Source organism: Salmo trutta, chromosome 20, assembly GCF_901001165.1.
Source record: "Salmo trutta chromosome 20, fSalTru1.1, whole genome shotgun sequence".
Taxonomy (NCBI): domain Eukaryota; kingdom Metazoa; phylum Chordata; class Actinopteri; order Salmoniformes; family Salmonidae; genus Salmo; species Salmo trutta.
The window spans coordinates 35,756,035-35,816,982 of record NC_042976.1 but is presented as its reverse complement, the minus strand read 5'-3'; the positions used below and the strand labels follow the sequence as shown (position 1 = coordinate 35,816,982).

At 42.0% G+C, this 60,948-nt stretch overlaps 2 protein-coding genes across 3 annotated transcripts in view; one reads left to right on the top strand and one right to left on the bottom strand.

Moving 5' to 3' along the window:
* Positions 1-451: 451 nt before the first annotated feature.
* LOC115155952 (NGFI-A-binding protein 1) lies at positions 452-16,808 on the bottom strand. Its single transcript, XM_029703072.1, has 8 exons — positions 16,520-16,808; positions 11,566-12,404; positions 11,137-11,270; positions 9,754-9,805; positions 7,490-7,609; positions 6,457-6,640; positions 1,417-1,581; positions 452-1,211 (listed from the first exon to the last, which is right to left on the bottom strand). The coding sequence occupies exons 1-8, from the start codon at positions 16,542-16,544 to the stop codon at positions 1,123-1,125; spliced, it is 1,608 nt and encodes a 535-aa protein (XP_029558932.1). The 5' UTR covers positions 16,545-16,808; the 3' UTR covers positions 452-1,122.
* A 42,144-nt stretch (positions 16,809-58,952) lies between these two features.
* nemp2 (nuclear envelope integral membrane protein 2) overlaps positions 58,953-60,948 on the top strand; it is a 9,614-nt gene continuing 7,618 nt past the window's right edge. Inside the window, exons 1-4 of one of the 2 annotated variants that reach the window (XM_029703070.1) lie at positions 58,953-59,015; positions 59,950-60,059; positions 60,403-60,643; positions 60,740-60,812. In XM_029703070.1, coding sequence (XP_029558930.1) covers positions 60,445-60,643; positions 60,740-60,812 — 272 coding nt within the window. In that variant the 5' untranslated portion in view covers positions 58,953-59,015; positions 59,950-60,059; positions 60,403-60,444. Of the gene's footprint in view, positions 59,016-59,259; positions 59,532-59,949; positions 60,060-60,402; positions 60,644-60,739; positions 60,813-60,948 lie in introns of those variants that run through there. The other variant, XM_029703069.1, reaches the window with a different exon arrangement.

Sequence of the window (60,948 nt, the reverse complement as noted above, 5' to 3'; positions counted from 1 at the left end):
TTCAGAGACTTGTCCCGAAGCCAACCCTGCGTTGTCTTGGCTGTATGCATAGGGTCGTTGTCCTGTTGGAAGGTGAACCTTCGCCCCAGTCTGAGGTCCTGAGCGCTCTTGAGCAGGTTCCTTCGACCTCATGGCTCTGACATGCACTGTCAACTGTGGGACCGTATATAGACATGTGTGTTCCTTTCCAAATCATGTCCAATCAATTGAATTTACCACAGGTGGACTCCAATCAAGTTGTAGAAACATCTCAAGGAGGATCGATGGAAAAAGGATGCATCTGAGTTCAATTTTGAGTCTCACAGCAAAGGGTCTGAATACCTATGTAATTAAGCTTTTTCTGTTTTGCTTTTTCATATACAATGGCAAACATTTCTAAAAACCTGTTTTCACTTTGTCATTATGGGGTATAGTGTGTAGATTGATGAGGGACATTTTCTTACTTAATCCATTTTAGAATAAGGCTGCAATGTAACAAAATGTGGAAAAAGTCAAGGGGTCTGAATACTTTCCGAATGACCTGCACACCCTATTGTTAGTGCTTTGATCAAATCGGACCACATTGTCAAATTAAATAAGACTTTTCTGAGCCAAATCCTGGTTGACTCGAAGTGAAAGGGAATACTACCAGGATATTCTGGTGTTGTCCTCGTACAGTCTTAACAAACCAGAGCCAAACCTGTCCTCGTAACAACTGGGACATCCATCTTCCCAATCTGGACATAACTGACATCCTATAGTCCACCAGAAATATGTTTCCTTATTATACACAGCACATATTTAAATAACATTAATGACAAACACTTTTCAGAGTCAGAATTATGTATGTACAAAAACGACATCTACAGACCACTCGCCATCAGTCTTGATAGTAAGAAAGGAGAGAGGGGTGGGGGAATCAGCACAGTCAGTGAAAACACAAAAAACTGGGCTTCTACAAGGAAAGAAATAAAGGCTCTCTAGGTGCTTTGGCAAAAAATAAACAAAAAGTAAAATCCCTTTACTTGAGGCAACATTGGTTGTTAAGGCTCTACTGCAGCTGTGCTTTTTTAGTATTGACCGACGACGACTATGTTATGAGAGAGGGATGAGGAAGGAGGAGGAGGAGGAGGAGAAGAGGTGCTATCTGGAATCCTCTGGCTCTGATTTGATGGTCTTCTTGTCAGAAAGGTTGAGAGCCCCTTGAGAGAAGTCGGCCCCGTTCCCATTTTCTGGAATGAGAAAGAGAAAACAAATAGGAGGAGTTGGATTATTATCAGATGATTCAGCATGAGTGAACTATGACAGAGAATTAACCAGCTGATTCAGTATCAAATAATTCAGAATGAAGGTTAAATGTGATGGGATCTTTGAGCTGATTCCATATCAAATGATTCATTGTGAATGAACTACAATAGAGAATCTCTAGGTGCAGACCTGTGGCCAAAGTTTTGCCCTCGACATTGCCATGGTGACTCGTCGCCGGGGTCTTTCCCTCCCCGTTGCTGTGATGCCTCTTCAGCTCATTGGCTAGCTGTTTCCCCAGGGGTATGTCTCCATCTGACCTTTGACCCGCCACACGCAGGTTCAGTGGCCTCTCTCCTGCAGGAACACACAGCTAGGTAAGGCCAAACATTTTATAAAAACAGAATGACAATACAGTACTTATCTATTCCATTCTATTCTAACACTCAATTCAACTCATAAAAATACATTAAAACAGCGTTATTCAAAATAATGATTTGTGTCTGTTCTGTAGAAAATACCATTATCTATGTCTCGCTCTGTAATGAATAGAGGCTGTTAAATGAAAGAGCGGTGTGTGTACTGTGTATAAAATAAAAAGGTGTTAGTCACGCCACATTGCTGTCAATGCTGTCAATGAAGACCCATTAGATCAGCCAGAGGTAGAGCACAAAGGAAGATAACTCATGCTGTGCACGTGTGTGTGTGTGTATGAGCCATCCTCGCTTCATCAGCCTCCACTGGTGTGAGTGTGTGCCTGTGTGTGCCTATGCCTGTGTTTCAGTGTGTGTTTCAGTGTGTATGTCTGTGTGTGTGAGTGTGCATGAAGGGAAAGAGAATAAGCAGTATTAATACGGCAGTGTCATGCTGTTGACTGTGTGAGGTTGTGGGTGTGAAAGGTGTCACCCTCTATCCTCTGTGTTCACCACGCACTCTTAAGAGGGCTTCAGATCAATACAATAGCAGCCTATGGTACTCAAAGCAAGCTTAAAGCAACTCATAGCATTTATGGTTATGTAAGTACATTTTTCCCTATCTGAGGACCATACACACACGTGGATTCTTCCTGAAACTCCCCAAAATCTCCACAAACAGCTGACAAATGAATGGAAGAAATGAACATTTGCCTGAGAAACGAAACATAAAGGAAAAATATTTAACCAGCACAAAAATAATTGTGTCGGATGGTGGTACGCTTAACCAATGTTAACTTTTATGCATTTTCCTTTCCTAAACGTCATTGAAACTACACCTAAACTGAACCTTAACCTAACCCTCGTTCCTAAACTTAACTTCAACACTTGATTACACTGAACAAAAATATAAACGCAACATGCAACAATTTCAAAGACTTTACTGAGTTACAGTTCATATTTGGTATTGGTATTGTGGCAGCCGCCAGGGAGAGGTGAGGGGAGTGGTAATTGAGGAGAGAGATCTTGCAGGTAGCTGGATCCACCCACCAAGCCTAATATGGACTTCCTGCCCCAACGAGGAAAGGCTGTGGGTCATTAAGCCAAGGAGCGCTTGGGGATAAAGGAAGAAGCAGCCTGCACAAAGGGGCAGAGGTGAGAGACAAGAGAGCGATGAAGAGTGAGAGAAATGAGAGCGATGAAGAGTGAGAGAAATGAGAGCGATGAAGAGTGAGAGAAATGAGAGCGATGAAGAGTGAGAGAAATGAGAGCGATGAAGAGTGAGAGAAATGAGAGCGATGAAGAGTGAGAGAAATGAGAGCGATGAAGAGTGAGAGAAATGAGAGGAGAGCGATGAAGAGTGAGAGAAATGAGAGCGATGAAGAGTGAGAGAAATGAGAGCGATGAAGAGTGAGAGAAATGAGCGATGAAGAGTGAGAGAAATGAGAGCGGTGAAGAGTGAGAGAAATGAGAGCGATGAAGAGTGAGAGAAATGAGAGCGATGAAGAGTGAGAGAAATGAGAGCGATGAAGAGTGAAAGAAATGAGAGCGATGAAGAGAGAGAGAAATGAGAGCGATGGAGAGTGAAAGAAATGAGAGCGATGAAGAGTGAGAGAAATGAGAGCGATGAAGAGTGAAAGAAATGAGAGCGATGAAGAGAGAGAGAAATGAGAGCAAAATCTGTGTGATTGCCCATTGTGACCTGGACTGTTGGACTAACCCCACCCCTCCTCCTCCTCCTCCTGCTGTGTACCGGACCAGTTTGGATGAGGACCAGAGTGTGAGGATTACCCCTGGAGCACGGAATGGACAAAGAGAACGGCTTGTGGACTGTGAGGTGACTGGTGAATTCCTGCTTCTTTCCCGTGTACCAAAATCCCTAATAAACTTCCGTTTTGTATTCGATTTGTGCTACTGGTGCCTGTTTTGTTATTGAACTTGGTGACGTGGAAACCCCACACCCTTGATCTTGCTACAGTACTTGCTGCGAAAGCAGCAGCTACTCTTCCTGGGGTCCACACAACATGAAACATGACAATACAGAACATTAATAGACAAGAACAGCTCAAGGCTAGAACTACAGACATTTGAAAATGGCACCTGTAGCCTACATATCAATAGATACACCCAAACTATCTAGGTCAAATCTACATGGCTGGTGAGTATGCAGGCCATGGAAGAACTGGGACATTTTGAGCTTCCAGGAATTGTGTACAGATCCTTGCGACATGAACCCGTGCATTATCATGCTGTAACATGAGGTGATGGCGGCAGATGAATGGCACGACAACGGGCCTCAGGATCTCGTCACGGTATCGCTCTGCATTCAAATTGCCATCAATAAAATACAATTGTGCTCGTTGAATGTAGCTTACGCCTGCTCATTCCATAACCCCACTACCAACATGGGGCACTGTTCACAATGTTGACATCAGCAAACCGCTCTCTCACACAACGCCATACACGCTGTCTGACAACTGTTCAAACTGGGATTCATCCATGAAGAGCACACTTCGCCAGCGGCTATCGAAGGTGAGCATTTGCCCACTGAAGTCTGTTACAATGCCGAACTGCAGTCAGGTCAAGACCCTGGTGAGGATGACGAGCACGCAGATGAGCTTCCCTGAAACGGTTTCTGACAGTTTGTGCAGAAATTCTTTGGTTGTGCAAACCCACAGTTTTATCAGCTGTCCGGGTGGCTGGTCTCAGACAATCCCACAGGTGTGGAGGCCGGATGTGGAGGTCCTGGGCTGGCGTCGTTACACGTGGTCTGCGGTTGTGAGGCCGGATGGACGTACTGCCAAATTCTCCAAAACAACGGCTTATGGTAGAGAAATGAACCATCAATTTTTTGCCAACAGTTATGGTGGACATTCCTGCATTCCAATTGCATGCTCCCTCAAAACTTGAGACATCTGTTGCATTGTGTTGTGTGACAAAACTGCACATTTTAGAGTGGCCTGTCAGTGTCCCCAGCACAAGGGGCACCTGTGGAATGATCATGCTGTTTAATCAACTTCTTGATATGCCACACCTGTCAGGTGGATGGATTGTCTTGGCAAAGGAGAAATGCTCACTAACAGGGATGTAAACAAATTTGTGCAAAACATTTGAGAGAAATAAGCTTTTTGTGTATATGGAACATTTCTGGGATCTTTTATTTCAGCGCATGAAACATGGGACCAACACTTTACATGTTGCATTTATATTTTTGTTCAGTATAATTTCAACCCCTATGGCTAAACTTATGTTTTCGTTCTGCCGGTGTAATATACACTTCCAAACATACAGTTGAAGTCGGAAGTTTACATACACTTAGGTTGGAGTCATTAAAACTTGTTTTTCAACCACTCCACAAATTTCTTGTAAACAAACTATAGTTGTGGCAAGTCGGTTAGGACATCTACTTTGTGCATGACACAAGTAATTTTTCCAACAATTGTTTACAGACAGATTATTTCACTTATAATTCACTGTATCACAATTCCAGTGGGTCAGAAGTTTACATACACTAAGTTGACTGTGCCTTTAAACAGCTTGGAAAATTCCAGAAAATGATGTGATGGCTTTAGAAGCTTCTGATAGGCTAATTGACATCATTTGAGTCAATTGGAGGTGTACCTGTGGATATATTTCAAGGCCTTCCTTCAAACTCAGTGGGAAAATGGGAAAATCAAAAGAAATCAGCCAAGAACTCAGAAAAAAAATTGTAGACCTCCACAAGTCTGGTTCATCCTTGGGAGCAATTTTCAAACGCCTGAAGGTACCACATTCATCTGTACAAACAATAGTATAAATACCATGGGACCACGCAGCCATCATACTGCTCAGGAAGGAGACGTGTTCTGTCTATATCCACAGTAAAACGAGTCCTATATAGACGTAACCTGAAAGGCCGCTCTGCAAGGAAGAAGCCACTGCTCCAAAACCGCCCCAAAAAAAGCCAGACTACGGTTTGCAGCTGCACATGGGGACAAAGATCAAACTTTTTGGAGAAATGTCCTCTGGTCTGTGAAACAAATATAGAACTGTTTGGCCATAATGACCATCATTATGTTTGGAGGAAAAAGGGGGAGGCTTGCAAGCCGAAGAACACCATCCCAACCGTGAAGCACGGGGGTGGCAGCATCATGTTGTGGGGGTGCTTTGCTGCAGGACGATAGGGTGCACTTCACAAAAAGATGGCATCATGACATGAGGAAGGAAAATTATGTGGATATATTGAAGCAACATCTCAAGACATCAGTAAGGAAGTTAAAGCTTGGTCGCAAATGAGTCTTCCAAATGGCCAATGACCCCAAGCATACTTCCAAAGTTGTGGCAAAATGGCTTAACGACAACAAAGGCAAGGGATTGGAGTGGCCATCACAAAGCCCTGACCTCAATCCCATAGAAAATAAGTGGGCAGAACTGAAAAAGCATGTGCGAGCAAGGAGGCCTACAAACCTGACACAGCTCTGTCAGGAGGAATGGGCCAAAATTCACCCAACTTATTGTGGGAAGTTTGTGGAAGGCTACCCAAAACATTTGACCTAAGTTAAACAATTTAAAGGCAATGCTACCAAATACTAATTGAGTGTATGTAAACTTCTGACCCACTGGGAATGTGATGAAATAAATAAAAGCTGAAATAAATCATTCTCTCTACTATTATTCTGACATTTCACATTCTTAAAATAAAGTGGTGATCCTAACTGACCTAAGACAGGGAATTTTTACTAGGTTTAAATGTCAGGAATTGTGTAAAACTGAGTTAAAATGTATTTGGCTAATGTGCATGTAAACTTCCGACTTCAACTGTAAATGTCTAATGTCTGACCTGGTTGTAGACTGGTGTTATCAGTGGAGCCTCCGTTGGTATGGTGGCGGTGCTCTGGGTCTGTGCTGTGTCTGAATTTGAAGCCCCCCATAGGAACCCTCCACTCCAGGGTCTGAAGTCTGTCCTGGGCCTTGGCCTCGTGGAGGATCTCCATCTGCCTGGCCAGCAGATGTTCCAGCTGCAGCTACAACACACACACAAAGATGCATATAATCAGTTAAAGATAAATGTCTAATGTTACACACACATCCGCACACATTAGAAAACACATAACACACAAACAACTGAGCCTGAAGTTCTACCAAAGACCATCTAAACGGGCAGCACAATCTTAAATTACTTCTCTAGTCTAGATACTCGTTGTTTACATGTATCTTTTGGGGTGGTAGGTAGCCTAGTGGTTAGAGCGTTGGGACAGTAACCAAAAGGTTGCTGGATTGAATCCCTGAGCTGATAAGGTACAAATATGTCATTCTGCCCCTGAACAAGGCAGTTAACCCACTGTTCCCCGGTAGGCCATCATTGTAAATAAGAATTTGTTCTTAACTGACTTGCCTAGTTAAATAAAAAATCTGTCAGCCATTTCCTGCATCTATACTGTCTTGTCTGTTTCTCCAAAACAACAGAAAATAAGCCTGCAATTTGAAGAGGGATAATTAGGTGGGTATTGGTGATGATGTCATAACAGACAAAGAGGGCATGGACGTGCTACCGCTTTACTTATTCCGTTTTTTCCTCAATTAGAAATGAGAAACGAGGATCCAAACTGTATTATAAAATAAAATAGCTTGTCAATAACTCTGCTGATTATATGCAGCGGTGGATCTTCGCTTTCTCACATTTCTTCTAATTGGTATTACCCAGCCTATGCACCACCCGCAGATTGAACGTCAACTAGCCAGTCAGTCAGTCAGACAGCGAGCCATACAGTCGGTCAGGCAGCCAAGCAGATTACTAGCCAGCCAGTCTTTATGTCTGTTTGTCCGTCAGTCTGTCCAGCCGTCCCTCAGACAGTGAGTGGTAGTGTAGTCACCTGGATGTTGCGTCCTGTGGTCTCCTCTCCTTTAGACTTGGCTGTGGCCAGCTGCTCCCTCAGGGTCTCTTGTCTCATGTGGATGGCCTGCAGGGCCTCCTGGAGGTCAAAGAAGCCCTCCTGATACGAGAGAGAGAGAGAGAGAGAGAGAGAGAGAGTGAGAATGAGAGAGAGTGAGAATGAGAGAGAGAGAGAGAGAGAGAGAGAGAGAGAGAGAGAGAGAGAGAGAGAGAAATGCCACTATCAGACCATGGTCCCATTCAGATTTTCTCTCCTTTTATACTCTACTCCACTCATGATGCCGTCTAGCTGAAATAATGTCACCCAGTCTCACCAGAGGATGCTTGTCACACTTATCTCCTGTGAAAAATAACTGTTATATTTTCAGCATGTCTACCCTTAGATCTGTTCATGGGATTCTGAAGCTGAAATTGTAGTCTGAATAAGGAGACATTGGGTTGCCAGATTGGGTTGGGTTGAGAGGGCTGTCCGTCCTCTCTGTACAGGGTTTGTGGAGGATGTAGGGGGAAGGTTAAGGCACGTCTACAAGTGACGTAAATCTGAGCTCATCCTACCGCCACACCTTATGATTTATCACGCCTTCAAAGCACCCACAGAAGGTGTGGAGTCAGAGTGTGTGTATGTGAAAGAGAGGGAGAGACAGAGAGACAAAGAGCATATGAGTATCGTGTGTGCGGACAACCCAACTGCGCAAGTGCATGGGGGTGGGTGGTTCCGAGCGCGCCCATGCGGTGATGTCATGTAAACCTCAGGACTATGGGTAGGCGTGACTGAGCTCATTTGGGCTTTTGTGTTGTCAATGTGGGCGTGTGGCTGGCTCTTAATGGGAGGGTGGCAGTAGTGTGTGTGTGTGTGTGTGTGTGCGTGCGTGCGTGCGTGCGTGCGTGCGTGCGTGCGTGTTTGAGATGGGGGTAGGGCAGAAGAGTGGGTGGGGATTCATTTTCTAACTCTCCATGGTTAACTCCAGTTAAGTCCTTTGTGGAGATAAATATGTAAAACTTCCTCTCAAGGACAAACAGTAACATGTAGTTAAAAGAAAACAACCAGGCTGTGAGAATAATTCGCCTTTAGTAAGAGAAAAGTGCCACAAAAAACTGAAAAGGTGTGTCATACAGCAGGAAAATAATCCTGCAACAACAGGAAATGTTTTATAATATAATATAATGTGGATTATAATTAATTTATTAGGGCATTTTAATATGGAAATTTCAAACGTTAGAAGCCTTTTTAACCTTGAATACACTATACATTTACATTGCCTGCTGTGTAGGAATATTTGCAGCAACAAAAGAGTGATCAAATTAAGATCCTACATCTGTAGCAAATATCTTCAGTAGTCTCCAAAATATTCCAGAAAATATATTTTCGATGAAAACAATCCACTTCAACCCATTCATTCATTCAAACAAATAACTGTATATGCTCTACCAAGGTCTGGTATGTGACTGCCCCGGAGGACTGAGAAACGGGGGAAGGTGATGGGGGGCGTGGGCCTGCTAGCTAGTCTCACCCTGGCCCACCCCTGGTCTGTGGAGGCGTAGGGGAAGCTCACTCACATCAGAGATTTGGACCGTCATCAAACATACCACTGGAGAGAGATGAATGGACAGCTGCCATAAGCTCAGCTCACAACAGTTCCCTACACAAAGACACTCTTTACTTAACAACTCAAAACAACTCAGAGGAGTTTCTGGGGGAACTCTTTACTCAACACCTGCACTACACTATGAGGAACGGAACTAAAGAAGCATTGACACACTGACAGACAAAGCCCTCTACTACGCGGTATCCAACGCACTTCAAAAGACAAGGAGTGGACGCAGCGAGGTGTGTCAGTCAATCTCTCACTGTGGGTCCTCCGGGCGTTACGTAAGGCGCGGAGGAGGAGGTGACCTGATTCGACAGAGGAAGTTTTTATTCCGGTGAACTTTGATCTTTCCCCTACATTATGACACCCAGTAGTCTGGAGGGACACGCCCCCTGTCCGCCGAGCCTCATATACACGGCCGAGCTGGCTGACAGGCAGCTATGCAAACAAAAGGCACTGGACACACCCATCCAGAACCATGCACTATCGGTCTGTGGGAATCCGGGATTGTTAAGGGATTTACCCTTTCTAATCTAACAGCACACAGGTGTTAGGAAACTGGGGATATAGGAGTGAGCTTTAACTTATATAAAGTCAAACTCTGTGGAAAGCTCCGTGGTCATTGGATCATGCGGTGAGAAAGAGATGGGCTCACCTCTGTTTTAATCCTCTTGGGAGAAATCTCATCTCTATCACCACATCGGGACCTACAGGAGAGAAAGAGATAGCGAGAGAGAGAGACAAACGGGGAGAGAAAGAGAGAGAGAGAGAGGGCGAGAGACAGAGAGAGAGAGAGAGAACAAGACAGAGGGAGAGAGAGAGAGAGAGAGAGCGAGAGGAAGAACAAGACAGAGGTAGAGACAAAGGGAGAGAGAGAGAGAGAGAGAGAGAGAGAGAACAAGACAGAGGGAGAGAGAGAGAGAGGGCGAGAGACAGAGAGAGAGAGAGAACAAGAGAGAGAGAGAGAGAGAGAGAGAGAGAGAGAGAGCGAGAGGAAGAACAAGACAGAGGTAGAGACAAAGGGAGAGAGGGAGAGAGAGAGAGAGAGAGAGAGAGAGAGAGAGAGAGAGAGAGAGAGAGAACAAGACAGAGGGAGAGAGAGCGAGAGCGAGAGGAAGAACAAGACAGAGGTAGAGACAAAGGGAGAGAGAGAGAGAGAGAGAGAGAGAGAGAGAGAATTCACAAGATTAACATTTCAAAGGGCATAACCCTTCTAATAGTGTACAGGATAACCGTTTCTTGATCTGTAATGCCTCAAGAAAATCATTTTAAATATGGAAACTCCTGTAAAACATTGTCAAATATTTATTCATTTCCCTTTAACCTCTGGTGCAACACCAATGATGCAACTGATCATGTATCAACATTTGCTGTCTCTTGAAAAACATACTAAGCTTTAATGGAACCCATTTCAAACAAAGTTCTTTAGGACAACAACTTATATTTCAAAGCAGTACACAGATTGCAATATACAAACATGCCCATTTCTTAGGCTTGGCCTACTTCACAAAAGCAACCACATTAAGGTTACGTCAAGTACGCCAAAGGGAGGTTGGAAGTGGGGACAACGTCTGTCGTGTGAAAAGAATGATTTATGAATCAACATGCAACATCATCATTACAAGAACAAGTGAGAGAGACACGTGGCGCTGGGTGGAATTTTCCATCTTTGTGGTTGCCAGCCAGGAAGCACCTGCATGTCAGATTAAACCTGTCATCTAGAAGCAGTGAGAGGTTAGTAGCAAGCACATACACACACACAGAAATACATACGCAAACACACAAGCAAACACACTTCCCCTCTGGCAACTAGGAGGATGGAGCACCATATCTGATACTCAATAAATCGGGTGACATTTTTTACTTCAACTTTGTTCATCAACCATTCATGAGAAGGCATTCACCCAGTCCCATTAAAGTATTACCATTCATCCTCAAGATGTGCGTGCGTGTGTGTGTGTGTGTGTGTGTGTGTGTGTGTGTGTGTGTGTGTGTGTGTGTGTGTGTGTGTGTGTGTGTGTGTGGTAGCTGTTCTCACTTGCTGGTCCTGTAGGTGTATTTGTAGGTGACCTCCCGGGAGACCTGTCTAGCCAGACCAAACAGCTCATCTCTCCTGGTCAGCAGGGACACCTCCTTCATACACAACTGAGCTGCTGCCTCGTTCACTGTCAGCTAGACACACACAGAGAGAGAGAGAGAGAGAGAGAGAGAGAGAGAGAGAGAGAGAGAGAGAGAGAGAAGAAAGAGAAGAGGGGAAGAGAGGGAGAAGGAAGAGGAGAGGAGGGAGAGAAGAAGAGAGTGGAGGTACAGGGATACGGTTATATGCAGTTATAAAGCAGGTTTTCTCAATAGCTTGAAAGCATGTGGTCAAAAGTATCTAAAGCAGAATAGCAACGAACAAACATCTGAAAATGTTCTACTCCTTGCACAGCGATAGCCATAAACACACACCCTCTTTCCCCTCTACCTCGTGCAGCGTAAGGTGCTTGCCGTCCTTCCTCTTGGAGTCAAAGCGTCCGTAGATGGCGCTGTACTTGCGTATCTCCTCCGCCCTCCTCGGGTCGTCCTCGTCCATGTCCAGGATGTGGCAGATCATCTTGGCCAGCTTCTTGTTGCCCCTCAGCCCCTCCTTCACGTCGGCCGGGTCGCTCCGGGGCAGCGCCTGGGCCAGCCGCTCCACACACTCCACCACCGACCTCAACGCTGCGGCATCTAGTACCTCCTCGCCGCGGGGGGACGAGGGGGAAGCCAGACCCAGGGTCAACTCCGCTGGGGACAGGCTGCGCTCACTCTCCGGTCCCCCTCCCCCACCGTGGGAAGACAAGGAGGCCCAGAAGCGGGGCTCGCTGCCCCTCTGCAGTGGAGATCCTGAGGCCGAACCCCCTCCTCCCTCGCCCCCCACCACTGACGCCGACGCCTCGCTTCTCCTGGGCTCCCCCACACACGCCGACGCCTGAAGTTTGGGCACTTTGACATGTGTGCTAGCGTTAGCATTACCGTTAGCTTCTAGCTTGTAGACAGGGATGCTGCAGACAGGGAGAGAGGCCAGGGGCTGGTTGAACAGGGCCGGGTTGGTGACCCAGTCTCGCAGGGCCTTCTGTAGCCTCCTTACATGCAGGGGCTTGCTGGCCATGCCCACCAGGGCCATGATCTCCAGGAACTCCTCCTCGGCCGCCTCACACAGCTGCTGCACGTCGTCGCCGCCCTGCTGGATGAAGGCCTCGTAGTAGGACAGCAGGTTGGCCCTCTGGAGGATCCTGTAGAGCTGGAGCTCCCCCAGGGTCCTGGGCAACGCCGCCGCCATCCCTGACCGAAACACACAGGCAAATCAACCTCCAGAGAAACAAAGCACAGCTCAGATCGGAAACCTTGAACAATAAATAAATCATAAATAATCTATGAATATTCCACCACAGCAAAAATATAAAAAACACATACTACTACAGCCTAACCAATAAGTACTGTAGATTAGCCTTCCTGGGTGTGAGGTATAAAGTAGTGGAGCTAGATTAGCAGAATAAAGAGTGTGAAGCTGTGATAATGGTGCATTATTAGTCAGACAGGCAGATCTGAACACAGCTTAAGGAGAGCCCAGCCTGCCACACTCCTGGAGACGAGGGAGAGTCACATACCAGACGCCACCTCTGCAGCACACGTAGGTGGTCTCTCTCTCTCTCTCTCTCTCTCTCTCTCTCTCAGCATGGAGTCAACCACTGTGCGTGTGTGTGTGCATTCTTCCCCCACTCCCAGTATAGTTTATAGCTACCTAACACAGCCAGTGAGGGGAGTGAAATGGAGCAAAGGTGACAGCGGGATACAGGGCAGGTTGCTGGCTAGCACAGAGGCCCATTTAGATTTGACTCACCCTCCACTTAAGCTATGCCCTCCACGCACGCACATACGCACGCACGCACGCACACACACACACACACACACACACACACACACACACACTTCTGCCTATCCCGATGTGCAGTTCTAATTAGCTCTATCCCTTGGACCAGCCATATAATGTTTGTTTGGCTGCTATATTATTGCTAGTTACATCCAGTAGCCAGTGTTTTTCCCCTCATCAACTGATCATGACTGTGACACTGAGTCCCAGTACTTAATGGAGTCTGTTGATAACTCGATTACAAAAGTGGACACCCACTGGGCACAGACATCAGTTCACCATCTAGTATTGATTTACATTTGGTTGAGTTGTCAACTAACGTGAAATCAACAACAAAAATTCCCCATGCCATTGGATTTAGTTAAAAATTTGGGTGACAAAAATATCAAATTCCCTTCAGTTGATTTACTTTTTGCAAATCCAATCAGTTTTCCACGTTGATTCAACATCATCACGTTGATTTTTTTCGGGTGAAATGATGTGGAAACAACACTGATTCAACCAGTTTTGCCCAGTGGGCAGGATGTGAACGCTAGAGGATGAGTGCAGCACAAACATAACGTCAGCATCTCACCTGGCTGCAGACCTCCCCCCCTTCGTCAGTCTGTTTTCCAAACACATCTACTCTCTTCCCCACTCTGTATCTCTTCTTCTCCCTGTCGGCCTGTCAGCCTTATGCAGACAAACACGTGCCGAAAGGGGCTTCCTTTTACCCCTTTTCCCCCTGATGGAGCATGCCTCACACCTACACACACCTTAACCGAGCACACTACGGAACAAAGACACACAAGATAGACGCTGTTGTTTACAATAACAGACATTTTTTTCTGTCTTTCCTTAGAAGCTGAATTTGAAACAGAACACTGAGACGGGCACAGGTGAACAGTCACTTGTTTCATGTGGACTAGATGTTTGTGGACAGTGATAAATGGCTTCTTGTTCACCCTCTCTGGCCCTGCAATAAAGACGAAAGATCAGACCTAACCAATATGCGATGCAATTTACATTTCCAGTTGCGTGGTGGAAGGACAGCTTGCTGTACTGCTATGTGTTCTACTCGACACTTACAGTATAACTGGTGCCTTCGCCATGCTACATAGACGATATGAAATCAATAAATTTGTCTGTTTAGTTATCAACTTTCAAGCTCCATTGTGATATTGTTGATTGAGTCACATGTCCGCCTTAATATCAGAGGTCGAAAACAGTTGCTCCTCTCCCAAAACCCCTCTAAGCATCCAGTGTTTTGGCTATTCTCAGAAACAGCACATGGCATCGACTACCTCTAACTTTCTCAAAAGAACCACCGTGTTCTGTAAAGAATCATCCGCAGGAGAGAAAAGGTCAATCTGTCAGTGCTGCAGAGACAGTTAGGTCGTGCTGTACTCGAGCTGAATATTTAACACAGAAGCTGGACTTTATAGGGGTGGCTGTTGAAACCCATTTAGGATACACAACCTCATCAGAGCCCTCACCAAACATGTGATAACATTGGAGGGCTTCTGGCCATTGCCTCTGCACAGCAGTTTCTGGGAAAGTGCTCTCAAATGACATATTAACCTGTTAAACTCTGAGTGGTTGTTTGAGGCCCTGTAGTATGCATGGAAAGGGTACCGGCTGATGGTCAGTGTAAAGCAATGCATTTCCTTCTCCATCCACATGAACTTCTATGCGTCCTCCACATGCTCCATGATCTATCTCACTCGTTTACAATAGGAAAAGTGAATGGGAAGATAAGCGTTAAGTTTCCTCACCTGTCTTGTCTTATTTATTTTTAATTGCTAGGGTCATTTTAAGATGTCAGGCTTCAAAATCAGTTCAGCCATTTTGGCACAGTGACTCACTACCCAAACCAGACACAACTGGTTTCAAGAGGCCAAGAGACGTCATGTGAGCTCCTACTGCTTTCTAGTGGACGAACTGGAAATCAGACAGAGGATATATTTACATCAATGGATACAGTAGGTAGCGACTTCAGCTTTCTCCTCATATGTATATGACCATCATTCCTATAAGAGGAAAAATGAAGCCATGGCACGTTGCACAAGCCCTGCGCTTTTAAAATGGCTGTGTTCCTATGGGAATTTGCGCGCGTTTAGAGCACCATCATTTAGTAAAAGATCTGACAAATGCGTTTTCTTAATAAAAAATATATATTTTTGGAAAAGTAATTGGTGACATATTTTATTTCAAACATAGACTTTCAAATCTCTTAGATCCACCTCTTCTGCACCTCCCGAGTCCTGCAATATTAGTCATGGAATTAAAATACACTAAATAAAGCCTATCTAGAAATATACAATCACTTTAAAAACATACCCTATATCATCTACTTAATCTGGTTCAGAGACAAGGAAAAAAGTGATTTTCCAAGAAACTGGGTGCCATGCTCATTATCTGTGGACAAATTCTGTCAATGTCTTATGTTCTATTATGAAGCATTTATTAGATGTTCTATCTGGTGTTTGGGTACCCTTACTTCTGACTAGAAAACCTTTAAAATGTCCAAATAACTAACAGTAGTATGAATCACGGTCTAAAAAAAAAGGGTAGTTGTAGACTATGCAAAAAGTAAAAGTGAAAATCAGAGGAAAACCCTTTGCCAGAACACTACAATGGTGACCGTGGTGGGATAATCCCTCAGTTTCTCCCAGGAAATGTGTTCCTCCTATTTGGGGCCCCTGTTAGGTGAGGTTTATGTCTCTGCCAAGATGTCCTAACCTTTATGGCACAGGGGAGGTAAGCTTCTGCACTGGCCCTGTAACTGCAGAGTCATTGGTTCAAGCCCTGCTTAAACCAATGATCATGTCATCTCAAATTAATTGAAATCTGATGACTATCATCCCTGATATCATGAGAAAGCATGCTTTACAATTGCCTTCCCAGGTTAGCATAACTCACTTCCTTATTGGAAAGCACTGAATCAAGCAGGCCTATGCACCAAAGAAGTTCTCAGTCACGTACTCAATGCCAACTAGGCTTAAAATCCACCAGGAAAGCATACGTTATTTAAGTCATTGTGGGAAAACGACAGAAGCAAGGGAGGGAGCAAGCAGATGCTTTCTTTACACAGCTGCGGATAGACTCCCACCGCCGCCGTCCCCGCGCCCGGGAATAAACGGGTTTGCGTCTCCCACTCCGAGAGTAAAAAAATAAATAAACATCCTGTTTCTACTGTCTGCCAGTGTAGCTCAGCGCACAGTGCAAAACTCCACGTTCCGCATATAAAAGTCATACAAAACGTCGTAATGTTGTGCCAACAGAATGAATGAGGCTTAGTTACAGTAGGATGTGCACTCTCTTCATCAATAACATTCATAAATAGGCTATTATAAACAAGTGTCCTAGCCTATCTCTCTTCTTTATATTATCCGTAATGCTGTCCCATGTCCACACAATTATTTAGGCCATTAAAGTCCAATCTAAAGTTGTCTGTCTTTAGCATAATGTCTAGTCAATCTATGGACGCGTCTTAAATTTGCTCCCTGCTAGAAATTGAAAGAAAGCGGCCACCGCGGGCGCGTACCTGCAGAACTCTTCGCACCGCTCATCCAACCTTTCGTTCCTTTCTTGCTCTTCAATTCTCCCCTCACGGTGAGAAGCCAAACGAGTGTGGGTAATAGAAGTTTAGTATAAAGGACCTGCTAAGTGTTGGTTTATCCCTACTCCCCTACTGTTCCGAGTTGGTTGCTCCTCTCTTGCTACATTTCTCTCTCACTCCCACGCGGCTGCGTGACGCAGATCCTGGCGTGGGTGGCTGCGGGGCGTGGGAGGCTGCTGCATGGAATACCAAGCATCATGTCACACCAGGCAGCGACCGCGGTAAGCAGGGAAGGGAGGGAGATGCTGGCGCGTCACCACACACAGGCTTCAGTTGCTTTTTAAAAAGCCAGTTGTACTGAAAATAGGCCCAGAGGCGTCATGCTCATAGTGGGCACAGGGGCACACGCCGTAAAAATAAAGAAATAAATAAAGTACATTGTTACATTTCTCTCTACACTGTAAAATATTTCCAGGAATGTTTTACAGTAAATTACTGGCACCACAGTAGCCAGTAAGTTGCTATACATTTACAGTAAAATACTGGCTGCACAGTAGCCAGTAAATGTATGTAGATTTACAGGACCTTTACTGAAACACAAATTGAGAGCATTACACTGTAACACCTGACTAGAGAAACATGCATTATTTCTAGAATGTACAGTGCATTATTGGAAGGACAGTCTTGCAGATGTCTTATGGACAACCTTCACTCTATTATTAAATATTTTTGCAGGCTATTGAACTGTTTTCCATTGCCACCTTTCACTTATCTTTCTCAGTCCAACAGTATTTTTTTTATTTAACTAGACAAGTCAGTTAAGTACAAATTCTTATTTACAATGACAGCCTAGGAACAGTAGGTTAACTGCCTTGTTCAGGGGCAGAACTATAGATTTTTACCTTGTCAGCTCGGGGATTCAATCTAGCAACCTTTCGGTTACTGGCCCAACGCTCTAACCACTAGGCTACCTAGAATAGTAACAACAACACAACAACAACATTCAGAGAACAAATTGTGTTTGGCTACGTATACAGTAGTGCCATCAAGATGCTGACAAAAAATACAGGGGACACTTACACTAAAACTCCAAACCATTCTGCTAAATCAACAATGTCCAGTGACAGAGCTCTTTTCACAGAACGAGAGAGAGAGATCTAAGAGAGTTGGAAGGAGAGAGAAATGAGAGAGGGAGAGAGGAGAGGAAGGGAGAAAGAGAGCAATGGGGAGAGGGACTGGTGCTGAGAGGATAGGTAAACGGAGGGAGACTGAGGGGGATGGATAAAGAGACAGAGAGCCAGGAGAGAGAGATAAAGCTAGAGATGTGGTTTTCTAATACAAAAATAAACTTGCAAGTAGCCCACTTAACTTCAACAACATTCTCAGTAACATAGTCTTTTTCCTTGTGATGTGCTCTTGTTAATCTGCCTTAGTTGAACACAGTGACTGTAAGTCACTTTGAATAAGAGCATCTGCAAAATGACCAAAATGTAAAAATGAACACCTGCAAAGCACATTGCTGGATATTACTCTAATGAGCTCAGTACAGTAAGTGCATTAAACTAAGGTTGATTTCAAACAAAACAGATCACAGTAATATCAAGTAAAAAATTTCTGTAATCATTATTGGGAATGTTGTAGTTAATGATACATTGTTCAAGGCATTTGGTATTTTGATGTATCTTTAACCATCTCTGGCTAGTGACAATTACGTTACTGTAAATAAATCCATCTCAGACTTTTTTTGTAGAGCGCTCCAACTCTTTCTTACCTGGAATTAGTCCCTTTGGAAGTTTTTCTTCGTAAGTCCTTCTCATGATTTTTGTCATTGTTGTTGAGCACCTCTCCTTTCCTTTGTTTGTTGAAGCACCAAGAACCACCTGAACTCTTATGTTACTATAATATTCACAGTAACTTGCCACCAGCTTCCTGCAAGTTAGTGTAACATCAGAGCAACAATACAGTAACATTTGCCTACTATACTGTAATAAAGTAAATGCTACTGTAATCATAATGTTGGTATTTTATTGTAATTACATATCATTTGTACAGGCAGGTTGGCTGCTTGGTATATGTAGAGTGCAGCATTTTTATGAATATTCTGTGTTTTATATCACTTACACTTCTAGAGGCCTAAACCATAGCTTCCAAACTGGCCATAATTACAGGGCATGACACTCAACCAGTAAAGATTTAAGAATTACTTCCAATCTCATCTGTCCCTACACACATTCAATTGTTAAGGCACTACTACCAAATATCAGTTCCATTGGTACAGCATTCTCACTAACAGGTACAATAAACTATAGCCTCTTTCAAGGCACACCTCTAAATATGTTAATGAGCCAGAAATTATTTCCCCACCAACAACATTTTCCCACAACGCACCATAACTGACAGTACACTGCTCTAAATGTACTGCAAAACAGGTAATTCAGTGCTTTACTGTAAAATCATAGTAGCTAAATGTAAATTATTTGCTGTATATTTCCAGCAATGTATTACAGTGTAGGCCTACTAGTCTACTACTAGCCACCTAGCAATTTTATGAAGTTGGCTTTAGCTAGTGCAGATAGGTTCCCAATATCCTAGCTACCAAGAAGCAATTTCAGGCTGTCAATCATGTTGGAGTAGCTGGCAAGGTTGGTAGACTTAAGAAAAGCAAGCAATAACTAAATGGGCTGAATAAGACTCACATTCCTTTATATCTTTTGCCCAGATTTTAGCAGAGATGCAGAGAAGCATATTTAGTTGCTAAAAAAAAGAAACCAGTCAGGACACAGACACCTCAAGAGGTATGCTTAGACATGCAGACATTTTTTTTTACATAGAATCAAGCATAATAATTATGTCTCTAAATTGCAGGAAAAAGCTGTTTCACATGCAAAATTCCCCAACTTCCAGATGGGGTGCCTAGCCCCCAGTGGTGTAAAGTACTTAAGGAAAAATACTCTAAAGTGCTATTTAAGCATTTTTTGGGGGGTATCTGTACTTTACTATTTATATTTTGACTACTTTTACTTCTACTTCACTACGTTCCTTGTGAAAATATTGTACTTTTTACTGCATACATTTTCCTTGACACCCAAAAGTACTTGTTACATTTTGAATGCTAAGCAGGACAGGAAAATGGTCCAATTCACACACTGAACAACAGAACATCCCTGGTCATCCCTACTGCCTCTAATCTGGCAGACTCACTAAACACACATGCTTCATTGTAAATTATGTCTGAATGGCTATCCGTAAATGAAAAAAACAAGAAAATGTTGCCTTCTGGTTTGCTTATTATAAGCAATATGAAATTATTTCTACTTTTACTTTTACTTTTGATACTTAAGTATATTTTAGTAATTACATTTACTTTTGATACTTAAGTATATTTTAAAGCAAATACTTTTAGACTTTTACTTAAGTAGAATTTTACTGGGTGACTTTTACTTTTACTTGAGTCATTTTCTATTAAGGGATATTTACTTTTACTCAAGTATGACAATTGTTACTTTTCCCACCACTGCTAGCCCCCCTTCAAACCACCGCGCAGCCATCCTCACATATTTTGTGCCCCCTCAGATTTTTGGGGTGCATGACGTCCCTGAATAACCCTAAACCCCACTGGCAATTAGCATTGCCAGCCAAATATAAGCACGGCTTCCCCAAGCATTATGTAGGCTATTCTGTACTGTATATTGTCTTGTGGACAACCTTCACTCTATTATTAAATATTTTTGCAGGCTAATTCAAGTGTTTTCCATTGCCACCTTTCACTTATTTTTCTCAATCCCACTGTAATAGAATAGTAACAACAACAAAACAACAACATTCAGAGAACAAATTGTGTTTGGCTACGTATACAGTAGTGCCATCAAGATGCTGACAAAAAATACAGGGGACACTTACACTAAAACTCCAAACCATTCTGCTAAATCAACAATGTCCAGTGACAGAGCTCTTTTCACAGAACGAGAGAGAGAGATCTAAGAGAGTTGGAAGGAGAGAGAAATGAGAGCGAGAGAGAGGAGAGGGAGGGAGGGAGGGAGGGAGGGAGAAAGAGAGCAAGGGGGAGAGGGACTGGTGCTGATAGGTGAACGGGAGGGAGACTGAGGGGGAGATGGATAAAAAGAGAGAGAGACAGAGAGATAGGAGAAAGAGATAAAGGTAGAGAGGTGGAGGGAGAGAAAGTGCAGGGGAGAGGGACTAGTGCTGGGGGACTGAGAGGAGGAAGAGAGATGAACTACAGGAGGGAGATGGAGAAAGAGTGACAGAGCGAGAGGTCCCACATGCAGCAGGGACTACAGACTACTCTTTGAGGATATTTACACTCCCACGCTGAGTGATTCAGTTGGCAGGCAGGCAGGCAGCCTCTCCAACCACACACACACAGGCCCTGGATCAGCCTCCATCACACATACACACACACTTTACTAGCAGACACCAGGGATGGGCTCCACCTCGCCCTCTCTCTTTTCCCTTCATATCTTTTCTCCTCCTTCTCTTCCTCTCATTCCCTCTCTCTCCCTTCAGTTCTCTTCTTCTCTGTCCCTCTCTTTCTTTCTCTCTCTCTCTCTCTCTCTCTCTCTCTCTCTCCCTACCTCCCTCCCTCCCTCCCCTCCTATTTACCTCATGAAACGTTTCCCATGGACAGGAGGCGTTATTTCCGACAAGCACTGATAGTCAGACAGACTCAATGTTGATTGATGATCAAATGGATCCTGTCAGAGGAAACAACATCCATAACCTGTTGCATCACAGTCCATTGATATCAGAATCATCTGTCGGCCATTGGGACGTGTGACATTAGAAAATGAGTCTTATTATACAAATACCTTCACAAAAAATCTGAATGAAGTAGCCTTGATTCTATCCGACTTTAGCAGCCAGAGATGAAACATAAACAGGGTTCTCAATGTTCAATTTTAGTTAGGAGGGGAAAGAGAGAGAGTGGTGACTAGATGGGGGAAATAGAGACACAGAGAGAGTGATAGCGGGAAGTACATTTAAAACTCTTAATCTTCCTCGGTATCAGAAGCTATTTTTAGGAAGTAGGCCAGCTCCGGCTAACAGCCTAGGGAAGACATGACGGAACTCTTTGTTTCTCTCATCCCTGAAAAAAAACATGCAGAGCAGAGCTTTGAAACAAAAAAACGCACACACACTGCCAAACGTGTGGCTCTTCTTTCAACAATAGGAAAAACTGGCCAACGGTGAAACAAAATATTGTAATGTTTTTTTCTGGAAGACTTGCACACCATCAGATCTGAGACATAAGTAGCCATTGGGTATGCGGCACTGGCAAGGAGTCCCAATTTTATCGAGACATATTCAGAGAGAGAGAGAGAGAGAGAGAGAGAGAGAGAGACAGGGAGAGAGAGAGAGAGAGAGAGACAGGGAGAGAGAGAGAGAGAGAAAGAGAGAGAGAGAGAAAGAGAGCGATAGAGACAGAGCGAGACAGAGGGAGAGAGAGAGACAGAGACAGAGAGAAAGATTACAGTCAAGTATTCCAGATCACAGAGAGTAGGGACTCACTTTAGAAACCTCATCCTTCCTCATCCAGGTTCTTTCTTATTAAATGGTTTATTCATATTTCTGATTCATTTTTAATCCTCCAGTCTTCTCTCTTCATGTAACTCTAAAAATCCTGTTCCTTATTAGATATGAGTTAAAGCAACAGTGGAGCTCATTATGCCACAGTAACAGAATAAAATTAAATGTCATATAATCCACTGGTTGTGGGTGACTCTCTCTCTCTATATGTATATATATATATATATATATATATATAAAGTGTAACCAATGCATTTACCTACAGCGTGACATTTAGTACATTTCCATTCTCTGACACTAGTATGGCAGCCATGATTTGAACCAGCGACCCTCTAATCTAGACCAGGGGTGGCCAACATTCCTCCTGAGGAGCTATGGGTCTGCAGGCTGGAGTCCTGCTTTAAAAAACCTGATTCATCTAACCTAGGCCATGATTATCTGAATGGTGTGTTCGAGCAGGGCTGACGCAAAAACCTGCAAATTCAGTGTGAATGCTGTCTGCGACGCCACATCGGTTCTGATTCTGATTCTCCTCCACCACAGAGTGTAGACCATAATCCACTTTCACATGCGTGCACTGCCTTTTGTATCGTTACAACCGGCGAACAGGAATTCGCATATTTATGCTTTTAATCTAATTTTCATCCCATTTTCTGCCAATTGGATGAGGGTGTCATCATTTAAGGTTCTCTGTTTTTATTTCCCTTTTCCTCTTTTATCTACACACTGAGCTGTCTTTATTTTTTTTCTATTATTTATTTTCTAGTTTAGGCAGTGATCGTCATTAGTCAAACTCAGTTTTGTTTAAAGACTAATGCCTAGACTTTAGCTCAATGGGCTAACACGGCCTTACGTCTGGCCTGTAATACAGCTTTAGAGGGATGAATTAATAAGGTTGCGTACTTACTGGAGGTATTCCATTAGAAAGTCTTGCTGTAAGGTTTAGGTGAAGTTTGGTCTTGATAAGGGCCTTTCAGTGTTTTGTTGCGGTGAATCACATGAGAATGAAAGCCATTTCGGTAAATGCATCCACAGCTCATTCAGATGAAACGTAATCAGATGAACAGCAGAGGAGGCACAGATGAAAGCAGCTAAAAGACGCTAAACACAGAGGCCTATTTCCTCCTTCACTGGAACAATAGACTACCAGGTATAAGAGGAGAGTGGATGAAGCTTGGTGGTGCGTTAGTTGAGGGGGAGACCGTTTGAAATGCAAATTCCCTGTAGTGTAGTGATGTGGGAGTCTTTTAACCTATAGTAGAATGCAGTGTTGTAAAGCAACAAGAAGAAGGGTCATTAAGGTAACGTGATAGAAGAACCAAGCCATGGTCTTAATTGGTCTGTATCTATTTCTTCCTGTGTCACTATGATATAAATGACAAGTCTCCTTTTAATCAACTCTAGGTGGAAATTAGGTACCAATTGGGGGAAATTAAGCCTACACAAGAAAACATTGTTGTCGTAGAATACAATATAAGACTTCAATAAGAACTCAAGGAGTTATTTTAACTATCTTGTAGGCAGTTGCAGCATGCTCTCATTTTCTCACCTGTGTGAATGTGATAATTGGTGTCTGGAAGGAAAAATGTCTTCTCTTTACTTCCTGGTTTAGTTGTTAATAAGGATAGCGATCAGTTCGGGACGTATTTGCTTCACTTTGATTGTCCTCAATGCCCTACGTGAAAGTCAAAATAGTGTCAATTAACACATTCATATAATATCAAAACTTTTGTAGAGAGAGAGAGAGAAACGCACGCACGCACACACACCTAACCCTAATTCTAACCCTAAACCTAACCCCTAAACCTAAAATAGCCTTTTTAAAAGTGAGGACCTGCAAAATGTCCTCACTTCTCAGATTTTTTGTTGATTTACTATTCTTGTGAGGACTTCTGGTACTCACAAGTATAGTAAAACATGTATGCACACGCACACAGCCAGAGGTGATGCCTGGTGCAGTAGAGAGCAGCAACAGCCAGGCTGTATCGATGGCTATTCCTCAGGGACAGGTAGACCCTGCACTCCCTACGCCCATGCACTCCACACTGCAGCCCCGGCCATCCCCCACGCTTCTGGCTCACCTCTCCCTGACCCCCCTCTCCCAGTCTCGCCTGGCAATTACCCATAGTTCCCCTGCTCTCTCTCTCTCTCTCTCTCTCTCTCTCTCTCTCTCTCTCTCTCTCTCTCTCTCTCTCTCTCTCTCTCTCTCTCTCTCTCTCTCTCTCTCTCTCTCTCTCTCTCTCTCTCTCTCTCTCACTCTCTCTCTCTCTCTCTCTCTCTCTCTCTCTCCCAGACAAAAAACAACGTTTGTTTATGTACTAGCATTCAGTGTAGATATTTAACACATGGAATGCAAAATGCATCTATACATGGCTTGATAATTGGCTCTTTCTTCAATAGTCTATAACAGCTTCCACCATTCCAGCTCTTCCTCCTCTCTCCTAGGTCTGTACTGCAGTATTTCTGGCCTTGGGTGGGCAGTGGCAACTTTCCCCAATTACACTAACTCCTCCTCCTCAAGGCCTGGGCAGGGCCAGCCAGCCTCTGACTCTGGGATGAACACACCCACGCAACAAAACAAGTGAGCCGGGCTTCATTCAAACACACACACACACACACACACACACACACACACACACACACACACACACACACACACACACACACACACACACACACACACACACACACACACACAGACACACACACACACACACACACACACACACCTCTGAGCTGGGCTTCTCTATCATCCTTTTAGACACACACAACCACACACCACAAAGTCAAGCCTCTCTCTATGTATCTTAAGCACACGCACACACAACCACAAGCCTCTCTCTCTCTTACTCACTCCCTCACTCAGTCACTCACACATATGCACACAGAGACACACATCCACATTCATACTCCCACATGCTTGTAGACATGCCTCACACCCTCTCCATCTCTCTCTCCCTCCATCTCTCTCTCTCCCTCCCTCCCTCTCTCTATCCCAGCTGCCAGAGACCCTGTTAATCTACTGACCCGTCTCCCCATCAGCCAAGTCCTCCTCGCCTTCCTTATTACAAAACCCCCGCACACACACCTACACACTCTGGCAGGGTCTGTGTGTGTGTATGTGTCAATGAGTGGGAGGTGAACGGCAGTGTGTGTGACTGGGTGTGACTGAGTGAGAAAACACTAAGTTTGTTTTAAAGCGGGCATTGGATCTTTGTGTGTGTGTGTGTGTGTGTGTGTGTGTGTGTGTGTGTGTGTGTGTGTGTGTGTGTGTGTGTGCGTGCGTGTGTGTGCGTGAGTGTGTGCTTGCGTGTTTGTGTCTGTGTTTGTGTTCATGGTGCAAAAGGGACTGAGGGCATATGCACCATATGTCTATGAGTGTGATATATGTGACGGAATTGTAGGGAATTTTTGTGCTTGCAAGCAGCACATCTGTGGGAGTGTGTAGGTCTCAGTTTATGTGTGTAATGTGTGCAAGCGTGGGCAGGTATGTACGTACACAGAAGTGTTGTTATGTATGTGTGTGTGGGTAGATGACTGGTTCACATGGGTGTTTAGTGAAGGGTGTGAATGTCTTTGCGAGTGCATGTATGTGCAAGCGTGGGCAGATCCTTGCGCCTGGGTGTGTATTGTGTGTGTGTGTTTGCATGCGGGTTGGGGTGTCTGGCATCCAAAGATAAGAGTGCTGGGGACTTGGAACAATCTAAGTGTCATTCCCAGCTCTCCCAGCTTACTTTCCCATAGCCGCTCAGTCAGGGTCAGAGGGTTCTCATCTGCTCTGGTGAATACTAGTTTCCACCAGGGAAAGAACTGCACTTTAAAGGGGAAATTTAGAGTTGCTACGTCCATTTTTGGACTACATATTTACCCATTGATGCTTGAAGAATATAACTTTTGAATGCCTTAGAATGAGCTTAGTTCAACTATCACACCCCATCAGAACCCAAAATATAAGTTTGTTTACTCGGTTTATAAATATTGTAGATGTAAACAAACATTATTTGGCCTCAAAAACGAACTATGTTCAAACTATAATTGTGTTATCATGGTCAGTCCTTGCATCTATAGCTCGGTCTATGAATTTGAGAGTGGTTCCATTTCTCCAAGCCCATCCTTAAGCTTTTTCCAAAAGAGAGGCAGGGTGGTCACTTTGTTAATGTTTCAACTGAAAATTAGTTTCCATTAATACGTTCAGAATAACTGACTGGCCAAATAACCTTTTGCTTCATTGTCCTTTGTCCTGAGGTTAACTACCTTAGTGGAAAGGTGGTACAAGATCATTGTGTGAAGAATTGGGAAAAACAACCTGTATGTTTATGTAGTGACCAATCTTGCCAATCTGTTTTTGTACTTACTGGTATATCCAAATGTGGTTTATTTGTGCAAGTGTTCAGTTATATTCTGTTATTGATCAGTTATATAGTTGTAAAACAGTTTTACAGTTCATAGAGTTTAATCTTAGATAGGACTGTGGGGACAACACGTTCTATGTGCAAATGTCACAAAGTAAACAGTTTAACTTCCTGTGTGTGAGTGGTCTGTCTGTCTGTCTGTCTGTCTGTCTGTCTGTCTGTCTGTCTGTCTGTCTGTCTGTCTGTCTGTCTGTCTGTCTGTCTGTATGTAAGTATGTATGTATGTATGTATGCATGTATGTGTCTGTGTGTGTCTGTGTGACGCACATAGGGCTCTCACGATAATAGACTGTTAATTAACATAAACACATTTAGCATGTTCTGGCTTCGACACACTGATGCAGACCTTTCGAACATCTACATTTTAAAAAGTCCAATAACTCCATGTAATATAGCCTACACCTTCACAATAAATCCATTATTTATTTTAGACAGGTCTAAAGAAACATGATATGAAGAAAATGTAGTCTATTTCAGATCAGAAAAGCATACTCTGAGTTATCATTATGTTAGGTCCTCATCTGGCTATGCCATATGGCTGTGGGCTACACTAATTAATTTAGCAGACAAGATTTGCGTAGAATTCCGTGGCATTATTTTATATTCTTTAATAGTATGATGAATACAATTGAACAAAGATGAATAAAATAGAAAGGATATTTTCTCCAAACGATTTGAGGGAGTGCACACATTCTGTGTTGAGCGGTTAACAAAGAAATAGGTATTCCTATATGCTTAATTTAGAGTTATTCATCAAACTTTAGTTGTTCTACAAACGTTGGGCTATATGTTTGAAATTTTAATAAATTGTAAGGCTGCATGATGCAACTCTAATGATGATTTGAAAAAAGTTGCATTAAAGGCATGAACTCTGCTTTGTTTTTTGCACAGACTGGCCTCACTTTTGCACAGCACTTGACTTGAATTTCCCAGTGGCATCCCCTTTGTGTGGCCGTAATGCCCCATAAAAAAAGACATGTCTTTTGCGGCCAGTGGCCATTGTGACCTTGAGCTGAATATAATAATTATAATTTCCTTCTCCCTGAGTGCTGCGTGCTCCGGAACACCTCTCACTCACATGGCTCTCCATCATATGATCGGGTCTTTCTCACAGGCTACAAGTGAAGACAGACACATCAGGGACGCAACTGTGCGCGTTCTTATCCATTTCCGAGGTGCATATTGTAGATATTGGAAGAACTGTTCACATTTACTTTTCATCAGCTAACAAGATGAGTAGGCCTAACGAACAGCAAAAGCACTAGCCTATGTCAATCTACTATCCCCCATATTACAAAAGATGAACTGTTTAATACTGTGTGAGAAATAAATATTCCAAACATAATCTAGGACAGTTGTGGGATGCAATAGATCCCAATTTAATACACCCACTAGCAGCAAAAAAACTTTTTTACACAATGAGCAACAGATCAGAACGTTTAGCTTAAAATGTTGCTAAACTACTAGGCTATTTCTTCACATTATAATCGCAGCAATGCACACACGGCAATAGTCTATCGTCGGAAATGTTCCATTAGCAGGAAAACACCATTATCGAAAGTGACCGCAAATGTGATTATGCATTTAATGCTTTTATTATTATATCTTCCCCACAACTTGATACTCACGCGCTGCTTATGTATGCCAGTTAGGCTCTACTGTCACACCCGGATCTTTCACCTGTCTTCGTTATTGTCTCCCCCTCCAGGTGTCGCTTGTTTTCCCCAGTGTATTTATCCCTGTGTTTCCTGTCTCTCTGTGCCAGTTCATCTTGTACGTTTCAAGTCAACCAGCGGTTTTACCCGTACTCCTGCCTTTGCGATTCTCTTTTTTCTAGTCCTCCCGGTTTTGACCCTTGCCTGTTCTGGACTCTGTACCTGCCTGCCTGACCATTCTGCCTGCCTTGACCACGAGCCTTTCTGCCACTCTATACCTTCTGGACTCTGATCTGGTTTTGACCTTTTGCCTGTCCATGACTATTTTCTTGCCTACTCCTTTTGGATTATTAAACATTGTAAGACTCCAACCATCTGCCTCCTGTGTCTGCATCTGGGTCTCGCCTTGTGTCATGATATCTACACCCCTTGTAAAGCACTTTAATATACTTAATTTTAAGCTATACTCATTTTGTAAAGAGAAGAAATATCCTTAATATTAGGAAAGTTGAGAAATAAATATAGTAGGCCTAGCATATAGAAAGCTGATGGGATCCTCCTCTTTTTAATAGAGGCCATCACTCTTCTCACGCAATTGCATAGCCTATAGAAATGTTGCGCAGCATGAGCTCATAGGCTCTCATGAAGTGTTTGATTAGATTTACAATAACATTTTCATTGATGTCAGAGTGATTAGAGACAATAGAGTGCTGAGTACCAGGCAGTTAGCAAGTTTGGTAGGCTACTAATGACCATCAGCAGCATCAGAGCTTGGAGAAGCCTAATTACCATGACTAAATGGTCACATGGAATTTGACTACCTTCATGACTTGTGACCGCCGGTTTGGCGGTAATTAGGTCACCATAACAGTCCTAGACACACACACATTACAACGTTGTGTTTGTTTTCTGATGCATTATATACTGAACAAAAATATAAACTCAACATGCAATAATTTTACTGAGTTACAGTTCATATCAGGAAATAAATTGAAATAAATTCCTTAGGCCCTAATCTATGGATTTAACATGACTGGGAATAAAGATATGCATCTGTTGGCCAAATACACCTGCCAACGTCTCTAAAATGACATTGGAGTCAGCTTATGGTAGAGAAATGAACAGTCAATTATCTGGCAACAGCTCTGGTGGACATTCCTGCAGTCAGCATGCCAATTGTACGCTCCCTCAAAACTTGAGACATCTCTGGCATTGTGTTGTTTGATAAAACTGCACATTTTAGAGTGGCCTTTTGTCCCCAGCACAAGGTGCACCTGTGTAATGATTGTGCTGTTTAATAAGCTTCTTGATATACCAGACCTGTGAGGTGGATGGATTAATGCTCACTAACAGGGATGTAAAACAAATATTTGCACAACCTTTTAGAGAAATAAGCTTTTTGTGTGTATGAAAAAATGTCTGGGATCTTTTATTTCAGCCCATGAAACATGGGACCAATTTACATGTTTTAAGTTATGATAGCAAATTAACTTTTCCCCCAGCATGCTCTACAGTGTTTTTGCATGTACATTGAGTGATTAATTGATTCATTTTATGCTACACAAAGATAACATATGTACATTTTTTTAAACACATTTTTTGCACCTGTATTGAAATGGTTGTTCCAGTTTCAATGGCTTAGGTCACAGTCATTATGAATAACGATTGCGGGCAGTGGTGTAAAGTACTTAAGTAAAAATACTTTAAATACTACTTAAGTAGTTTTGTGGGGTATCTGTACTTTACTTTACGTTTCTATATTTGTGACAACTTTTACTTTTACTTCACTACAATCCTAAAGAATATGATTTACTTTTTACTCCATACACCCAAAAGTACTTGTTACATTTTGAATGCTTAGCAGGACAAGAAAGGGGTCCAATTCACACAATTATCAAGAGAAAATGTCTGGTCATCCCTTCAACCTCTGATCTGGCTGACTCACTAAACACACATGCTTCGTTTGTAAATTATGTCTGAGTGTTGGAGTGTGCCCTTGGCTTTACATAAATTTAAAATGTAAAATAAAATGGTGCCATCTGGTTTGCTTAATATAAGTAATTTGAAATGAGTTGTACTTTTACTTTATATACTTAAGTATATGTTAACAATTACATTTACTTTTGATACTTACAGTTGAAGTTGGAAATTTACATACACTTAGGTTGGAGTCATTAAAACTCGTTTTTCAACCACTCCACAAATTTCTTGTTAAAAAACTATAGTTTGGCAAGTCGGTTAGGACATCTGCTTTGTGCATGACATAAGTAATTTTTCCAACAATTGTTTACAGACACAGTAAATTATAAATTATAATCTATCACAATTCCAGTGGGTCAGAAGTTTACATCAAATCAAATTTATTTGTCACATACACATGGTGAGCAGGTGTTAATGCAAGTGTAGCGAAATGCTTGTGCTTCTAGTTCCGACCATGCAGTAATATCTAACAAGTAATAACCTAACAATTCCACACCAACTACCTTGTCCACACAAGTGTAAAGGAATGAATACGAATATGTACATAAAAATATATAAATGAGTGATGGCCGAACGGCATAGGCAAGATGCGGTAAATGGTATAGGGTACAGTATATACATATGAGATGAGTAATGTAGGGTATGAAAACATATAAAGCGGCATCCTCCAGCATCTAAGTTGACTGTGCATTTAAACAGATTGGAAAATTCCAGAAAATGATGTCATGGCTTTAGAAGCTTCTGACAGGCTAATTGACATAATTTGAGTCAATTGGAGGTGTACCTGTGGATGTATTTCAAAGCCTACCTTCAAACTCATTGCTTCTTTGCTTGACTTCATGGGAAAATCAAAAGAAATCAGCCAAGATCTCAGAAAAAAAATTGTAGACCTCCACAAGTCTGGTTCATCCTTGGGAGCAATTTCCAAATGCCTGAAGGTACCACGTTCATCTGTACAAACAATAGTACGCAAGTATAAACACCATGGGACCAGGCAGCCATCATAACGCTCAGGGAGGAAATGCGTTCTGTCTCCTAGAAATGAATGTACTTTGGTGCGAAAAGCGCAAATTAATCCCAGAACAACAGCAAAGGACCTTGTTAAGATGCTGGAGGAAAGCGGTACAAAAGTATCTATATCCACTGTAAAACGAGTCCTATATAGACATAACCTGAAAGGCCGCTCAGCAAGGAAGAAGCCACTGCTCCAAAACCACCATAAAAAAGCCAGACTACGGTTTTCAATTGCACATGGAGACAAAGATCAGACTTTTTGGAGAACTGTTTGGCCATAATGACCATCGTTATGTTTGGAGGAAAAGGGGGGAGGCTTGCAAGCCGAAGAACACATCCCAACCGTGAAGCACGGGGGTGGCAGCATCATGTTGTGGGGGTGCTTTGCTGCAGGAGGGACTGGTGCACTTCACAAAAAGATGGCATCATGAGAGGAAAATTATGTGGATATATTGAAGCAACATCTCAAGACATCAGTCAGGAAGTTAAAGCCTGATCGCAAATGGGTCTTCCAAATGGACAATGACCCCATGCATACTTCCAAAGTTGTGGCAAAATGGCTTAAGGACAACAAAGTCAAGGTATTGGAGTGGCTATCACAAAGCCCTGACCTCAATCCCATAGAAAGTTTGTGGGCAGAACTGAAAAAGTGTGTGCGAGCAAGGAGGCTTACCAACCTGACCCAGTTACACCAGCTTTGTCAGGAGAAATGGGCCAATATTCACCCAACTTATTGGGGGAAGCTTGTGGAAGGCTACCCGAAACGTTTGACCCAAGTTAAACTATTTAAATGCAATGCTACCAAATACTAATTGAGTGTATGTAAACTTCTGACCCACTGGGAATGTGATGAAATAAATAAAAGCTGAAATAAATCACTCTCTACCATTATTCTGACATTTCACATTCTTAAAATTAAGTGGTGATCCAAACTGGCCTAAGACAGGGAATTTTTACTCAGGAATTGTGAAAAACTGAGTTTAAATGTTTTTGGCTAAGGTGTATGTAACTTCCAACTTCAACTGTAAATCCTGTATATTTTAAAGCAAATAGTTTCAGACTTTTACTAAAGGAGTATTTTACTGGGTGACTTTCACTTTTACTTGAGTCATTTTCTATTAAGGTATCTTTACTTTTTCTCAAGTATGACAATTGCTTCCTTTTCCCAGCACTGGTTGCGGGTCAATAAAAATTACAACTATTCGATATCCTAACTCTGTCTGGAGTCCAATAGGAATTACACATCACTTTGCAAGCCAGCATAATGTGACTTGCAGGTATGGTTGTACATTTTCCAGGTTTCCAGTAATCTCGGTTGGAAGATTCCTGGAAATTCTTCAACCAGGACTTTTGGAAACAATCTGGGAATTTGGGGAAAGTTAGCAGAATTTTACTACAATAGGTCTCAAATATATATGTAATGTCATCTTGAGTTTAATTATAAGATTCACCTACAAACTTACTTGGTGAAGGCCACAGGGCTGAAGATTATTGAAGTCAACAACCATGTCACTAGCAAATACAGTCATGTGTGATAACACTGATACAACTCAAAACTGGACCCCATACAGGGTCACAGTGACTCTATCGGTTTGAGTAATGACTACAAAATCACTTTAAGTAACTGTACTCAGATATATTAAGTGCAACGGGTTTTCTCAAAAGTTTCGAGAAATGACAGCACATTGGGGTTTACAGCGTGTGGTGTGTGTGTGTGTGTGTGTGTGTGTGTGTGTGTGTGTGTGTGTGTGTGTGTGTGTGCGTGTGTGTGTGTGTGTGTGCGTGTGCGTGTGTGTGTGTGTGTGTGTGTGCGTGTGCGTGTGTGCGTGTGTGTGTGTGTGTGTGTGTGTGTGTGTGTGTGTGTGTGTGTGTGTGTGTGTGTGTGTGTGTGTTTGTTCATGTGGGGACCCTGAAACAAGCTATGAGTGGGTTGGAGACACTGTTAGAGAAGAATTACAAACATACACAGACAGGAATAAACACATACACTATGAACTGGCTCGTAGTCCGTAAAAAAGAGGGAGATAAAGGAATAACAAACATATATTTATTAAATAATGTAACCTATATACTAAAAACAACTGTGTGTCTGCGTGGAGATCTTCCCCTCGATGTATGGGGGAAAGGTGTATTTATCCCTGGGATACACCCGGGCCCAGGTGTATCCCATTTCCCTGACGACCCTCCCAGCTCCACCCACCAACATCCTATTAAGGAAAACAAGAGCAGAGAGAAAGAATTCGGCAGACAGAGCGGGAGGGTCGTCACAATGTGGTCACCTGCTTGTCAAATATCTCATTCCAAAATCAAGGACATTAATATGGAGTTGGTCCCCCCTTTGCTGCTATAACAGCCTCCACTCTTCAGGGAAGGATTTCCACTAGATGTTGGAACATTGTGCAGGGACTTCTGGGAAGGCTTTCCACTAGATGTTGGAACATTGCTGAGGGGACCTCCTTCCATTTAGCCTCAAGAGTATTAGTGAGGTCGGACACTGATGTTGGACGATTAGGCCTGGCTCGCAGTCGGCCTTCCAATTCATCCAAAAGGTGTTCGATGGGGTTGAGGTCAGAGCTCTGTGCAGGCTAGTCAAGTTCTTCCACACCGATCTCGACAAACCATTTCGGTATTGACCTCGCTTTGTGCACAGGGGCAATGTCATGCTGAAACACGAAAGGGCCTTCCCCAAACTGTTGCCACAAAGTTGGAAGCACATAATGTCATTATATGCTATAGTGTTAAGATTTCCCTTCACTGGAACTAAGGTGCATAGCCCAAACCATGAAAAACAGCCACAGACCACTATTCCTCCTCCACCAAACTTTACTATTGGCACTATGCATTCGGGCAGGTAGCATTCTCCTGGCATCCGCCAAACCCCGATTAGGCCGTTGGACTGTCAGATAGTGAAGAGTGATTCATCACTCCAGAGAACGCATTTCCACTGCTCCAGAGTCCAATGAAGGCGAGCTTTACACCACTTGGCATTGCGCATGGTGATCTTAGGCTAGTGTGTGTCTGCTTGGCCATGGAAATCCATTTCATGAAGCCCCAAACTAAAGTGGGAGACAAAGAGTGCGGAGAGAGAGAGAGAGAGAGAGAGAGAGAGAGAGAGAGAGAGAGAGAGAACTACAGAGAGAGAGAGAGAGAGAGAGAGAGAGAGAGAGAGAGAGAGAGAGAGGAGAGAGAGAGAGAGAGAGAGAGAGAGAGAGAGAGAGAGAACTACAGAGAGAGAGAGAGAGAGAGAGAGAGAGAGAGAGAGAGAGAGAGAGAGAGAGAGAGAGAGAGAGAGAGAGAGAGAGAGAGAGAGAGAGAGAGAGAGAGAGAGAGAGAGAGAGAGAGAGAGAGAGAGAGGAGAGAGAGAGAGAGAGAGAGAGAGAGAGAGAGAGAGAGAGAGAGAGAGAGGGAGTAGGAGCAGCAGTGTGGTGTTGATAAGGTAAGGGCTCTTCACAGTCCTTGTCTCCCAGGGGTCAGGACCTCACCTACAGTAAAACTCTATTTTGGCCCAATTTAAAACTGATTGTGCTTGAAGAGATGAGGACATCGATGATGAGAATACAGAAATGTACTTCAACTTCACAACTCTAGAATGTTTCTTTTTTTTACCGCAACCATTACTTTTTATATTGAAGTACATTATTTCACTCAGAAGTATATGATATAGTAATTCAACGCCTCGTAGCAATCCGTTGTGAGGAAATAGTTATGTTGTTCCGATTCTCAGCTGCTTTCAGTTGTATTCGTTCTGTTTGCATAAATTGCAATAAACATAGCATTGGGTTTCCAGGATAAATAGAATAAAATAAATACATTAAATACGTTAAAATCATACATTTCTGCATTGCAGAAACGCATATTGGATTCATCATCAAAAAGTTAATGGTGTGAAAAAAAAGAAAGAATCTCATACATTCCAACAAATCTTGTTGCGTGGGAAGAACGTTTTGCTGTCAATATAATGTCAAATATACCATCAAATGTCTTACAATGTACCAACATAGGATGCTGAGCAACACTCTACACAACATGACCATATGTGTTTCTCTTCCAAGGCATTGCCATCATTACAATGAAATGTCAATCAAAGGCATGTTCCTAGCTCATGCGATTGCAGAATTGACCTTCAAGACAACACTGGTTTGAAAAGTTAAGTAAGTAGAATGTTGTATAAGACTTGGTTGTATGTTATCTGTATGAGAGCAAGAAAATAAGAAAAGTTGTGTGTAGGTATGCATATGTGCGGGAGTGTGTGCATGTTTGTCTTTGTGTGTGTGTGTGTGTGTGTGTGTGTGTGTGTGTGTGTGTGTGTGTGTGTGAAATATTATTTAGCACAAAGGCGTGTGATTAAATTCAACCGTAATTCCTTTATTTGCCACGGAGATCGAGCAGGAAAAGCCCTTGTGCGCAATACCAAATCATTTCAATGACATTAGAGAAGCTACCCTGAAGCTACACGGATTTTTAAATGCTTACTATGCATAGGCTGACTTGAATGGTATCCACCATGGATCTCCAACACATACTGAAGGGTTGAACTGAGAGAAAAAGCATTCAGTTTAACATTATATTATTTACTTTGCACTTCATTTCACCCAAATATCACAAGTGTAGAGCTGGTAAAGCCCTGACCACAGGGCGGGACTTCCACCCACCCTCTATCTCCTGCAAATGTGCTCTCAGCCCAGCTACTGGATCAGGCTCCCACCAATCACTGCATGCAAAGGAGTTGCAATGAAGTAGTTAAAACTGACCAAACTTGGTGGAATAGTGGAGAGCCAACTAAGTCAAAGTAATTGAAATACATATTTCAAATGCATGTAATTGAAATTCTGTCCCTGTAGGCGTATAGTTGAAATACTGTGTTGGCATGTAGTTGACATACTGTGCTTTAACACAACCAGCAGCAAAGATCAAACTATGTTGTCTGCATTGAAATAACACTGTGCTGTCTGTTTGTTCCTGTCAGAGTGTATTAGACTGGAATGCAACTATCCTGTATCACAATGGCCCCCCAAAAAGTCGAGAGGAAAGCACTGGCAGGTCAATATTCTGGACAGTTGGAAATCTTTCATAAAGTTATACTTTGGCAAGACAGCAGGTTACGCAGGTTTTCCTTTTGCATGTTAACATTAGCTGCAATGTTTTAACTAAATTATAACATTAGCTGCAATGTTTTAAGTAACTGTTAGCTTCAACTATACATAGCCTATGTCACTTTGTCTCATACATAAAGAACATTCAGAGTCTCAAACAAGTGTGTCTGTGTGTCTGTTCTATGATCCAAAATGTTTAACAGCAAACTCTGTCGCCTTCTGGAATATTCTACAAGAGAACAAAAGCTCAAAACAAGCATTTAGATTTTTTTTTCCCCTGACGTGCTTCGCTGTATCTGTGCTTGAAATCAGGTCTCGGTGTATTTGATGTTAACCAGAGAGCAATTAAACAGTAACTCTGCTGAGGATTGGTCTCCCCCACTCATCCGCCCACCTGGCCTCTGATTCAGCCCCGGCTTGGTTCTTCTCAGCCTTCTCCTTCTGTCAATCACCAGCCCTCTCTCTTCAGTCTCCACTCTAAACCCAGCAGGAAGTTCACTGCTAGTGGGCCTCGTGCGTCTCCAACAACTGCAGCTTTGTTTGGATATCACCACCAGGCACTTCAACAGAGACTTATCCTTATCCCTCTCCTCTTGTTGCAGGGATAAATACGCCAGCACGGTGGTACAAAACTCCAGTTTCCAGTTAATATCCCAACCTGGTAACGTTTGAAGATTTGTTATCCAAAATGAGCAACCTGTTTGAATTCTCAGATTCCTTTATATCACCACAGTTTTTGTGTTTGTATGATGTACACTGAGTGTACAAAAATGAAGAACATCTGCTCTTTCCATGACAGAGTGATGACTATGATCCCTTACACATTTATTTAACAAGGCAAGTCAGAACAAATTCTTATTTTCAATGATAGCCTAGGAACAGTGGGTTAACTGCCTTGTTCAGGGGCAGAACAAAAGATTTTTACCTTGGCAGCTCAGGGATTCGATCTTATAACCTTGCGGTTACTAGTCCAACACTCTAACCACTAGGCTATCGATGTCACTTGTTAAGTTCACTTCAATCAGATGAAGGGGAGGAGGCAGTTTAAATAATGATTTTCAAGCCTTGAGACAATTGAGACATGGATTGTGTATTTGTACCATTCAGAGGTTGAATAGGCAAGACAAAAGATTTTGAAGTGCCTTTGAATGGGGCATGGTAGTTGGTGCCAGGCGCACCGGTTTCAGTGTGTAAAGAAGTGCAACTCTGCTGTTTTTTTTACACTCAACAGTCTCCCGTGTGTATCAAGAATGTTCCGCCACCAAAGGACATCCAGCCAACTTGGCACAACCGTGGGAAGCATTGGAGTCAACATGGACAAGCATCCCTGTGGAATTTTGACAACTTGTAGAGTCCATGACCCGACGAATTGAGGCTGCTGCAAATAAAATTGCTAACAAATTGCCCTTTGGGGACAAGGAACATGTATTGAAATCTATACCCTTACGGAAAAATGACATGATTTCACGTGGAAAATCACACCATCTGAAATGTGAAATCATGTAAAACCATGTTTTTTTGGAACACTTCACGTGTTGATATTTCACATGAAGTTTCAAGTGTGGATTTTAGCGTGATGACATAAAATTCCATAGGTTATGTCAGATACACACAGTGCTTTTAACATAGTGTTTTCAACTTGCATATTTGACACACTTTGACACTACATTGTGTATGTTTATTTATACAGTAATTATTATTAAACATGTCTTTACCTGCCTCCCGATTAGTGCACCAGTCTAAGGCACTGCATCGCAGTGCTTGATGCGTCACTACAGATCCGGTTTCGATCCCAGCTGTGTCGCAGCCAGCCATGACTGGGAGACCCATGAGGCAGTGCAAAATTGGCCCAGGTTAGGGGAGGGTTTGGCTGGCCAGGATGTCCTTGTCCCATCGCGCTCTAGTGACTCCTGTGGCGGACCGGGCGCATGCACACTGACATGGTCGGCAGTTGTATGATGTTTCCTCCCAGCACATTGGTGCGGCTGGCTTCTGGGTTAAGCGAGCAGTGTGTCAAGAAGCAGTATGGCTTGGCAGGGTTGTGTTTCGGGGGACGCATGGCTCTTAACCTTTGCCTCTCCCGAGTCCGTACGGGAGTTTCAGCGATGGACTACCAATTGGATATCACGAAAAAGGAGTAAAAAGTAAAGTTTAAAAAATAGAAAAATAAAGAAAACTTTTCTTTATCAGGGATTTGAACTCACAACCTCTTGATTCACAGCATTCCAATCATCCTGCTACGCCACAATGTCTGTGTCAATAACTGAATTTACATGTATTCGTACACCTGTATTCGTACACAATTGCAGCTTTGCTAAAAATAAACTCAAGAAGAACTATTGTATTTATTCAAGAGTAACAACAAAACAGAATAATATGCCTCATCAACATTAGACAACTACACAGAAAACCTCAAATTGCCATTGCTGTTACAACTACACAGAAAATACTGTTAGCCATTGCTGTTAATTTTGGGGTCAATTTTACAGTCATTATACAGTAAATTTCTACAGTAATATGACACTGTATTAGTGTTTTGCTATATATTTACAGTCAATCGCAATGCACTCGGCTACTTTTTGGCCCGTCCTGCAAATTAACTTGGCATGCCTCAAATGCATTTAAACGTATAGGATACTTTAGATGCTCTTGTGGCACAAACTGTAAAAAAAAATTTTTTTTAAATCCAGTAATTTTAGAGTAAGTTACCGGCTACTGAGTTGCGGTGAAAAAAGTGGAAACAACTTTAGTTTTTTTCCACAGCTGAACTATATTTTGTCAGTAAATATACAAAAACGAACTACACTACCGTTCAAAAGTTTGGGGTCACTTAGAAATGTCCTTGTTTTTCAAAGAAAAGCTAATTTTTTGTCCATTAAAATAACATCAAATTGATCAGAAATACAGTGTAGATATTGTTAATGTTGTAAATGACTATTGTAGCTGGAAACAGCTGATTTTTAATGGAATATCTACATAGGCGTACATAGGCCCATTATGAGCAACCATCCCTCCTGTGTTCCAATGGCATGCTGCGTTAGCTAATCCAAGTTTATCATTTTAAAAGGCTAATTGATCATTAGCAAACCCTTTTGCAATTATGTTAGCACAGCTGAAAACTGTTGTTCTGATTAAAGAAGCAATAAAACTGTCCTTCTTTAGTTTAGTTGAGTATCTGGAGTATCAGCATTTGTGGGTTCGATTACAGGCTCAAAATGGCCAGAAACAAAGAACTTTCTTCTGAAACTCATCAGTCTATTCTTGTTCTGAGAAATGAAGGATATTCCATGCAAGAAATTGCCAAGAAACTGAAGATCTCGTACAACGCTGTGTACTACTCCCTTCACAGAACAGAGCAAACTGGCTCTAACCAAAATTGAAAGAGTAGTGGGAGGCCCCGGTGCACAACTGAGCAAGAGGACAAGTACATTAGAGTCTCTAGTTTGAGAAACAGACACCTCACAAGTCCTCAACTGGCAGATTAATTAAATAGTACCCTCAAAACACCAGTCTCAACGTCAAGAGTGAAGAGGATGCTGGCCTTCACGGCGGAGTTGCAAAGAAAAAGCCATATCTCAGACTGGCCAATAAAAAAAACACAGACACTGGGCAGAGGAACTCTGCCTAGAAGGCCAGCATCCCGGAGTTACTGCACTTTGAAAAGTAGCTGGGGGCATTGTGCTGGTGGGGCTCATTAGCATATTTGAGGGCCTGGTCTAAAATATTTTGTATTTGTGCCAACTGTTAGTGGAAATGCTGTACCAGTTTAGGTGGTTTTATCGTTATGTTGATGAAGCTTGAGCACCCGTATCAACATAGTCAGATCTGTACTCTTTGTGAAAATTAAGCGGTGAACAGTTAAGAGATTACTGTGCATTTTCTAGTAGCTTAATGGAAGCTGGTTCAGAGAAAGTGAATGTTCAATGTCTGACTGTCAAGTAGTTACAAGTGGGTTATTGTAAAATTCACCATAACTTATTGTAGCTAAGCCATCATGCTCACTGACCTGACGGTCTGGTAGGAAAGTGAGTATTAAGGGAATCGTTCACAAACATTGGCACATTCTAAGATCCGATGATAGAATCGGTAATGTGTTTTCGGACCCTCCCTTGGCCGTATTCTCTTCGGGCAGAAATCTCAGAGATCAAAAGGTAAACTCTGATTGACCACCCCAAGATATCCCTGCACAACGTGTATTTGCGCCACTACTGGATGGAAACTACAAGTGTTATGGCTGTGCTCAATGCAATGGCACTTATAAATGTAGATCCTTCAAACACCCCCAAACAGGAAAACAAATCCCAAACAAAGGTGTTATCACGTGCTCCACTAAGGCAGTTATTATCTTATAACTTGTCCTTGTGGTAAAAATTATGTGGGTAAAACAAAGCGCGTATTAAAAGTATGTATCTCAGAGCATCGTAGCACCATTAGGTGCAAAAACTCGACTTACCCAGTTGCGGCACACCTTTTGGAAGAAAACCACTCGATTTCGTCTCTACATTATATTGGCATCGAACATGTCACCCTCCCTAGGAGAGGGGGTGACCTCGACAATTTATTGTTAAAACGAGAGGCTGCTTGGATCTTTCATTTAAAGACCCCTGCTCCCTTCAGTCTTAACGTAGACTTTGATCTGAAGCCATTCTTGTGATTATTGTGATTTTGCTATTGTAAATGTTTGTAGGCTTATGTAGCCAAATTGAATCTATGATCGTACGCTATGCATTTATGTTTTTTTGTATGCTATTTTAATATGAGAATTGACCAATGATATCAGGCCACAACTGGCCATGATTACAGACACCTGTGTGTCTTTTGACACTATATAAATGAGTCATCCTGCAGTGTTTGTCATTATACCCTGATTAAGACAGCTTGTCTGTTGAAACGTTAGACATAAATATTTTTGCATCTGCGCTCCTAGAGTGTGCGGCTCTCCTTTATTTTTTTTAGGAAAGTGAGTATTACAATAACATAGTTACTAGCTACAAATTACATATCTTAATATTTGTCTCAGGGAAGGTCAGCTGCATCCTCGTCGTCCTCACCTGGGTCTTTTAACCTGACCTTCAGTGGGCAAATGCTCACCTTCAATAACCACTGGCATACTGGAGAACTGTGCTCTTTATGGATGCATCCCGGTTTCAACTGTACCAGGCAGATGGCAGACAGCATGTATGATGTCGTGTGGGTGAGCGGTTTGCTGATGTCAATGTTGTGAACAGAGTGCTCCATGGTGGTGGTGGGGTTATGGTATGGGCAGGCATAAACTACGGACAACAAACACAATTGCATTTTATCAATGGCAATTTGAATGCACAGAAATACAGATATACTGTGATGAGATCCTGAGGTCCATTATGAGGCCCATTTTGTTTTCGTTGTTCGTAGCTTATGCCTGCCCATACCATAACCCCAACGCCATCATGGGGCACTCTGTTCACAATGTTGACATTAGCAAACCACTCGCCCACACGATGCCATACACATGGTCTATGGTTGTGAGGCCGGTTGGACGTACTGCCAAATTCTCTCAAATTACGTTGGAGGCGGCTTATGGTAGATAAATTAACATTCAATTATCTGGCATCAGCTCTGGTGGAAATTTCTGCAGTCAGCATGCCAATTGCACGCTCCCTCAAATCTTGAGACATTGTGGCATTGTGTTCTGTGACAAAACTGCACATTTTAGAGTGGCCTTTTACTGTCCCCAGCACAAGGTTCCCCTGTGTAATCATCATGCTTTTTAGTCAGCTTCTTGATATGCCACACCTGTCAGGTGAATGGATTATCTTAGCAAAGGAGAAATGCTCACTAACAGGAATGTAAACAAATTTGTGCACACAACTTTAGAGAAATAAGGTTTTTGTGGGTATGGAACATTTCTGGGATCTTTTATTTCAGCTCATGAAACATGTGACCAACACTTTACATTTTGCATTTATATTTTTGTTCAGTGTAAAATACAAAGGTCAACTCAGATAGTCCGTGTAGCCATTCTGTTAGCTATTTAGAAGTCTTATGGCTTGGGGATAGAAGCTGTTCAGGAGCCTGTTGGTGTCAGACTTGATGCTTGCCGTGAGGAGGAGAGAGAACAGTCTATGAACAGTCTATGGCACATGTTAAACTCATTCGACGGAGGGCCGAGTGTCTGCGGGTTTTTCGTTCTACCCTTGTACTTGATTGATGAATTAAGGTCACTAATTAGTAAGGAACTCCTCTCATTGTGGGCTGTCTGCACCACCCTCTGTAGCGCCTTGCGATCGAGGGCGGTGCTGCTGCCATACCAAGCAGTGATGCAACCAGACAAGATGCTCTCAATGATGCAGCTGTAGAATTTTGAGGACTTGAGAACCCATGCCAAACCTTTTCAACGTCCTGAGGGGGAAGAGGTGCTATTGCGCCTTCTTCACGACTGTGAGTGTATCATTTTAAACGTCATGAATAGTCAAACTCATGTTTTTCATGAAACTGGATGATATTTGGATGAAACCAGATCAACGTATGATGACCAAAGTATGAAAAATGTCTGTTGCTTCTACAATGATAAAGTTTGATCATAAAGTTACTGGTCCACTCCCCATGTCAAACACTTGGATTCAACATTAAGGGGATAGGGTGACATCACCCCAAATCTCATTTTAATACACCCATGGTAACATGATATTCTCTTGGGTGTGGTTAATATAGCCAGATAGCTACTCTACTGGTGCCAACATTTTACTGTAGGGTGTCAGCAGCTATAATAAAAAGTTTACCTTAATCATCTATTGCAAAGATACTTATATGTTTCCACTTTCATCTGTGTCTGGTGTTAGCTAGTTGCTAGCTAGGTCTTCATCCAGCATGGAACAAAAGGGGGTGAAGGGTCATTCAAAACTCTGAAGCAGTTGTCAAATCAACACATCCATCAGTGATGCTGTGAACTGCATCACAAAATACATGCAAAATGGGAGCTGTAATTTAAAAAAAATGACATTGATGCAATGTCAATGCTGTTTGAGTTGCTCTATCACCAAATAAGCTTGAGATGATTTTACTGCAACACCGCATCCAAGTTGCTTGACATAGGCATTTTCAAAGAGCTGTCAGTCAAGGCGAGCTCATGAATATAAACTCCTCGCCCACTCAGCCTGTCTTTTCACACTTCCTGGTAGTCAGCCATGAGAGAAAAAGTCATTTTTCACACATTTTGAGAATTTCTATCCAAAACAAATATTATGGGTGATATTTTAGTCACTCAAAAGGCTATTTTACATGGGAATCATTGTGACTGTTAGGGACCTTTAAGTCCTTAGTGATTTGGACTCAGAGGACCTTGAAGCTTTCGACCCGCTCCACTGTGGTCCGTCGATGTGGATGGAGGCGTGCTCGACCCCCGTTTCCTGTAGTCCACGATCAGCTCCTTGGTCTTACTGACGATTATGAACATTGGAATTAGCACCCATGACTGTGTTTGTTAGTGACAGAGACCTACTCATTGCATTCCCTTGCATGTTAAACCTCTATCAAGGGCTACATAAAATATGTAATTGTAAGTGTTCAGCTACCAGAAGGTAAATCTTTAATTACTTGTTTACTGCCTAGCACAGCCAAACAATATATTTGACTCTCACACCAGCTAAAGCCATTTCAACAAATTATAATAACCTTCAGAGTGACACTTAATCTCCCTTAAAATTCAACCAAATAGCAGATTTGCAATATTTAGAATAATTCTTCAAGCACCTTTAATATTCAGACTGATTGCAAAGATAGAGAGTTTAAAGTGAGCAAGACAACCTAAACCATATTAACTGTCTCCAGCATCTCAATAACGGGTGCAATAAATCCAATCACTAACAGATTAGAGTAGATCCTTTTTTTATGTCGTATTTATCTTTGTCTGCATAACATAAATAACAATCAATGTACATCCAAAAACACAGATATAGAAACAAAGAATTTGAAAAACGGACCGGCAAAACTGCATTCTGGGTAATATGTTAATCAGCCCCCTGACGCCATTTAAAATGTATTTTCCAACGTAAAAGTAAGCGATATAACTTGTTGTAGTCCTCTGTAGCTCAGGTGGTAGAACATGACTCTAAATCGCTTTGGATTAAAGTGTCTGCTAAATGGCATATGTTGTAGAATTATAAAGCAATGCAGAATAATTGAGTGAACAATACTCAGTGGAATGAAAAATGTTCCTCCATATAAAAAGGCATCCTTAAGGGATAGTTCACCCAAATTACAAAACAACAATGCCATAGTTCATTGACTGCTTAAGGGTAAGGAAATCAATAAGTAATTTTGGTGAACTATCACTTTAATTTGACCAAAATAACCTAACTGGAAATATATTGCACGTCAACTCCTCATTAGAAAACTTGTAAAAAATGTGTGTATATACCACAATGTATATAATTATTTGATTCAAAACAAAGTTTGCATTCAATTTCAATGTTAAATGCATTAACTCCTGTAACTGCAATTTGCACAATTATAATACAATTCAATGTTTTTATTTTCCAATTTAAATTCAAATTCAGACATTTCAATTCCAATTCAATTCCAATTCCATTACAAGGATGGTTCATGTTCAAATCCATTTGCATTCCAGGGATGATTTTCTTTTATATTTCCAATTCAATTCCAATTCAGACAGTCTTAATTCCAATTCAATTCCTACATTTTTTTTAAGACTGCTGCCATTCCTAAAGACTTTTGAAGACTGTACCATGTGATCTCCTATGTGTACCTGTGAAGTGTACCTTTGGCCTTTTTGTACCCCAGGTAGCAGCACTGAACCCTAACCATACACATATTTTTTTAGAATATAGAATGAATAACAGGGATGTAACAATTCACCGATACACATCTGTCCACGATTCAAATGTTTACGATAAGACTGCATAGGTCCGTGTACCCCAAACCAATCCAAATGTAGCATGCATCGGTCTGAAAATCGATTAAAACGTTACGAATCGCAGAATAAAAATATTTTCTTTCTAACTTCTGAAAATACCTCATCTGTTGTGATAACTGATGCGTAATCTCCTTCAGTGTCGAACTAAGCATGTAACTGTGTTGACAGTGATCTACAAGTCATTTCGCATGCTGAACAACCCCAGAGAAAATCCGTAGCCTTGTCAAACCGCACACTGTGCCCAGCTTCATGCTGACCAATGCGAGGAAGGCAGCCTGTTTGAGCTTGCACATCTGCAGCAGCACCTTCAGCATTCCAATGCTAAAATGGCTAGCTCAATATTAGGCTTTATTAGTTGAGTGAACCTATGTAATTTGCTAGGTTATTGTTATCTATGCGCTGTTGAAAATTGTGTTTTACCAGAATAAAAGAAAGCTAGATAAGAAAACTCTCATCTGCATAGCTGCGGGAAGTAGGGGTGCTGAGCAATGTTCCCTTAAAAATGTTTAGCCATTGAGCAAACTTCAGGTCTGCTGAGCACAAACTTTGAATGTTGTGAAAGTTCTGTGCAACCACCAGCATGCATTTACTGTGAACACTGATGCTGTACCCGCTTTAAAACAGTGGCCAAGTAGGCTACTGTGGCTATTTGATCATAATGTAGGCGTACCAGAGTGGCCTACCATCAAAACTAATGGAGAAAAACAGATCCCATAACATTTTAACATGTAAATAACTATAATTATATATTATTCAGCCTACAGTAGCAGCCAATGTGTGGTGTTCAATGTAGGCCTACATTCAGTGGTGTAAAGTACTAAAGTAAAAATACTTTGAAGTACTACTTAAGTCGTTTTTTGTACATTACTTTACTATTTATATTTTTGACTACTTTTACTTCCACTTCCCTACATTTCTTATGAAAATAATACACGTTGTACTCCATACATTTTCCTTGAGACCCAACAGTACTCGTTATATTTTGAATGCTTAGCAGGAAAATGGTCCAATTCACGCACTTATCAACAGAACATCCCTGGTCATCCCTACTGCCTCTGATCTGGCAGACTCACTAAACACACATGCTTCATTTGTAAATTATGTCTGAATGTTGGAGTGTGCCTCTGGCTATCCGTAAATGAAAAAAAACAAGACAATATTGCTGTCTGGTTTGCTTAATATAAGGAATTTTAAATGATTTATACTTTTACTTTTGATACTTAAGTATATTTTAGTAATTAAATTTACTTTTGATACTTAAGTATTACTAGGCTTCATTAGAGTTTACCAGCCTCAGAAATTGCAGCCCAAATAAATGCTTCACAGAGTTCAAGTAACAGACACATCTCAACATCAACTGGCCTTCATGGTCAAATTGCTGCAAAGAAACCACTACTAAAGGACACCAATAATAAGAAGAGACTTGCTTGGGCCAAGAAACACGAGCATGGACATTAGACCGGTGTAAATCTGTCCTTTTATCTGAGTCCAAATTTGAGATTTTTGGTTCCAACCGCTGTGTCTTTGTGAGATGTGAATGGATGATCTCTGCATGTGTGGTTTCCACCGTGAAGTATGGAGGAGGTGTGATGGTGTCGGGGTGCTTTGCTGGTGACAATGTCAGTGATTTATTTAGAATTCAAGGCATACTTAACCAGCATGGCTGCAGCGATATGCCATCCCATCTGGTTTGCGCTTAGTGGGACTATAATTTGTTTTTTTTAACAAGACAACACACCTCCAGGCTGTGAAAGGGCTATTTGACCAAGAAGGAGAGTGATGGAGTGCTAAACCAGATGACCTGGCCTACACAATCACCCAACCTCAACCCAATTGAGGTGATTTGGGATGACTTGGACCGCAGAGTGAAGGAAAAGCAGCCAACAAGTGCTCAGCATTTGTGGGAACTCCTTCAAGACTGTTGGAAAAGCATTCCAGGTGAAGCTGGTTGAGAGAATGCCAAGAGTGTGCAAAGCTGTCATCAAGGCAAAGGGTACGTACTTTGAAGAATCTAAAATCTTAAATACATTTTGATTTAACACTTTTTTGGTTACTACGTGATTCCATATGTGTTATTTCATAGATTTTATGTCTTCACTATTATTCTACAATGTAGAAAATAGTAAAAAATAAAGGAAAACCCTGGAATGAGTAGGTGTATGAGTAGGTGTAACATTTGACTGGTACTGTACGAAGTAAACTTTCATTCATAGGCTAGGTTGTAGCAACCTCATGATGGGTATAGGAAAAATTTGAGTATCATGAGTCAATGTTACATTGAACTGGGTGAATGGAATATGAATGACAGTCATCCAATATGTTATAATAGAAATAAGGCCATGCTCATGAAGAAAAAATATTTGTCCTCCCTCATCTTAAACAGCACTGACTGCCACTGGAGGCCATGTTTCTAGATAGTATCAAATTATTTTGAAAGGGAGAGATTCACATTCCTAACGAATAAGTATGAACCTGATGGCACTCCCAACCAAGAGGTCACAAATTCAAATCCCTAAACAATTCATCTGAACTCTATGACAAGTGTCCTTGAGCATGGCTAGTTTTACGTTGATGTTTGAGTTTACTTACTCTTGCTCACAGATAAAACTGAAGTAATGCCAAATTTACATTACTAAGAATTGCAAAACACTCATTTGAAATACATAACACATAATACAGGACAATTACAGGACATTTTTCATGAAGGACATTGAAATGTTAAAGTGTGATTGCTAAAACGAGAATTTTAGGGGGAAACATTTAAGAACTAGAGCTCTGACAGCTGTGGGTAGAGTGGCGTTTCTAAAGCGGTTCGTACGGGCCGTTATACAGGACAGTTCATAGCTGTTTCTCAGGAGCCTGGTGGTGAAGTTACTGTACCTCTTTTTTGAGGGAGCAGGTCATTCAGTGGGTGGTCAAGAGTCTGCATGTTCCTCACCAGGTTCACTGCAGCCTGCTCTCGCCTGCTCTGCAGTGACGGGAGCTGTGGTTGAACTGCTCCACCTCTGGAGATGATCCTCAAGGCCCTCCTCTGCACCCTGTCTAGTTGGGACTGCAGCTTTTTGCTGCATCCAACTAACAGCACTCCACCATATTCCAGACAAGGCCTGACCAGTGTAGTGTATACTGTGACCAGAACTTCAGTGGGTAGGTCATTTCTGGCAAGAACCGTCAAAAAGTACAGGCGCTTTGAGGCCTTCCTCACTGACTGCTCCGCATGTGTCACCACTGAGGTTAGAGTCCAGATTAAAACCAACATACTAGGGCTTCCTGAGTGACACAGTGGTCAAAGGGACTGTATCGCAGTGCTTGAGGTGTCACTACACACCAGGATTTGATCCCTGGCTGTGTCACAGCTGGCTGTGACCAGGAGACCCTTGAGGCAGCGCACAATTGGCCCAGCATTGTCTGGGTTAGGGGAGGGTTTGTCCAGCTGGGATTTCCTTGTCCATGTGCTCTATTGACTCCTTGTGGTGGGCTGGGTGCCTACAAGCTGACGGTGGTCACCAGCTGGACAGTGTTTCCTCTGAAATACTGGTGCGGCTGGTTTAAGTGAGCAGTGTGACTTGGCAGGATTGTGTTTCAGAGAATGCATGGCTCTTCACCTTTGCCTCTCCTGAGTCTGTAGGGGAGTTGCAGTGATGGGACAAGACCGCAACTACCAATTGGATGTCATGAAATTAGGGGTAAAACATATACTTGGTTGTTGTTACCACTGGTACTTCCTGTCCTCCTAGGATGGGTGGTGATAATTGGACAGTTATTTACTTGATTCTGGGCAGCTTTAAGCAAAGTGCAGAAATGCAATCTTGCCAATAAGTTTGTGGCCATATTGCTATTACACTCCCAGATCAGGTGGTGTAGCTCCACTGTTGCAGGACATTTCAAGTTGCTAGCAACCAAGAGGTTATGAGTTCAAATCCCATGTAAGACTGAGCCCAAGTTTGGTCACATTACAAAATGTAAAAATCTTTTTTACACTAATTGAAATCATTATACAGCAACATACTGTAAGTTTACAGAAAAAATACCTTCAAGTTGATTGTATATGTTTACTTCATTTTTACTGCAATGTTAGGCAAATTACAGAAATGTATTACTTCCTATCTCCATTATGTCCACACACCTGGTGGAGCTGCAGAAACTTCAGGTAGCCAGGAACGAAGAGGGTGTGAGTTCAAATCCCAAGTGAGGTTAAGTTCCAAGAAATCAGCATGTTGCCCAATAACTTTGATTTGATTTAGCTGTTTAAATACAGTAACTGGTTGTAGATTTACCGTATTTTCACTGCAATCAGACAAAAAACTCCAGTTAACCATGACACAACATCCTTGGGGTCATCCCTGGAACAAACTGGGAACAAGACAAAACCTGCAGGGGACCATGATTAATGTCAATTATTCCTTTCACAGTAAAATATTCTAAATTACATTTGAAACCTGGGGTTTCACATGTGCTCAAATGTTGTCACGTGTAGTGTCTTGGTATCACATTTTGCTTCACATGTTGTCACATGGTGCTTCACATGTTATCACATTAGCTTCACATGAAATCACGTGATCACACGAGATCATGCGTTCACGTGATATTGTGTGGTTTTTCTGTAAGGGTACTGTTGAGAAAGCTCTGTAATTCCACTAATAATTAATAATGATAATAATAAAAACAACTGGACTTTATGATTCTATGTTGTTAGGGGTTGAGGAGAGAAGGACAGGAGTGCCGTTTTTAGTGGTGTTGGACTTCTGCCAAGAGCAAACTCTTGCCTGTCAAGGAACTTCAGGAGACATGGACTTGCCTGTGAACAGAGATCCTCAAGAACACTCAAGCACACTCATGCAGGCACATACATGCACACACCCACGCAGTATGTACACACACACAGAATTACACGTGCACATTCACACACACAAACTCAAGGTCACAGCTGACACAACGCCTACACAGGCTAATGGCCACACACCCCCGCAGTACATACAGTATAGTGTACATACACACAGAATTATATGTGCACATTCCCACGTACACACACAAACTCAAGGTCACAGCTGACACAACGCCTACACAGGCTAATGGCCACACACCCCCGCAGTACATACAGTATAGTGTACATACACACAGAATTATATGTGCACATTCCCACGTACACACACAAACTCAAGGTTACAGCTGACACAATGCCTACACAGGCTAATGGCCACCCCCCGCAGTACATATACACACACATAGCATAGCATGTGCACATTTACTAGGCTTAGGCGGTATACCATATATACTAGTGGCGGTCAGTGCCGTGGAAGGATGTTTTTTTCATGAGCATGACCTTATTTATATTACAGGATATTGGATGACAGACATTCATATACCATTCACCCAGCTCAATGTAACATTGATAGGTTTGGGCTACCACATGATACTCCAATTTCCCCTGTACCCATTATGAGGTTGCTACAACCTAGCCTATGAATGAAAGTTTACGATGTAGAGAATTTTGAGTAATCAAGGTGACAGACAGTGACACATTCAATACCGCCTTGCACACTCTTGCCTGCATCTAGCTGATTTAGGGAGTAATCATTAGTCCAACAGTTGCAAATGTGAATTTCTATTGGACAAATTCAGGTATTTTATCCCTCTTTCTTTACATTTGCTTCCGTTTAAGCAATGTTTTTCAACAGAATCGGCCGAACGAATACATCCCTGATCACACGCAATGATCACAGTTCACTTTCATAGTAGCCACATAAAAACAGCATGATCATTTTACTCGTTGTATATATAATTCCTTCTCGCAACTAACTGCGTGCTTTCCTCCTCTCACCTTTTCCCTTTACTTGTGGACTTCAGTGCACAACACATCAGCTGTCTGTGACAGGGCGAAAAAACCGTTCATAGTCAAACCTTCATACTATATCATGATCGCTATAACCACTATACACAGCCGACATCGTTGTCATGACATAGTCAGCATATCTAGCTAGCTAGCTGTATATATTTATCTAGCTATCTAGCTAGCTGTATCTATCTAGCTATCTAGCTAGTTGTATCTATATACCTAGCTATCTAGCTAGTTGTATCTATCTACCTAGCTATCTAGCTAGCTGTATCTATCTACCTAGCTATCTAGCTAGCTAGCTGTATCTATCTACCTAGCTGTCTAGCTAGCTGTATCTATCTACCTAGCTGTCTATCTAGCTATCTATCTAGCTATCTATCTAGCTAGATGTATCTATCAAACTATCTAGCTATCTGTATCTAGCTAGCTCTAGCTAGCTGTATCTTTCTAGCTGTATCTATCTAGCTCTAGCTAGCTGTATCTATCTAACTCTAGCTAGGTCTGTCTGTCTGTCTGTCTGTCTGTCTGTCTGTCTGTCTGTCTGTCTGTCTGTCTCTCTCTCTCTCTCTCTCTTTGGAAGAAATTAATTTGTTCAAATCTTAATGTCTTTCTCTCTTTGAGTCAACTACTCACCACATTGTATGCACTGCAGTGCTGGCTAGCTGTAGCTTATGCTTTCAGTACTAGAATAATTCTCTGATATATTGATTGGGTGGACAACATGTCAGTTCATGCTGTAAGAGCTCTGATAGGTTGGAGGACATCCTCCGGAAGTTGTCATAATTACTGTTTAAGTCTATGGAAGGGGGTGAGAACCATGAGCCTCCTAGATTTTGTAATGAAGTCAATGTGCCAAGAGGAGGACAGAAGCTTGCTGTCCTCCGGCTACACCATGGTGCTACCCTACAGAGTGCTGCTGAGGCTACTGTAGACCCTCTTTGCAAAACAGTGTGTTTTAATCAATTCTTTGGTGATGTGAATATATTTAGAATAGTTTTACCTAAAAAGGATGGTCCTACCCATCCTCCTCTGAGGAGCCTCCACTGGTATATCCCGTAGCTATATTTGTAGCTACTTTTTAAGTAAATACCTGCAGTCAACTTGCGCAATATATTAGGAGAAAAAGCAGATTTCCACCGGTCTAATGTCCATTGCTCAGGTGTCTTGTCTCAAGCTAGTCTCTTCTTCTTATTGGTGTCCTTTAGTAGTGGTTTCTTTGGAATTCGACCATGAAGGCATAATTCACGCAGTCTCCTCTGAACAGCTGATGTAGAGATGTGTCTGTTACTTGAACTCTGTGAAGCATTTATTTGGGCTGCAATCTGAGGTGCAGTTATTCTAATGAGCTTGTCCTCTGCAGCAGAGGTAACTCTGGGTCTTCCTTTCCTTTGGCGGTCCTCATGAGAGCCAGTTTCATCATAGTGCTTGATGGTTTTTGCGACTGCACTTGAAGAAACTTTCAAAGTTCTTGAAATGTTTTGTAATGACTGACCTTCATGTCTTGAAGTAATGATGGACTGTCACTTCTCTTTGCTTATTTGAGCTGTTTTTGCCATAATATAGACTTGATCTTTAACCAAATAGGGCTATCTTCTGTATACCAACCCCACCTTGCCACAACACAACTGATTGGCTCAAATGCATTAAGAAGGAAAGAATTTCCACAAATGTACTTTTAACAAGGCACACCTGTTAATTGAGATGCATTCCAGATGACTACCTCATGAAGCTAGTTGAGAGAATTCCAAGAGTGTGCAAAGCTGTCATCAAGGCAAAGGTGTGGGTACTTTGAAGAATCTCACTCTTTTGGTTACTACGTGATTCCATATGTGTTATTTCATAGTTTTGACGTCTTCACTATTATTCTACAATGTAGAAAATAGTAAAAATAAAGAACAATTCTGGAATGAGTAGGTGTGTCCAAGCCTTTGACTGGTACTGTAGAAAGTTAGAAAAAGAGTCAAGGAGCATAGGCACCAGGCTCTGAGGATGCCTGCTGAACTGTAAATGCTTATCGCTTGGCCTTATCACATCCCTTAGCTGTCTAGCCTATTTGATTAACTTGATAGACCTTTTCAGGACCCCTTGAACTAAGACAAGAAATAATCAACTATTCTTGGGATAGGCAGATTCGATTGAGTATTAGTTTAAGGGCAGAGTGGGAATGTAGTTTGACAACACCACCTCTTCATTAATGGAAGGGTAATGGGGAACAGTCCTCCCACATACTAAAGAAGACACACACACTCACCCTTCACCCTCTACAGATAGATTAGTCCCACCAGGCCCCCACCGCCCTCCAAACTGGTGCAGGCGTGGGCGTGGGGCCCACTGATCAAAGCGAACACTAAGCTTCTCACTGCTTCTAAAGAACCCCTCTACTACTCCAGACACAACCTCTTTTAAGGCTTGCACACATCGCACCGAATGTGGATCTAGTGTTTGTCTGCTGATTGTTCAGCACGCTGTGGTTTAGGGACCACCCGCTGTAGACTTCTGATTGCAGACATTTTTCACACGATTCTACATGTAAAATTGGTGCAAACTTACTTGGTTTGCAAATTACATTCAGAGATGCTAATTACTCTCTACTTTTACCCATCTACCAATAGGTGCCCTTCTTTGTGTGGTATTGGAAAACCTCCCTGGTCTTTGTGATTGAATCTGTGTTTGAAATTTACTGCTCAACTGAGGGACCTTATAAATAATTGTATATGTGGGGTACAGAGTTGAGGTAGTCATTCAAAAATCAAGTTAAACACTATTATTGCACATAAAGTGAGTCTATGCAGCTAATGTGACTTGTTAGGCGAAAAAGAAATCCTGAACTTATTTAGGCTTGCCATAACAAAGCGGTTGAATACTGAAGACATTTCAGCTTTTCTTTTTTTATTAAATTTGTAAACATTTCAAAAGACATAATTCCACTTTGACATTATGAGCTATTGTATATGGGCCAGTGACCCAAACTATTAGATTTTTTTACTAAATGGGGCAGCAGGTAGCCTAATGGTTAGAGCGTTGGGCCATTGTCTAAGGACACACCAATAGCATATGTTCTTCTCCTCTTGCTTCGGCTATGCAGTGCGCATTGCAAAAGTGATTGCTTCCTCGTTATGAAATTATGAACTTTAGCCTATATATAAAAAAAATGAGCATATACAGTGCCTTCAGAAAGTATTCACACCTCTTGACTCTTTCCACATTTTGTTGTGTTATAGCCTGAATTTAAAATAGATTAAATTGAGATTTTGTGTCACTGGCCTACACACAATACCTTATAATGTCAAAGTGAAATTGTGTTTTTAGACATTTTTACAAAATAATTGAAGATTAAAAGCTGAAATGTCTTGAGTAAATAAGTATTAAACCTTTTGTTATGGCAAGCCTAAATAAATTCAGGAGTAAAAATGTGTTTAACAAGTCACATAATAAGTTGCATGGACTCTCTCTGTGTGCAATAATAGTGTTTAACATGATTTTTTAATGACTACAGTACCTCATCTTTGTACTCCACACATACAATTATCTGTAAGGTCTCTCAGTCGAGCAGTGAATTTCAATCACAGATTCAACCACAAAGACCAGGAAAGTTTTCCAATGCCTCTCAAAGAAGGGCACCTATTGGTAGATGGGTAAAACAAAAGCAGACATTGAATATCCCTTTGAGCATTTTGAAGTTATTAATTCAACTTTGGATGGTGTATCAATACACCCAGTCACTACAAAGATACAGGCGTCATTCCTAACTCAGTTGCCAGAGAGGGAGGAAACCGTTCAGGGATTTCGTCATGAGGCCAATGGTGACTTTAAAACAGCTACAGAGTTTAATGGCTGTGATAGAAGAAAACTGAAGATGGATCAACAACATTGTAGTTACTCCACAATACTAACCTAAATGACGGAGTGAAAAGAAGGAAGCCTGTACAGAATAAACTATTGCAAAACATGGATCCTGTTTGCAATAAGGCACCAAAGTAAAACTACAAGAAATGTGGCAAATCCAACACAAAACATCACTGAGTACCACTCTTCATATTTTTAAGCATGGTGGTGACTGCATCATGTTATGGGTATGCTTGTCATCGGCAAGGACTATGTAGTTTTTTAAGATAATAACAAATGGAATAGAGCTAAGCACAGGCAAAATCCTAGAGGAAAACCTGTTTCAGTCTGCTTTCCAACAGACAATGGGAGACAAATTAACCTTTCAGCAGGACAATTATTTAAAAACACAAGGCCAAATATACACTGGCGTTGCTTACCAAGATGACAAGCAAGCATTTCACTGTAACATGTGCACATGTCCAATCAACTTTTATTTGATTTGAGATAGAGGAACATCAGCATAATGAGACCGCTAATAGGCCTGCTTCTTCACTAGGAGAAATGGTACAGTACAATCTCAGAGCAAACTGATCCGTTTTCAGACCATAGTGAATTCAGAAATAATCTTTTGGGGGTGGAGAGGGGTGGGTAACTAAGAATGTTTACTTAGAGACTGAGGGGAGGAGGAGGAGGAAGAGAAAGGGGGGGATGAGTGTCTGAAAAACAAACAGTGGTATTAGCATAACTTGGGGAGGCAGGCAGCAGCAAGCCAGGCAGCATATGTGACAGTAAGCCCTCAGCCCAGTGTGGGCGTGACTGTCAGGAAAAGCCGCCGCCGTCGCCTCAGCATCCTAGAGAAATGAAAAAGCCGCCGCGTGCTGCCTGCTGTGTACGTCCGCCCACCACAAAAATCCCCCTTCCATTTTCAAAGGGCGCAGAAACAGCAACAAAAATGACATTCTCATCTGGCCCGCTTTTAAGTTTTTTTGCTTTTTTTGTTGCATTTTCCCTCTTTCCTTGTCTGTCTGTGCCCATCCTTGAGTATGTGGGAGGTGGGAGGTGGAGAGACTTTCCATCTCCAGCAGCTTATATTTCAGTGTTGTGAACCATAGTAGGCTACTTAGGTGCTTTTAGCAATATGGGTGTATTTAAATACACCAGCGTTGCTTTCAATTGTATTGGGTTGCACAAAAACAGCCTGTGGGAAGCCAGACGATAAATACAATTCCATTTCAATTTAATGTGTCGGTGAGCTGGACGGTTGATCATTATGACAGAGGAAAGTTTTAGACATTTCTAAAGGATTGTATTATTACACAGACTTTCCAAACGTCTATTGTAGACCCACTTCCTCTTTACTTACCTTATGTCAAAATAAAAGTCCTGCACGTGCACCATATGTGGACCACAAATTAATAACTTGTGGAGGACTTTTATTTTGACGTGACATAAACTAGGAGGAAGACCCACATTTGAAAATCTGTTTAATAGTACAATCCTTTTGAAAATTTGTCTCAAATTCCCCATCATAACAACCAACCATCTGGCCCCAAAATATAATAATAATTATTTTTATTTTTATTGTTAGACATAAAAGACTGTAAAAACACTAGGATATGAGCTTCAAGTGATTTTAATTTAAGAAATTTGTTCCCAAGTATTCTCACACATAGGAAGACACGTGATCATATACAAATGTAAACCAGGCTTGAAATTATTATGTTTTAGTCAAGCATTATATCTGTTTGGGCTTCTTGCGGTCAATTTGTAAGTCTACAAATGATTTGTAATTATGTTATGGCCTCCTGACCATCCACTCAAGAAAAAAATCTAATCTAGTTGATCCCTGACCTATAGGCTACTCAGCTCTCTTCCAGACTCACATTGATAGGATTTTATTCAATTTTGGATGTGTTAAATAAAAACATGTATCATGTTAATGTGTGCCTCCTGTTCCCTGCCAAGCCTTTTATGAAAATATCTATAATAGCTAAGCTATAATTTTCCACAGTAATTGGTCAATAATAAACGTAATCAATCAATGAGTCTCTGATAGAACTCTTCTTTTCATTCATACAAAAAATGAGGACTCTGACATGGAACAGTGCAGTCAGTGCAGTGTGGAAGCCTATTAATTGCAATTTTACTGAATTCTACACCTTTGTTGTTGGTTCAAAGGATTTATAGGAAGTATTGTTTTAGTGCAACAACTAAACACTTACTGTAGGTTCAGGTAGATTCAGGTCCACAGCACAGCCGCTGATGAACATGGCATCCAAGCCTTGATTGACAATCTGGACGCTTGACAATCTGGACGCTCTCTTTCTAAAATTATCCGCAGAAATTGTTGCAACCGCCATTACTAGCCTGATCAACCTCTCTTTTGTATCGTCTGAGAGTCCAAAGATTGGAAAGCTGCTGCGGTCATCCCCCTCTTCAAAGGGGGTGACACTCTAGACCCAAATTGCTACAGAACTATATCTATCCTACCCTGCCTTTCTAAGGTCTTCGAAAGCCAAGTTAACAAACAGATCACCGACCATTTCGAATCCCACCGTACCTTCTCCGCTATGCAATCTGGTTTCCGAGCTGGTCATGGGTGCACCTCAGCCACGCTCAAGATCCTAAACGATATCATAACCGCCATCGATAAGAGACAATACTGTGCAGCTGTATTCATCGACCTGGCCAAGGCTTTCGACTCTGTCAATCACCGTATTCTTATCGGCAGACTCAATAGCCTTGGTTTCTCAAATGATTGCTTGGCCTGGTTCACCAACTACTTCTCAGACAGAGTTCAGTGTGTCAAATCGGAGGGCCTGTTGTCCGGAACACTGGCAGTCTCTACGGGGGTGCCACAGGGTTCAATTCTCGGGCCGACTCTTTTCCCTGTATACATCAATGATGTCGCTCTTGCTGCTGGTGATTATCTGATCCACCTCTACGCAGACGACACCATTTTGTATAATTCTGGACCTTCTTTGGACAATGTGTAAACTAATCTCCAGACAAGCTTCAATTCCATACAACTCTGCTTCCGTGGCTTCCAACTGCTCTTAAATGCAAGTAAAACTAAATGCATGCTCTTCAACCGATCGCTGCCCACACCTGCCCGCCCGTCCAGCATCACTACACTGGACAGTTCTGACTTAGGTGTCTGGCTAGACTGTAAACTCTCCTTGCAGACTCACATTAAGCATCTCCAATCCAAAATGAAATCTAGAATCTGCTTCCTATTTCACAACAAAGCATCCTTCACTCATGCTGCCAAACAAACCCTCGTAAAACTGACTATCCTACCGATCCTTGACTTCGGCGATGTCATTTACAAAATAGCCTCCAACACTCTACTCAGCAAATTGGATGCAGTCTATCACAGTGCCATCCATTTTGTCACCAAAGCCCCATATACTACCCACCACTGCAACCTGTATGCTCTTGTTGGCTGGCCCTCGCTTCATATTCATCGCCAAACCCACTGGCTCCAAGTCATCTATAAGTCTTTGCTAGGTAAAGCCCTGCCTTGTCTCAGCTCACTGGTCACCATAGCAGCACCCACCCGTAGCATGCGCTCCAGCAGGTATATCTCACTGGTCATCCCCAAAGCCAACACCCCTTTGGCCGCCTTTCCTTCCAGTTCTCTGCTGCCAATGACTAGAACAAACTGCAAAAATCACTGAAGCTGGAGACTCATATCTCCCTCACTAACTTTAAGCACCAGCTGTCAGAGCAGCTCACAGATCACTGCACCTGTACATAGCCCATCTGTAAATAGCCCATCCAACACCTCATCCCCCATACTGTTATTTATTTTGCTCCTTTGCACCCCAGTATCTCTACTTGCACACTCATCTTCTGCACATCTATCACTCCAGTGTTTAATTGCTATATTGCCATTATTTCGCCAATATTGCCTATTTATTGCCTAACCTCCCTTATCCTACCTCATTTGCACACACTGTAAATATACTTTTTTCTATTGTATTATTGACTGCATGTTTGTTTATTCCATGTGTAACTGTGTGTTGTTTGTGTCGCACTGCTTTGCTTTATCTTGGCCAGGTCACAGTTGTAAATGAGAACTTGTTCTCAACTAGTCTACCTGGTTAAATAAAGGTGAAGTACATTTTTTTTTTTTTTTTATGTATGTATTTCACATCTTCCTTAAGGATCCACGAGGGGGAATCACAAGGGGGCACCAAAAGGTACTCGGAGTCGGAAATCATCAAACTAACCCAGGCAATGGTGTTATTATTGATAAAATAATAACTTGATTATTTCTTGCAACACGTTTATTTAGCCAGAAATTGCCTAAACACGCTCATTCTTGTCATGCTTTCAGTTTCAATGCAGATGCAGATCAAGGCTAAAGCAATCAATCACGGTTGCGTGAACTACAACTGAAAGTACGCGATGCAAGCTCTAGCTGTTAAATGATTGTAAAACAACATCAAAGCGTATAAATATATATTCAAATGACACACATGTAGATAGTTTGTTCACCAGAGAAAAACTTGATATGTTTATCAATATCGTTTACTTTGGTCTAATTCCTAACCACCGAATTTGAAAGTACAGTAAATAACAATAGCTTGCTTGCTAACAACAACAACTAGGAATGATGAATCCTTGCTCCGATATATCAATTTTATCCATTTTAGCTGTACTGGCAAATGTCGTATGTGTACAAGTTGAAGGAAGCCTTGGCTTTTCAGACGCAGGTGAATGGTGTAGCTAAGTAATGACTGTAACGTTAGCTAGCCTATCTTGCTAACGACAATATTTTTTCCCCCCTATCCACTATTGTTGTTAGGTAACGTAGCTAGCTAGTTGGCTATTTAGCTAACTAGTCGGTTTATTTTTGTGTAACATCCATATTACTGTATGATTGGTCTGTCAATTAATTCAGAGCAACGTTTGCTAGTAGTAACGTTAGCTAACTACATAAGTTAGCTAAATTAGCCATTAACATTAGCTAGTCCACGAAGAGCAATAATCTTGTGAATTTACTTAGCTAGCTAGCTACTAGCCATTTTAGCTAGTTAACGTACTAGCCATTAGTAAACTAACTAGCTTACTAATTTCACATTAAATATAGTTACTATGTCTGATTAACAAGCTATTGTTGTATTCTTCCAGACTGCACATATCTTAAAGAAAATCAAAACACCACCCATTTTGGAACAAGATGTTTCTGTTACAGTTCTGGCACAGTGATCAAATGGAAAGACATCTGGTCCACCTTTCAGGTAAGAAAGCTACACATGTCCTGTAGGTATACCATGGATGCTTGCTTCACAACAGCTGTTGATACTTATGTGTACACCAAAAACAAGACACTTTTTGTGTGTGTCTATCAAATCAAATGTATTTATATAACCCTTCTTACATCAGCTGATATCTCAAAGTGCTGTACAGAAACCCAGCCTAAAACTCCAAACAACAAGCAATGCAGGTGTAGAAGCACGTATATGCTCCCATACAATAAATTAGGCAAGTTACTGCAATGACATGATAGTTGTCGTTACTATGTTGTAACAGCAACATACCAAACATTGCTCATATAATGCATCTATATGACGCTTCTTCAAGGTGCGTGTGACAGGTGAAGAAGGGGTCTACATTGTGTACCCCATGGAGGGGACCAGGAACTGCTACGAGCCAGGCCACTTCCTCACGTTGTCCCGGTGCCTGGTCAACCACTATTGGCCTCCCAGCCCCAGTGTGGCCAGGGAGAAGAGCCTGGACATCCCACTGGAACAGGAGGATGTGTGCTTCATGGTGAAGACCCCGAGGGCCAATTCTGAGCACTCTCTACATGTCAGGGGCAAACGTGAGATTATTTTATTGTTGTTGGTAATTGCAGTTAACCTACCGGTTTGGTCTAAAGTTCAGAATGATTATTAACAGCCATACTCTTTACTTACAGGGTTAAATAAAATACGGTTTGGACTCTTTGCATGTGGCCTCGCCCTCTTCTACTTTGCTGGGGCTTTGTGTAGGTAAGGTTTTTCCATTCTCACGCTGTGTGTGTGTTAGTTATATTTAGTAGCTCTCAATCCTATTATCCTGGTAAACATGCAGTGTGAGACTTTAAGGTCCAATGCAGACATTTTTATCTCAACATCAAAACATTTT

Coding starts and splice junctions, on each gene's coding strand:
- LOC115155952 (XM_029703072.1), bottom strand. CDS start 16,544: ATGAGCGGTGCGAAGAGTTCTGCAG. Junction 7,610..9,753: donor CCAAGAGGATTAAAACAGAG/GTGAGCCCATCT, acceptor CTCTCGTATCAG/GAGGGCTTCTTTGACCTCCA. Junction 1,212..1,416: donor GGGCAAAACTTTGGCCACAG/GTCTGCACCTAG, acceptor TTCTCATTCCAG/AAAATGGGAACGGGGCCGAC.